The following is a 71,086-nucleotide window of genomic DNA, read 5'->3' as shown; positions in this document are numbered from 1 at the left end:
TTCTATTTTCTGTTCTCATAATTTTGACTACTCTAGATATCTCATATAAGTGGAACCACATGGTATTCGCCCTTTTGTGATCAACTTATTTCATTCAGCATAATGTCTTCAAGGTTTATTCATGTTGTAGCATGTGACAGGATTTCCTAGTTTTTAAGGCTGAATAATATTCCATTGCATGTATATACATTTTCTTTATTCATTCATCTGTCAATGGACATTTGGGCTGCTTTTACCTCTTGGTTATTGTGAACAATGCTTCAATGAACATGGGTGTGCAAATACTCTTTGAGATCCTGCTTTCAATTCTTTTCAATATATAACCAGGATTATATAACCAGGAATTGCTGGATCATATAATACTTCTATTTTTAGTTTTCTGAGGAACCTCTATACTGCTTTACATAGTGGCTGCACCATGTTACATTCCCACCAGCAGTGCAGAAATGTTTCAATTTTGCCACATCCTCACCAACAACTGTTATTTGTTTTGTTTTGTTTTTATAGTGGTCATCCTGATGGGTGTGAGGTAATACCTCAATGACATTTTGATTTGCATTTCTCTAATGATTAGTGATGTTGAGAATCTTTTCATATGCTTGTTGACCATTTGTATATCTACTCTGGAGAAATGTCTCTTCTGGTCCTTTGTCCATTTTTGTTTTGTTTTGTTTTTTGCGTTACGTGGGCCTCTCACTGTTGTGGCCTCTCCCGTTGCGGAGCACAGGCTCCGGACATGCAGGCTCAGCGGCCATGGCTCACGGGCCCAGCCGCTCCGCGGCATATGGGATCTTCCCGGACCGGGGCACGAACCCGTGTCCCCTGCATTAGCAGGCAGACTCTCAACCACTGCGCCACCAGGGAAGCCCTCCATTTTTTTCATTGGGTTATTTTTGTTGTTGTTGTTGAGTTGTAGGAGTTCTTCATATATTCTTGATATTAGGTCCTTATCAGATATATGACTTGCAATTATTTTCTCCCATTCCATGTTACCTTTTCACTCTGTTGACTATTTCTTTTGATGCACAAAAGTTTTTAAGTTTGATGTAGTCCCATCTGTCTATTTTTGCTTTTGTTGCTTTTGGTGTCATACCCAAGAAATCATTGCCAAGTCCAATGTCATGAAGATTTCCTTTTATGTTTACTTCTAGGAGTTTTGTAGTTTTATGTCTTACATTTAGGTCTGGTTTTTGTTTTTGTTTTTTTGTGGGTTTTTTTTTTTTGAGTTAGTTTTTTGCATATGGTATAAGGTAAGAGTCCAACTTCATTTTTTTTGCATACGTATATCCAGTTTTCCCAGCACCATTTGTTGAAAAGACTGTTCTTTCCCCCTCACAAGAGTCTTAGAACTCTTGTGAAAGATCATTTGACCATAATATGAAGGTTTATTTCTGGGCCCTCTATTCTGTTCCATTGGACTATGTGTCTGTCTTTATGCCAGCACCACAGTTTGTATTACTGTGGCTTTGTAAATGTTTTGTTTTACAATAAGAGAATTTGCACTCTTCCCAGTGAACCAAAAATTGCTATTAAAAAAATTAATCTCAAATAGGTCTTGGAGATCCTTCTATGACAATACATGTTGTGTGATTTTTTTCTTTCTGACACCAATCAATCCTACAATTCTCTGACACTAACAATTTAATTCAATTCTGACACCAACTTCCTGAGGTAAGTCAGATCCCACAGGTTAAGGGCTCAGTCCCACAAGACTGCCCCTACTTCAGATGCCAGCCACAAATGGGGGCCCAGGCTACCCACACTTCTGCCCAGTGAACTACAAATTTGAGGATTCCCATACCCTACCCTCAGGTTTGATAATTTGCTAGAACAACCCACAGAACTCAAGAAAACATTATATGTACTACTACAGCTTATTATAAAGGCTACAAATGAACAGCCAGGTGAAGAGGTACACAGGGAGAGGTCTGGAAGGTCCTCAGTGTAGCAGGGGTTGGGTTTCACCACCCTCCCAGGACACGGATGTGTTCACCAACTCAGAAGCTCTCTGAATTGTGCTGTTTATGGGTTTTTATGGAAGTTTCATTATGTAGGCATGATTGTTTAGATTATTGGCCACTGGTGATTGAACTCAACTTCCAGGTCCCCTCTCCTCCCTAGAGGGGGAGGCAGTTCTAAGCCTCTAATCTTGTGGTTGGTTTGTCTGGCCACCAGTCCCCATCCTGAAGATATCTAGCCCCCTATCATGAGTCATCTCATTAACTTACAATAGACAGTAAATTCCAAGGGTTTAGGAGCTCTGAGCCAGGAACTAAGGACAAAGATTAACGGTTTATTTTTTATTTTACCGCAGTTGTGGATCTTCCTCATTATTTTTAATAGCTTCATGGCAGTCCACTGCATAGATGTACCATAATTTATTTAAACATCTGCTATTGACAGACATTGCAGGCGTCTGCCTACTCCTGCTATTGCTAACAGTGGCTTATTGAAATATCCACTATTGATAGATGTTGTCAGTATTTGCAGTTTTCTTGCAAACACTAACAAAGTTGCAGGAAACATCCTTGTTGAGTATTCCTTTAGGTTAGATTCCCAGAAGTGGAATTCCTGGGTCAGAGTATATGTGCCCTTGACATATGGATAGACACTGTTAAATTACCCTTAAAAATCCTGTACCTGGGCTTCCTTGGTGGCGCAGTGGTTGAGAGTCTGCCTGCTGATGCAGGGGACACAGGTTCGTGCCCCGGTCTGGGAAGATCACACGTGCCGCGGAGCGGCTGGGTCCGTGAGCCATGGCCGCTGAGCCTGTGTGTCCGGAGCCTGTGCTCCGCAACGGGAGAGGCCGCGACAGTGAGAGGCCCGCGTATCGCAAAAAAACAACAACAACAACAAAAAAAACCAACCACAATCCCCTGATGACAACTCAATAAATTAACAATAGTCCCTTAACAACCTAAATGCCCATTGACAGATGAATGGATAAAGAAGACGTGGTACGTAAATACAATGCAATACTACTTAGCCATAAAAACGAATGAAATAATGCCAACTGCGGCAAAATGGATGGACCTAGAGATTATCATACTAAGTGAAGTAAGTCAGGAAGAGAAAGACAAATACCATATGATATCACATATGTGAACCTATCTATGAGACAGAACCAGACTCACAGACATAGAGCACAGACTTGTAGTTGCCAAGGGGGAGAGGGGGTGGGGAAGGGATGGATTGGGAGTTTGTGATTGGCAGATTCAGACTATTATATATAGGATGGATAAACAACAAGGTCCTACTCTACAGCACAGGGAATATATTCGATATCCTGTGATAAACCAGAATGGAAAAGAATATGCAAAAAAATGTATATATATGTATAACTGAATCACGTTGCTATACAGCAGAAATTAACACATTGTAAATCAACTATACTTCAATAAAATAAAAAAATAGTTCCTTAATATCATCAAATATCAGTCTTCAACTTCCCTATTGTCTCATAATCTTATTGGCAGTTTGTTTGAATCAGGATTCAAAACATCCCATAGATTACAGTCTATAAGTCTCTTTTAACTTATAGGTTCTCCTTCCAAGTCCCCTCAAACCCTACCTTCATCTGTCCCTGTAACTTATTTGTTAAAGACATTAGATAGTTTATCCTGTAGAGTTTCCCACAGTCTGTATTTTGCTGATGGGAACCTCATGGAATCCTTTAACATGTCCCTCCTGTGAATTGGTAATTAGATCTAGAGCCTTGATCAGATTTAATATGGGGGAGAGGGTAGGACTGCTCTGCAGGTGGAGTTGTGTTCTTCCCTCGGATGGTAATCATGTCATCATGTCTTTCTTCATGATGAGTGCAAAAGGTGTTATGCCATCATTCCTTCTCCATGTAGCAGCAGGAAAATGCCTATAAAGAGAAACTTCGGGCTTCCCTGGTGGCGCAGTGGTTAAGAATCCGCCTGCCAATGCAGGGGACAGGGGTTCGAGGCCTGGTCTGGGAAGATCCCACGTGCCGCGGAGCAACTAAGCCCGTGCGCCACAACTACTGAGCCTGCACTCTAGAGCCCGTGAGCCACAACTACTGAAGCCAACATGCTACAACTACTGAAGCCTGTGCGCCTAGAGCCTGTGCTCCGCAACTAAGAGTAGCCCCCGCTCTCCGCAACTAGAGAAAGCCTGTGTGCAGCAACAAAGATCCAACGCAGCCAAAGTTAAATAAATAAAAAAATTTTTTAAAAGAGCAAAAAAACCCCAAAAACAAAAAGGAAACTTCCCTTCATCAACTATTTGTTTACCCAGAGGCATAGTTCATATATGAAACACAGGATGATTACTTGACTCTTTACCGTTATTTCCAATTTCTAAAATTGAGTTGGTTCACTGGTATCCTTGAAAAGTAACCAGTGAGGTTTTCTTTTGTTTTGACTTGTTTTTAGTATAATGATAAATTCAGGGATTTAAGTGTATTTATGCATTTTGTTCTAGTATAGTTATTAACCTTCTTGACATTCAAATTGTCCCATCTTTGGCCAGCGGGAGCTTCTTCAAGGTAACTTCTGAGGCCTTTTGACATCACTCTAGTAGTCTTTGATAGTTTTGTTGCTTTCTTGTTTGACAAGATCTTTCAGGCTTATCTTATATATTTCCTGTCCTAGACATAAAATCAGTTGTTTCTCCAAAGAGCTCTGGTTCTTTTTAGTGGGAAGTGGCATTTGGAGACCTCAGTCAAGGTATTAGTGGTGTTTATTGCTACTGGATTGGTCATTGTTTATAGGTCTTTTCAGGGGAAAAAGCTAAGAAATATACACATTTAAACCATGTCATGAGTGTATAGTGAATTTTGCCATTAATATTCAGGATGACAGAATTTTCACTTACTCTCAAAGATCTCACTTTCTCCTTCTTCCTCCTCAGAAAAGAGCCACCTGTTCTCAATAATACTAATTCAATTACTCACATAACAGCCTCACGGGATTGGTCATCGCTTTGCATGTCATCTGTGCCCAGGGACCCTGCCAATGCTCTCTGGGTCATTCTAAATCTAGTATATGAGCCTCTGAAGTGAGAACAAACTATATAATCCTGACCAAACTGAAAGGTGAAAAGTTGTATCTCATTCTACTTTCATTCTGCATTTGTCTGGTGATTAATGAGGCTGAGGGGGTGTTTCTTCATCACTGGCAAGTCAGTGGTTTAAGTCTCTTCCCCCAAATCGTTGGTATCCTCCACACCGCATTTCCTGAACTTCAGTCATCTGCTTAGTATGTCTTTTCCCAATTAACAAATCACGTATGCTATTATTGACTGAATATATTTTTAGTTAATGAGCACCACCCCCTCCTAAGTAGTCATATACAAGCATAATAAACATGAATAGATTTGGTGTCCACTTATATACTTCCCTAGTGCACGTTAACATAAACACACGTTAAATAAATGTTAAGAGGTTACCTGGTTAGGTTAGGGTTAACACTTAATAAGTGGGTACCACCTGAAATCATCTCACGTACAACCCACCTGTGGTATGAGCACCACGCTCTGGGAATCACTACCCTACAGGCTTTGGCATTTTGTGATGAAAACGGGAGGAGAGACGTCGGTCATTGCCCCGTGCCCACCTGTCTCTCATGAGAAAGACCACGTTCTGAGAAAAGCCAGACCAAATGCCTGCCTTCACTTCGTGCTGGACGCAGCTGTACAACGGCAATAATGCGCTTTACCATTTGACGTGACAAAGAGGACCTGGGACTTGATTTGCAGTGCTGCCAAGAGCCAGCTGCGTGTCCTGGGGAAACCACATCACCCCTCAAGCCCTCAGTTTCCCCATCCATAAAATGGGGAAGTTGGAGGAAATGATTTGAAATCCCTTCCAGGTTTGAAGGCAAGGTTTGTAACCCCTTCCATCTTCCATGCACTGAGAGTTCCTAGTTTAGAAACATTTTCTCCCTTCAGAGTTCCTGGCTCAGGACTGGTGGTGGGTGGTTCCAGTCCACACCAGCAAGCCTCTCTCTGGTGTCACTGGCAGAACATCTAAGCAGCTAACCAGCTCCTAAGCACAGGAAGCACCAAAGGGCAGCTGAAGCATTAAAGCAGCCCCGTCCAGATCGTGGAGGGGCTGGGGTCAGGGCAATGCAGGCTGTGTGATCATCACAAGAGGGTGAGACTTGCCATGAGGTAAGCACACAGTTTATGTGTTTGTAAGAGAGACAGGGAGAAAGGAAGAAAGACAGAGCAAGCTGATCAGAACTACTTCTCCAGGAAGTGGGGGTGATGGGGTCGGGGAATGGTTTCCAGCCCCGAGTACGCAGAAATACACAGAGGTGGGCTTCTCTCACAGAGCAAAGGCTAAAAGCAAACAAACAAACAAACAAAAACCATCCCAAACAAACAAAAAAAAGTGCCTTGAGGTATTTTGTTACTCAAGCAGGGCCAGGGCGCCCCTGGCCTCACCCAGTGAGGTGTGTCTTGCTAAGAAAAACACCACCACCTGAGACTAACATAATGTTGTATGTCAGCTATATTTCAATTTAAAAAGGGAAAAATAACACAACACATTGTTCAGTGGCATGTGTGCCTCCTGTTATCTGTTTAAGGAAGAACCTGAGTTACCAGTGATGGTATCTTCTATGGACATGGCTGTGCAGCTCAGAGGGGTGTGAATTGCCCTCAGTCTGCACGGAAAGTCATGGTGAATTACCGTGGGTCAGTACCACCTAGAAGGGCAACAGCTAGATCTGCGGGGCGGGCCATTTTCTCATACAGTTACAGGTACAGAGGAAACCATACATTGCTCTGGACGGTGGGTCAGGTAATCTGTTTGGAGCATTAAGCTCAGCTCCAGTCAGTGCTGGGGCCACCCAAGCATCCCGTGATCAACGAATGCTCGTGACCCTGACATAGATAATCTCTTCCAGATGCCACACCCACAGAAAATGCTGCCCCAAAGGAAGTTGTTTCTTCTCACCAGAACAGCATCCCAGACCTATTGCAACATTTACTATTTTTGTGTAAGTACTTAAAAAAAAAAAGTCTGGTCACGTCCTTGTAGCTGTGTGCATGTGTGTGTGTGTGTGTGTGTGTGTGATATCTAGAGAGACAAGCTTCCTTTCGGCCCCTTTCCTCAAGTGCTGGGGAAGGTTTGAATCCTGATCCATGTTTGACTATTTCCCTGGGATTTTTTTCCTGCCGTGGGTTATTCTCCTTTGAGACTGGCCGCCAGAGTCAGCATGAAAGATTCAAGAGGCATCAAGAAGTTTCTTTATACCTTCCCAACACTTCCCCTCCCTGCTGGCAAAATGACTCAGGTTCCTTAAACTAGATCAGGCCTTATGTTCTACATCAGGAAGCTTATTCTGTAAAGAGCCAGACAGTAAATATTTTAGGTGTTGTGGGCCATACAGTCTCTGTCCTGGCTACTCAACACTCTGCTTAGAGCTAGAAAGCAGCCATAGACAATGTGTAAATGAACGAGCACAGTTGTGTTCCAATAAAGCTTTATTTACAAAAGCAGGAGCCAGACTTGGCCCCGTTAGCAAGAGGTTGCCCACCCTTTGTTCTATACTTACAGAGATGGCAGTGGGGTGGGGGAGGGAGAGCTGATATTCATAGGATATTTACCATATGCCAGGCACTGTGCTAGCACCTTCATACGTGGTATTTCATTAGGTCGTCACAAAAGTCACTGTGTGGAAGGTATAATCGATACCCATATTTTGTAGCTGAGGAAACTGAGGCTCAGAGAGGTTAAGTAACTTGACTGAGGTTGTTCAGCTGATGTTAGGATCCGATCTCAGGTATGTGAGGTTCGGAAGCCTGTGCTCTTTAAGAATGCTGGAGCTCACCAAATCCAACATCCTCATTTTATAGAGGAAATGAGAATAGTAGGGGGAGATCAGACCAAGACAAACTTGTCTTCTTTCTTCAATTTATACAAGAATGGTTCTCATGCCATCACCTGGGGCATAGCAACTCCCCTCCTGAATAAGTAGTCTTCAGTAGGGACTCTCACTTCCTTGGGCCAGACACCAAACTTCCTCTTCACATGCTTTCCATCCTCCTGCCCTTATCCTCTGCTGAACTTCCAGTAACACATCACGGAAACAACTAACAATTTTCTCTCACTGGAAGATCTATATTTCTTGTAGCATTGATTATGAAGGCTTGAATTAGCTGGACAACTTTATGCTGCAAGTAATAGAAACTCCAACTCAAATTGGCTTAAAAAAATAAAGGTCATTTATTGGCCCACATAACTGAATGGTTCAGAGACGGGGTTAACTTCAGGTGGGGCTTGATATAGGTTCAAACAGTGTGCCCAATTTCTCTCTGTTGGTTTCTCAACGTCCTCAGTTTTAATCTCAGGCATGCTCTCCCTCATGGTAGCAAAATGGCTGCCAGGCACTCCTGAGGTTACATCCTTCCTTATTTGCATACTTCTGCCCCAAAAGGGGGCTTCTCCTTCCCAGAAACACCAGCAAACATTTCCTTGCATCTTACTGGCTTGGGTTAACTACTCATTTTAAACTAATCACTGCATCCAAGGCCTGGGACACTCGGTCTTAAGCTAATCAGGATCCATCCCTGGAACTGTGGGGCGGGGTTAGGTATATCTAAACCACGTGGCTGAGGAAATTCCCTGGTGGTCCAGTGGTTAGGACTCCGTGCTTCCACTGCAGGGGCCGTGGGTTTGATTCCTGCTCGGGGATCTCCCGCAAGCCACGTGGCACAGCTATAAAAAAACAAAAAGTACCACATGGCTGCGAACCAGGGAAGGGTTAATTCCCCCATGAGAAATTAGGGTGGTGTGGACAGAAGAGGGGGTGGCAAACAAAAATATCTGCTCTGTGTTGAACCAAGGGTCCTCAAAAAAGAGCTCTCCCGATTCCAAGAGTTCATTGTGTCATTCTTTCAACTCCTCAAGGGAGAGGAAGCTGTTTTTGCGTACATGATCCCTCCCTTATCTTCTTGGACTTAAGGGTGAGCCTCTTCTGCCATCTGCCTGGCAGCAAGCCACAGTGAGAACTGCACACAGGGTGAATGTGGGGCGGCTATGTACCTAACAGGCGCTTCTCCGTGGCCAACTGTGGGACTTCACAAGTGACCCACTGTAGGCGGGTTTTGAGAAGTTTTACATAGAGGAAGCAGCCTTGCCAATAGCCACTCACCCACTGTTCACGATGAGTAAAAACTGATGCCAGAGAAGTGAGAAGGGCAGGGTGCTTATTTCACAAATTTGGTGATACCTTGGCTCAGGTTTAATGCCGTTCAGGATGCCCCTGCCCAGAAGCCCTCTCAGAGGAGGTCAGAACGCCACCAGCAAATTATTAAGCTTGCCAGCAGCCTTTTTCAGAGTTCAAAAAGCAAATGATACATTAGTGCCACCACAGGGCAGCTTTGCTGAGTGCCAAAAATCCCATGAGGCACAGCTCAGGTTCCAATTTACCTGTGAGTAGGTAGAAGCTGCAGACCCATCTGTGCTTCCTATAGGGGGAGTGCCAGGCAACCTTTGAAATCCTTCCGGCCCTGGGATGAAGACAAACCTGAGATACCAACACAGCTGTGGATCATCTGTGGGAAAAAGTCGACGACATCAAAGCCCGTGGCATTCAGTTGCCTCACGTTCATTTTGGTTGTGATGCATTTATGTGTAGACGGTGCTTGGCTGTTTTACATTGTTTAATTGTTTGTATTTTAACTTTCTTCCTGATATTCCTTGCAGTCAAGAGTCTTCACAATCTTTGAGGAGTGTTGCTCTGGTTAGCTCATTTGGCTAAAAGCCAAAATAAGGGCAATTTCACTCCCAGGTATATGTTCCCCAAAGAACTGAAAGCAAGGACTCAAACAGATACTTGGACACCAACGTTCGTAGCAGCATTATCCACAATAGCCGCAAAGTGGAAAGAAACCAAATATCCATCAACTGATGAATGAAGAACTAAAATGTGGTATATCTATACAATGGAATATTACTCAGTCATAAAAAAGGAATGAAATTCTGGTGCATGCTACAACATGGATGAACCTTCAAAATACTATGCTAAATGGGGCTTCCCTGGTGGCGCAGTTGTTAAGAATCCGCCTGCCAATTCAGGGGACACGGGTTCAAGCCCTGGTCCGGGAAGATCCCACGTGCCGCGGAGCAACTAAGCCCGTGCACCACAACTACTGAGCCTGCGCTCTAGAGCCTGCGAGCCACAACTACTGAAGCCCGCAAACCACAACTACTGAAGCCCATGCACCTAGAGCCCGTGCTCTGCAACAAGAGAATCCACCACAATGGGAAGCCCATGTATCGCAACAAAGAATAGCCCCCACTCTCCACAACTAGAGAAAACCCACGTGCAGCAGCGAAGACCCAATGCAGCCAAAAATTAAAATAAATGAATAAATTTATAAAAAATATATTATGCTAAATGAAATAAGCCAGGCACAAAAGGACAAATATTGTATGATTCCACTTATATGAGAATAGGCAAATTCATAGAGACAAAAAGTAGAACAGTAGGTACCAAGGGCCGGGGAGAAGGAGGGATGGGGAATTGTTGTTTAATGGGTACAGACTTCCTATCTGGGATGATGAAAGGTGGAGATGGCTGCACAGCACTGTGAATGTATTTAATGCCACTGAATTGTACACTTAAAAGTGGTTAAAATGCTGACAAAACTATAATTCAAAAAAGATACATGCACCCCTATGTTCATAGCAGCACTATTCACAATAGCCAAGACATGGAAACAACCTAAATGCCCATTGACAGATGAATGGATAAAGAAGGTGTGGTACCTACATAAAATGGAATACTACTCAGCCATAGAAAAGAATGAAATCATGCCATTTGCAGCAACATGGTTGCAACTAGAGATTATTATACTAAGTGAAGTAAGTCAGAAAGAGAAAGACAAATACCATATGATATCACTTATATGGGGAATCTAAAATATGATACAGGGGACTTCCCTGGTGGTGGTGGTGCAGTGGTTAAGAATTCGCCTGCCAATGCAGGGGACATGGGTTCAATCCCTGGTCTGGGAAGATCCCACATGCCATGGAGCAATTAAGCCCATGTGCCACAACTACTGTGCCCGTGTGCCACAACTACTGAAGCCCACACGCCTAGAGCCTGTGCTCCGCAACAAGAGGAGCCCGCGCACCACAACGAAGAGTAGCCCCCACTCGCCACAACTAGAGAAAGCCCACGCACAGCAGTGGAGACCCAATGCAGCCAAAAATAAATAAATAAATTTTAAAAAATATTTTAATAAAAGAAAATAAAATAGGACACAAACGGACCTATCTATGAAACAGGAACAGACTCACAGACATAGAGAACAGTCTGGTGGTTGCCAAGGGGGAGGGGTTAAGGGAGGGCTGGTGTGGGAGGTTCGGATTAGCAGATGTAAGCTTTTATATATAGAATGGATAAACAGCAAGGTCCTACTGTATAGCACAGAGAATTATATTCAATATCCTATGATAAACCATAACGGAAAAGAATATTTAAAAAAAGAATGTATATATATGTATAACTGAATCACTTTGCTGTACAGCAGTAATTAACACAACATTGTAAATCAATTATACTTCAATAAAAAATGGTTAAAATGGTTACTTCTATATTATGTATATTTTACCACGATTAAAAAATTGTTTCTTGAATCAAAGTTAGAGGTAAAATTGAAGTAGGGGTCTGTTAGCTCCATTCTGTCTCATAAACCACGTCAGCTGCATTCCAAGCCCAGCTGGTGATTAGAAATCAGTGCCTTTGGCCAGAAGAGAGTTCATCTCAGGGCAATCTCTTCTGGTTGCTGGGAAATAGAGTCCATCTGCTACTTTAATGGTGGGTTAGGAGGTTGGCCATGACACTGAACGTTACACCTCAGAGGTATAAATAAATAAGGCATCCACATTGTTCAAACATCCAATAAAAAAAAACACAGGTAGTAAAAAGTCTCCCTCCTACCCTTTTCCCATCCACTCAGTGCCCATGTTCCTTAATAGGTGACTCTTGATTTTAGTTTTTTGTTTATCCTTCTAGAAAAATTATGTGTATACCAACTACTATGGGTATACGTTACTTTTCTCTCTTTCTTTTTTTACCCAAATGGTAGCACACTGCTCCGGACTTTGCCTTTTTTTGTTAGAACGTACCTTGCTGAACTTTCCATAAAATACATAAGGAATTTCCTTACTCTCTTTTTACAGCTGTATAATATTCCAGCGTATGGAGGGACCATAATTTATTTAACCACTCCTGTATTGTTGAACATTTAGCTGTTTCCATTCTTTTGCCATTACATAATTATGAATATCACTTTGCACATGTGTAAGGATATCTGCAGGAAAAAATTCTGGGACTGCTAGATCAGAGGGTATAAACATTTGTAATTTTGATAAATACTGACAAATTGCCCTTGATAGGGGGTGTCAATTTACCTTCTTACTGGTAACGTGTGAGAATGCTTGTTTTCTGACCCATTCAGTCTGATTTCAAATTTTTGGATTTTACCAGTATAATGGGTGAAAAATGATACCTCAATGTGGTTTTAATTTGCATTTCTCATATGACTAGGGTTGAGCATCTTTTTATAATAAGAGTCATTTCTCTTTTCTTTTTTGTGAATCATCTGTGGACCATCTTTTGCCCACTTTTCTCTTGGGCTAGTAATCTTTTCCTCTGTAAATATTATGGAAATTAACTCTTTGCCTGTGATTTGAGTTGAACATATTTTTCCAAGTTTATCATTTGTCTTTGTTTATATTTTGCATTGCAAAATTTTTTATGTAGCCAAGTGTATCAATTTATTTTTAGTGGCTTTTGGATTTTGTGATATAATGAGAAAGGCCTTGCTCCCTTTGGAGTTAGAATCCTCTCATATTTTCTTCTATTATTTTCATGACAAACTTTGATTCAATTGGAATTTATCCTCATATGTAGTGTGAAGTCTGAATCCAACTTTGTTTTTCAAGTGGCTACCCAGTTGTTCCAATACTACATATTGAGAAATCAATCTATTCCCCCACTGCTTCTAGATTCTATCTGAATTAAATACTATGGGATGGAACCACAGTCCCTACCCTAGGTGGATTCCATCTTTTGTCCCCCATCCCTATGGGACTGCACAAAGTACATCTTAGACTCTCAGCACATTTTCTGGAAAAAGTGACCCCAAGTGCTCTGCTCACCAACCCACTTTCCCAACCTCTCCCAGACCTCATTCGGTAATTGATCCCTATCTTATTAACTCTTACTAAAATATTTTTGTTATACTTTGTCTAACTTAAAGATTTTTCTTTGTGGAAAGTATTCTTCTAAATTATCTAGTCCACTACTACCAGAAGAGGATGTTCTGGGTTTTGGTAGTAGAGGTCCATATGTTGAACCACCCTTGAATTCCTGGAACAAACTCCATATGATATATTAATTTTAATATGCTATATTCTTTTTATTAATATTGTAATTGAATTTTTTGCATTAGTAGTAATTAATGACCTGCACCTATGTTTTTATATTTAATGAAGTATTCACTGGATTGATATAAGTCTTGCGCTCATATTTCTAAAAGATTTTGGAAAAGTTCCTCTTTTTTCTATATAGCATGTTTAAACAGCCCTGGGATTATCTTCTCTTTAAAGGTTTGTTAGAATTCCCTTGCGAATCCATGTAGTGCAGTGGTTTTAATTGTAGCCATCGGGACCCTTGCTGGGGGGCTACGGAGGGGAGAAGTGTAATCTAAACGACAGACAGTATTTGATTCACACCAGCGCACACAGCTGGAGCTGGAGCAATTGTGTGATTTAAAACAATTTAATTCGAGTAAAATTTCAATACCATGAAATTATAAAGGTTAATTTTTTGTGGGTTTTTTTTTTTTTTTGGCTCCAAGAGTCAAAAAGCGTTAAAGTATTTTCATTTACTTATTTCATGCTCTAGCCTTTTTCAGAGATCAAAATATTAAAACACTTCCCAAACATTTATTCCACCTTTCTTGGCCATCAGAACTCTAGAGATACGTATAGTTGCTTCAGGCCATAATGATAACCCTCCCTCCAATACCCAAAGCTAATCTCCTATAAAATTTGACATTTTCTCATCAGAAAACAGTTCCTATTTCTGGGCTTCTTATCTGTGCTGTTCTCCCCCACAGGCAGAGGGTTTTACCTCTTTGATTACTCCTATAAGTGGAATAAATGTGATCATTAAGAATAAAGATGAAAGCAAGATGGGGAGGTGGAACATCAAATCTATACTCTAAAGCAAAATCAAAACAAACAAAACATCAATAACAGCATACGCCCAAAAGTCCTTTAGGACAAAGTGTTATTTATTAATGGGCTATTTTCACATCTCCCCTCCTGAGGGAAAAATCACTCACAGAGACCCTGACGCACAGCGAAAGGGCTTTGGGTCAAAAGTGACCTCGGCAAGGTGGCCTGGTTCCATAGGAGATATGGGATGTAGAGCGTAATCTGGAGCTTCAGAGTAATAGGAGACTAAGTGCATCTGAACTGGAACCTCCCCTGCCCCACAACCCTGGGAAAGAGGGTGGGAGTCAAGTTCACTGCCAAAGTAAGAGGTGGTTGAATTTTAGAAGGATGTTGTCGTGTCCAGCCAGTATGTATCCTTACTATGTGACTGGTGTGATTTTGCTGGCTAAATGAAGTTAGTTAACCACTAACTAGGGGAAGCTGGAAATTCTAGTTGCCCAGATTCATGTCTGTCTGTGTCTCCAGGCTATAATCTCCTTGAAGACTGGGATTATATTTTAATCTCTGATTCCTCAGTGTCTGGTACAGAGTGCTTGCTCAGTACGTGAAAGAATGAAATAATTAAAGAAAGGTTTATATGAATTCATTCATTCATTATGTATCATGTATCCGTGATACATGTGTCGGTAATACATCAGAGGACAACCCTGATCTTTGCTCTAATGGGATTTGTGGCCCAATGGTACAAGATACCCAAGCACCACTGGAGATCGGATGAGGGATGATGGATGTGGGCTCACCCCGCGCTCTAGAGACGCTTCCCACCTGCTGTCGGTGGGACCTGCAGAGCACAAAGCAAAGGAGTCTTGAGGGAAATGGCTCAGACACTGGGGGTCCTCTCTCTGCCTTAGCCCCCATGGGGTGGGCGGCGATGCTCTCTTTGGATGTGAAAAGATGAAGAAAACCAAGGCGCTTGCCTTGACAGCCGCTCCCAGCCCGAGGCCCAGCGTGCAGAGATTGTAATCTACATCCTTGCTGTTACCAGAGAAGGAAAACCAACACAGGGACGGGAAGAAAATCACACTTTCTGTGCAGATGGTGGGGGTGTGGTTTCGCAAGGGAGGGAGGCCCGAGCTCTAAATCAGGCAGTGGCGCGCCCCCTGCTGGATCTAAGATTGTTCTGCAACTAGCGGAACAAGGGCTAAACCAGGTGGGATGATGGCCGCAAAGTTGGAGCAAGGAATAAGGAATGTTCCTCGTTCCTTCCAAATGCAGAAACCAAATTGCCAAGGGGAAGAAATCTACCAAGGCTGATCAAGGGCCCCCCATCTTCCCAACCTTCTGGGGGAATCAGGAATGGTTAAGCGGTGAACAAAACTCCATCTGTAACCAGGGCCTTGGCTAACCACCCTTCTGGCAAATTCACTACCCCTTAATGCCTCAGTTCCCATCTTGGGCTCAACCTGGGGGAAAATGTATGAATTATTATAAAACACCTGTCCCCCCTCTTTTTCTGCAAATATAAGAACACTGGGCATGGGTAATAATACAGATAGCATTCTCGTAAGGTCTTTGTATCTAGCTTACTGGCATCCCCCATCGCTCCCTCCCCAACAGCATATAATTTGAGGATTTTCTTTAAAACAAACAAACAAACAAACTTTAACGCCCCCAGCTAATCTTTTCCAAATAGCAACAATTATAAATTCCAAACAAAAACTTAGAGGCATGTGAGCCTCTCAGGCTTTTCATTTTAATCAAGCTGCTAATTAAAAGCTATAATTTAACAAATAATGACCTAACCATCTCAGTTTGAAATCAAACAAAAACCTACCACTAAAATGTTGGACTAGATAATGAATCCAGGCACAATTCAGACTCCTGCTGGGCCCGTGCTGGCCCCCTTCCAGCAAAGGGCCTGACGCCTTTGATTAGCGGCAATAGTTTTCCAAACCATTTGGAGCAAGCTCACTACTGGGAGGATAAGTGAGCAATTTGTGAGGCTAAGTGTTTTTTTGGACCCACTCCCACTGCTGATGGAGCCGGATGAATATTTATCCCTTCTTTGCCCTCATTCATTGTCACTTGGTCAATTTCATTTTCTCCCTGGCCCCTCTTTGGCCCCTGGGGAAGAATGTTGTTCTTGAGGTAAAAAGCAGGAAGGAATCACAAACAGGAAAACTAGAGATGAAACCAGGTGATGCTCACTGCATACAGTATCCTAAGTGGTTAATAAAATAATAAACGATGGAAGCACGATTGCTTCCCATCTACCACGCCCCCTCCCTTAGCTGGGAACTGGGCATCTGTGCCAGGCTATAAATAGTCTCCTGTTCTGGAACCTCCCCCGCAGCCCAAGCTCACACCAGTTGCCAGTACGTGCCATCCAGTGGCTCTGCAGGCAGGAGGACCTCAAACACTGGCCCCTTTCTGAAGTCCTAGGAGGGGAGAGAATTGGGTACCTCTGAAAAGGCATCAGGTAGTGGCAGAGCACTCCCCATGGATCCGAGGCAGGAGGAGTGGGCACTGGGTGAGACCCTAGGAGAATACAGATCTTGGACACTCAGTCTATCTGTAGGTGCAGGGAGGAAGGAACTGCCAGGTGTATGCACGTCACACTGCCACTTTTAGGACCTCAGCTTGGGCTGTTACATCCCCAGGAGCTACTCCTGCTTTGAAACCTTAAACCCTAATGGCCCTTCTCTTAAGTATAATCTGTCCTTTATCCCCCTCTCCCCATCATTCTACCTGTACCTGTTCTTCAGCCTCAAATAGACCTGGTAACAGTCATAATCGTCATCACCACCATCATCACTGCCATCCTCAAGGCTACCACATGTTGAGTGCTTACAATTCACCCAGCACTTTGAGAAACACTGTATGTGGATTGATTCCATTAATCCTCCCAACAACCCTAAACCAATAATAATAGAGTTTTTAATCCCTTGTTCCCTCATTTTAAAAAATATATATTTATTTGGCTGTGCCGGGTCTTAGTTGTGGCACGCGGGATCTTTAGTTGTGGCATGTGGGACTTAGTTCCCTGACCAGGGATCGAACCGTCCCCACGCGCGCACACACCTGGGCCCCCTGCACTGGGAGCACAGAGTCTTAGCCACTGGACCGCCAGGAAAGTCCCCCCTCATTTTCTTCCAGGCTCTTTCTGGATTCTTTTCCTTTCCTAACCAACCGTACTGCACAAGCCAAAGAGTTCTGAGTGCCTGCTACCCCCAGAGCCCTCCTCTGAGGAAAGTGGTTACATTGGTGGGGGCTGGTTCTTGTTCTGTCTTGTGTCATATCACTGGACTATGCTTCTGGTGCCAGTGGTTTAGTCTGGGGGTGGGACCCAAGCCCAAAGTGGCTATGGATAGGCTGGACATCAAAATGACCAACCACCCATGATATGGGTCTGTAAGAGTCTGTCTAACAGAGATGCTCCATATTGGATAATGACAACGTCACCCAGTCAGATTTTCTCTGGAGGGATGAATGTGAGATGCACACTGGGACAATGAAAGGCAGCCTCCACAGAGATGACAAGATGACAGATGATAACCATGGTAACTATACGCACCTGGATGTGTGTTTACTAAGTGCCAGGTGCCCGGCTGAATGCTTCTCAAATTTTAGACTATCTTTCAGCAGTCTTACAACATAGATACTATTAGCACCTCCACTTTACAAATAAGAAAATAGAGGCTTAAGCAAGTTAATCCATTTGCCATAGGTTACACAGCCATGGTAGGGAGGAGATCCAAACCCAGGCAGCAGGACTGAAGATATTAGTCTATTTCTTTGAATAATAAACATTTTTAAGTTGTAAAAAGATTAACAGGGCAGTGGTTGAGAGTCGGCCTGCCGATGCAGGGGACACGGGTTCGTGCCCCGGTTCGGGAAGATCCCACATGCCGCGGAGCGGCTGGGCCTGTGAGCCATGGCCACTGAGCCTGCGTGTCCAGAGCCTGTGCTCCGCAATGGGAGAGGCCACAACAGTGAGAGGCCCGCCTACTGCAAAAAAAAAAAAAAAAAAGATTAACACTTGGTTGCCAGGGGAAGGGGGTGGGGGGAGGAGGGATGAACAGGCAGAGCACAGACGGTTTTAGGGCAGTGAAGCTACTCTGTATGATACTATAATGGTGGATACATGTCATTACACATTTAACCAAACCCATAGGATATACAAAGCCAAGGATGAACCCTAATGTAAACTGCGGACTTTGGGTGGTAATGATGTGTCAGTGTTGGTTCATCGACTGTAACGAACGCACCACTGTGATGGGGGATGTGGATAATGGGGAGGCTGTGCATGTGCTGGGGCAGGGGGCATATGGGGAACCTCTGTATCTTCTGCTCAGTGTTGCCGTGCATCTAAAACTGTTCTAAAAAATAAAGTCTAGTTTAAAAAGATAATAGAGTCACATGGTCCAAATGCTTTTTAAAAAAAGCATAAAAGAGTATTCAGTAAAATGTTCATCTCCCACCTCTGTTCTCCATCCTTCCAGTCCTACCCCACCCCGGTCTCTGAAACCACTATTATTTCTCATTTATCCTTCAAGAATTTTTTCATGCAAAAAAAAAAAAAAAGAATTTCTTTATGCAAATGCAAGTATGTACATATACTTATATATAAACATTTATATTCTTATTTTACACAAAAGTAGGATTGCTGGGTCAAAGGGAATATACAAGTGCTACGTTGATAGCTGTTGCCAAATTGCCCTTCGTAAGGGTGATGCCCTCTCAGGTACGGCTGCCGGGAGGGAAACTGGCCTCACTCTGTGCAGAGGGGGCCTGCCTTCTCAACCCTCTGTTAGATCAGAACCTCCTCCATGACTGGAATTCCAACGAGCCAGTGTCCTAGTTCTCCCTGTGTCCCTGGGTCACTGTGTGGCTGCCATGAAGGCGTCCCTGCTACCTCACTTCCCTGAGGATGGTAACGCCGAAGGCGGTAGTTCTCACAGTGTGGTCCTGAGACGGCAGCATGAGGACCACCTGGGAACTTGTTAGAAATGCACATTTTCAGGTCCTGCCCCAGACCTACTGAATCAGAAATTCTGGAAGCCAGGCATGTTCTAAACAAGCCCTCTGGGTGATTCTGACGCACCTTAAGTTTGAGAACCACTGTCCTAAGGTAAATTAAGTCCCTTCCTTGTATCTTGAAACAACCTCAGAAACCAGCCGGTACCCGACGGTTAATCATCTTACTTGACTTCTCCAGAGCCTCTAGCTCACGACCGTGGCTACCTTCTTGAAATGTGCTACTCACTGGTTTCCGTGAATCTTCTCTCGTGGTTTCCTCTCCACCTCTCTGACCTCCATCTTCAGCTTCCTTTGAGGGTCCTCTTTACCGCCCACTACTTTAATGTTCTCAATGACTCACCGCTGTTCTCACTCTACACGCTTCCCCTGGGCAATTTCATCCGCTCACCTGGTGTTAACGGCCACCCGCATGTGCTGCGGACTCTCCAGCCTATATCTCCACACTCACCTCTCCCTCGGGCTTCGTGCTTCTTTAACCCTCTGCCTGTTGTGAATATCTCCACTTGGATGTCCCACAATCACCCCAACATTAACGTTTCCAAAACTGAGTTCCTCATTTTCTTCTCAAGACTCGTTCCTCCTCCAAAGTTGCCTATTTCAGGCAACTCCTTGACAACTTAAGTTGCTTGAGCCAGAAACCTTGGAGTCATTCTAGACTTCCCCCTTTTTTCACTCCTTTCATCCAATCAAGCACCAAGGCTTGGTTATTTAAAAATCTACTCCCTCTTCCCCATCCACCCTACTACTCCACCTCTAATTCAGGCCTCCATTATCCATTATCTTTGGCCTTTGCTGGTCCTTTTGTCTCCAGTCAACCTGACCCAGCTTCCTCCATACCCAACACAGTTTTCAGCACCAGAAACTCCAATTCTGCACCCAGTTTTGACATGTGGCCTTTTTCCACACACCAAAAAATTCTCTGACACTAGCTGAATTCTGATACTATTTACTTGGAGGTAGCATCAGCTCCCACAGGTTAAGGGCTCAGTCCTATAAGGCTGCACCCCCCAGCCCGCCACTTCAGATGCCAATCAAAAGCCTAGGTTGTCACCTGTGCTTCTGACTGACTGGCTATAGACTGGAGGTTCCAATGACCTTCCTAAGGCTCAATTAATTTGCTAGAGCTGTTCACAGAACTCTGAAACATTTTACTTACTATAGTACTGGCTTATTACCTAGAACTCAGGAACAGCCAGGAAGAAGAGAAGCATCGGGAAAGGTATGGGCAAAGGGCATGGTGTGCCACTCTCTCCAAATCTCCATGTGTTCACCATCCTGGAAGCTCTCTGAACCCAACCATTTGGGGTTTGATGGAGGCTTCATTACAGAGTTATGATTGATTAAATCACTGGCCATTGGCAATGCGTTCAACTTCCAGCCCCTCTGCCCTCCCCAGAGGAGCTGGGGACTGAAAGTTCCAATATTCTAATCACATGGTTGGTTCTCCCGGCAACCAGCCCCCATCCTAAGACACAGTCTAATAGTCACCTCATTAATACAACAGTAGACGTGTTTATAACTCTCATCACTTAGGAAATTCCAAGGGTTTTAGGGGCTTTGTGCCAGGAATGGGGATGAACACCAACTATATACTTCTTACTATAAATCACAATATCACAATTTCCTATTGGTTCTGTTTCTCTGGGGTGCCTGACTACAAGGCACCTCCCTGGGTCTGGCCTATTTTCCTACTCAGGTTCTTATTTGATCCTAGATAACAGGCTGCCTTAAAGAAAGAAAATTTAAAAAAAAAAAAAAAGCAAAATATTCATTTTTCACTGCTGTGAATTCACCAGAAACAGGAGCAAAACCTTGTAATGCTTAGGGATTCCAGCAACTACTTTACACTATTTTGTGTCCCAGTGAGAGGAAGGTTATCTTGATAGCATTTTGTTGTTTGGTTGTTTTTATGGTGATGACTCTTTTCTTTCTCTCTTTATAAATTTTATTCAATAAATAAAAATTGTATATATTTAAGGGGTCCAACATGGTGATTTGATATACATAGTGAAATGACTACAGTCAAGTTAATTAACATACATCTCCTCACACAGTCACTGTTTTGTGTGTGTGATGAGTGTACCTGAAAAATATGAGATGCTTCAGGAATTTGGGTCTCATCCTTGCACAGGGGCCCTGTTCATCTCCTCTGTATTTTTCCAATTTTAGCAGATGTGCTGCCAAAGGGAGCATTTGATAGCATTCGTTTTGTGTCGTATCTCTTCATTCTTTAGGATGTTTCTAGGATACAGAAACATCTGGGCTTGCAGAGCTGGAATTTTTCTTGAAACCTTTGATTTTTTTTAAAAACATCAAGCCTGAGGACTTCCCTGGTGGTCCAGTGGTTAAGACCGCGCTTCCAATGCAGGGGACGTGCGTTCGATCCCCTGTCGGGGAACTAAGATCCCACATGGCGCATGGCACGGCCAAAAAAATTAAAAGACCAAGCTGGGTTCATCTGTAATGACAGTTTGTCTTGTAACCTAACTGCCTCTATTTTATCAGTTGTGTAAGGATGCTCTTCATTTTGCTGTGTAGCAAGGTCAGATTGGGCAGCTTTTAGGTGCAAAACTGGCGCCTCGTTCTTGAAAATCAAAAGTAAAGCCTTGCTAACCACATTGAACGATGTGGGATTTGGGTTTTCATCGGCTGCTATTTCCCTGATGGACACCTTGACTTCAATCCCAAATCCTTAGAGCAAAACTATCAGATGTTAATTCTCTCCGGCAGCGTCTCCAGCAATATCCAGAGATGGGCTTTCATAGCTGGGCTGCTGAGGGTGAGTCTATTAATTGATTATAGGAGCTGTGTGAACTCCTCGGAGGAATATTTGCATTTCAGAGGCAGGGTTCGAGTTCAAGCCATCCTTCTCTTCCCTCGTCCTCTTCTCCAGACTGAAAAGGGGCTCTTTAAGGACAGGACCCCCTCTTGTTTATCTCTGCATTTCCCCAGCCCCTCATGAAAAGCCTGATGATCAAGAAATACCCATTAAATAGAATCAATGGAATCTGACCATCTGTTTTCATTAGGACTCTCTACATTACAAACAACAATTCCATCTAAAGGCGCTACTTAAATAATAAAGAGACTGTTTTGGCTCACGTAACTGAACAGTGTGGGTAGATTTTTAAGTCTGGCTTGATCTAGTCTTCAAATAACGTGACCAGGAACCTGGGTTTTCTCTTACCAACCTTCCTGGCTCTCCTTCCTTGGTGCTAGCTCCATTCTCAGGCCTGCTCTCCCTCATGGTTTCCCAGATGGAAATAACCATCCCCCAGAGCTGGAGCCAGGCTCTTGCCTATCCAGCAGGTGTGTCTACTCAGGCAATTTCCACACAGGACGATGGAGGCTTGAGATTCTTGGAAGCTCCAGCAAACGTCTCTAGGTATCTTATTGCCTTTGGCTGGCAACTGCCCACACCTGAACCACGTACTACGGCCAAGAGGATGAGACCTCCTGACGGGATCCCACCCAGTGTGCTGAGAATGAAAGAGCAGTGAACCTCTAACAGAAAATTAAGATCATTTTGGTGGGAGAAGAGGGAATGGGTGTCAGGAAAACAACCAGAAACCCCCACCAGCTCCTCTGTGGGTGAAGGTGGCGATTTGGAGCAGCAATTCCTTTGTGGATGCAGTTCACGCCTCTCTTGAAGGCTCTTTGGCCCCTTCACGCAGGAACAGCTTCAGGCAAGAGAGTCAGAGACCATGTAGCCTCGGAGGGGATGAGGAAAGGCTTGACTTCCCACCTCTCACAGGTGCCCCCAATGCTTGCCAGGTTTCAGCAGCCTGTGAAGACTTCTCTTTGCCTTTCCCTCAACCACTAGACCCCTAATTCTGAGGCAGTTTGCATACCTTTGATAATATCTGCTTGCCTCAACTTCACGCACAGGGGGGAGTTTTTCTGTTCTTAGGAAAAGACCCATCAGTCTGAGTCTTGCAGACCTGGGACTCAATTTTATTTGCATAAGTGAGATAGTCACTGCTTTGAAAATTTCTGTAGCACTTCCCGAATAAACAAAGGTGCCATTCCTGCTCTGCTAAGCTTCACCCCTGTGACATGGGGATTGAGAGTGAGGCCTCTGACAGGGAAAGGCTGCCCCCAGTTAAAGGAGGCTAAAAAGACATGACAACCAAAGGCAATGCATGGACCAGGAGGAAAAAATACAGAGCTCAAAAGGACATTAATGAGGCAATTGACAAATCTGCATATGGACTGTGGATTAGATAATAGTATTGATTATTTTGACAATCGTACTCAGGTTATGTAAGAGAATGTCTTTGTTCATAGGAAATACACATGGAAGTCTTTAGGGGTAAAAGGAGCAGGATAGGATGTCTGTAACTTTCGAATTGTTCAGGAGGAAAAAAACAAATATATACATATATAAAGAGCAAATGAATAATAATGCAAATGGGACAACATGCTAAAAATTGGGGAATCTAGGTAAACGATTATGGAAGGTCTAACTGCCTGGGTTTGAATCCTGGCTCCACTGCTGGTAGCTAGCTCTAAACCTCTCTAGGCCTCACTTTCCCCATCTGTAAAATGGAGGTAATAGTAGCAACTACTGCTTAGGTTTTTTGGGAGAAATAAATGAAAGAATCCATAAAATGAGCTTAGCACAGGGTCTGGCTCATGGCAAGAGCCAAGAGTAATAAATGTTAGCTATTTTTATTACTATTACTGTCCCACAGTTCTCCCAGTTGCTGGGATAAAGATATAAATAGGAACGATTCCCTCTAGGAGCGTACATGGCAGGAGATGTCGGCCAGAGGGAGATTTTTCCCCTCATATGGAAGAGACTTGATCCAGTGTCACATTCTATATGCATATGGTGTTACCTATTATTATGTAATGAATACGTATACCATATGGTAATATGCTTTAAGTATTTTTCTTCAACTTGCCCCTTTTACTCAACACAACGTCTTGGAAATCTTTCCATAATAATACCAATAATAATTAACATTTATTGAAGCTTACCATGTGCCAGGCATAGTTCTGGGCATTTTCCATGTATTATTTAATTCTCACAACAATCCCACAAAATAGATTCTCTTGTAATTACCTTTTTTTGTAATCACCATTTTATGGATTAAAAAAGCTGATGCTCAGAGAGGTTAAGTAACTTGCCCAAGGCCATAGTACCAAAATTTGAACTCAGCCTGTCTCCAGAGCCCGTGGCCTTAATCACTATATTTTTCCATGCAGGTGTATACAAAGATCTATTTCACTGAAAGAAAGTGACAGGGAGTTGGGGGGAGCTACCTAGTATTTCATAAAATGGTTATACCCAAAACTCATTTAATCATTCTAACCCAACTGATAGACATTTAGGTTATTCCCAACATTTGCTATTTGAAATAGTGCTGCGATAAATATCATGGAACAAGCCTTGATAATATCACTATGTGTCTGACACCAAAGAAGGAAGAAGTTAAAAATATTTGAGAGAGAAAAATTTAAGCAACGAAATAAAGTAGTATTAAACCAAAGTTATATTAAATTATACAAGATAAATATTGATGAGGCCACAATGAAATGAGTGAATGAATGAATGAATGAATGAATAGGAGAGAAGAGACAAACCTCCAGTGCCGAAGAATTCCAAATAATTAGAAATTCCACCAAATACATGTGATGTGGTATCCAGGATGGGATCCTGGAACAGATAAGGAACATTAGGAAATTAAGGAAATATGAATAAACTATGGACTTTAGTTAATAATAATAATGTATCAATATGGGTTCATTAATTGTAACAAATGTACCAGGTAAGAGGTTAATAATAAAGAAAACTGGGTGCAGAGCATATGGAAATTCTCTGTACTATCCTCTCAATTTTTTTGTAAACCTAGAATTATTTTTAAAAGATAGTCTATTTCAAAAAAATTTTTTAAAATACAGGAGAGCAAGGGACAAAGTGTAGGTTTTGTAAGAGATGGGAGGGGAGGGGCTTCCCAGCCCAGCAGGGAATTATTTTATTTTTGACTTCTTAATTAATTTTTATTGGGGTATAGTTGCTTTACAATGCTGTGTTAGTTTCCACTGTACAGAAAAGTGAGTCAGCTATACGTATATAACCCCTCTCTTTTTGGATTTCCTTCCCATTTACGTCACCACAGAGCACTGAGTAAAGTTCCCTGAGCTATACAGTAGGTGCTCATCGGTTATCTATTTTCTCTATTCCCCAGGAGGAGGGGAATTAGCTTCAGACGGCAGGAGGAAAGGAGGCGCAGGTGGGTGCAGACAGATATTTTTGTAGGCCTTCGGCAGGAAGTTGAGGGTTTCCACCTGATGGCCTCAGTTTTTCCTTTACGACACAAGAGGTGAGGGTGGGCTATCTGCTGAGAGAGGGCCTGTGGAAAAACTGTGGGTTGCAAGTGGCAAAAGTTTGGAGAGCCCCTGAGAGGAGTGCAAAGAGGAAGCTGACCAGGGGCAGAAAAGAGCAATTTCCTCTCACGTCACAGATTCGTGTTGCCCCAAAAGGCAGAACCTTGGGCCGCAGGCCTAGAGGCCTAGCTGGACCGTCTCCTTGGAGTTCCACTACTTGACCAGCAGAGGGCGCCAAGACACCAACTTTTCCACACCCGGTCCTAGCTCTCCCAATTTTCTCTCTGATTCCAAGAGTAAAAGGTTCTTTTTGAGCCAGCCATAGGACGATAAACTCTTTGAACTAGCCCAAAGGAACACCTTTGAAGAGCAAGAATTTAGCTATGTGTCTCAGAGCTAATGTCTTTTACTTGCCTCCTCCCTCCAGGAAGTGCGGGCAAAGCAGAGTACACGACCGCCATTACTGAGGACCTACTGTGTGTCGTGGGATGTTCCAAGCGTGTCTCATTTAATCCTTACAAATCACCTCTGAGGTAGTGGTTATTATTATCCCATCTACAGAGGGATACATGGAGTCTCAGAGAGGTAACGGAGGTTATCTGAAGATCCTTCCTATTGAGTGTAGTCCTACTCCTGCTTCGTTTCAGTTAACAATCAACCAATTAACAATTTTTCAACAGGTGTGTGTGTTGGAAAGCTTGCCCTGGGAGATGCTTTGTGAGAAAAGGATCCTGTGTCAATAAATCTGGCAAAGCTGCAAACTCTTTCCATTTCTGTGAACTGGGCATAAAAATGGTCACGGCAAAGAGCTGTCCTGAAGCTAAGCTAGGCCTCTGCAGTGCCTGGAGAATGTCTGCTCCCTCTCCCCCCTTCCCTGACCCACCCCAAGCAGGTGGCTCTTTCCTTTATGGGGGAATGATACAGCTAAATTGGAGGGAAATTTTCATATCGACCCCCAAGAAGTAATTGAGGATGCAACAATAGACAGAACTGAAGCTTTGGAATCAGGGCAAAGGAAGTCTCTGAGATTTCGTTTTCTCATCTGAAAAATAGGGCGACAGATACCAGAACCTGCAGGATGTCGTCAAGAATCAGTAAGCACGTGGAACCCCCAGCTCAGAGCCTGGCCCTGGGAGACCCTGGTGAGGGAGGCGCCAGGACCTGGGGACCATGAATTGTGGCAGGACGCGCACGGCCGCCCTGCAGGATTTAGGCGGGTGGACCACCTGCCTCCTCGCCTAGCCCCTGGGTCCCCCCGTCGCCGCCCCCTCCACCCCTTCCTCACAGTACCTGCTCCCGGTCTCGTAACTCGTAAATCTCCTTCACACAGAGGGCGATAAATTAGAGGAGTGTGAGAGACCCCCACACACACCTTCCTGCGCCCTCCCTCCCCCTTCTGGGGAGGACCACGGGAGCAGGAAGCCCCTGGGACGGGGTGGGCGGGGTCACCCAGACCCGCCCACTTCGGCTTGTTAATGAGAGACTTGTTGAAATGACAACGGTATTAAACGAATACATTTACATATAAATAAAATTTAAGCATAATAGCAATAGCTAACATTGATTGAGAGACTGTGCGCCAACTGGCTAAACACTTTATTAATTCATTGATCAAATATTTATTGAGTGCCTATTCGGTGCCAGGAATCTTGCATATATTATCTAGTGAACTTCCCCAAACAGCCCTGCCAGTTAGTCATTTTGCAGATGGAGAAATCCAAGCAAGAAGCGATTAAGTGACTTTTCCAAGGTTACTAGGCTACTGAGTAGTGGGTCCAGGACTCATATCCCTGGCTATCTGTCCCCGGAGCTTAAACTTTTTTGACTAGATTATCCTGCCTCTTTGCTACCACTTGCCTCACTGTCTTCCTGCCCTGCCACCAGCTGTGTGGCCTTGGGCGAACACCTTTGCCTTGCTGACAAAATAATTCTTTTGGCAAAAGAGGCACTCTGCCCTACCTACATCACAAGGAGTTAGGAGGATCAAATTAAACTGAAGCTTATGGAAATGGCTTTAAAAAGTATCTGTAGACTAAAGCAAAAGTGAGAATAGATGTGAAGGAGACGGTGAGAAAGTCTATCCTATGTGATTGAAGAACCATAAGAAAAGAAAAAAGAACGTGCAACAGAAGAAATATTTGAAAAGACAAAGTGTGAGGAAATTTACCAATCTGAGAAGAAGTATCAAACCACAAATTCAAGAAGCCCAACAAATCCTAGAAGATATATGTATTTTTTAAACCCACACACTTAAATGTGTCATAGTGAAATATCAGGAACCAAAAACAATGAAAAGATTTCAAAACCAATCTGGAAAAGAAATTACCGTCAAAGGAGCAACAGTTACTCTGAAGCTGACATCTCATCCATAGTAATGAAAGTAAGAAGACAACATCACAGTTTCAAAGTGACTTTAAAAAGCAGAACCGACAAGACTTGTACAGGAGAAATAAAGGCAAGTCATCACCCGTGGCTTTTCACTGGAGGAAATTCTGAAGGACATAATTCAGGCAGGGGAAAAAAAAAAAGATTCCACATGGAATGTCTGAGATGCAGGAAGTAATGAAGAGCAAAGAAATTAGTAAATATATGAGCACATTTAAATGAACATTGATTGTATTAAAAAAAAGATCTGTAAAATGCCATATGAAAAGTGTATTAATTAAGATGATATTGGGGGACTTCCCTGGTGGTGCAGTGGTTAAGAATCCACCTGCCAACGCAGGGGACATGGGTTCGATCCCTAGTCCGGGAAGATCCCACATGCCTTAGAGCACCTAAGCCCATGCGCCACAACTACTGAGCCTGTGCTCTAGAGCCCACGAGCCACAACTACTGAAGCCTGCACGCCTAGAGGCGGCACTCCGCAACAAGAGAAGCCACTGCAATGAGAAGCCCGCGCACCGCAACGAAGAGTAGCCTCTGCTCGCCACAGCTAGAGAAAGCCCACACACAGCAACAAAGACCCTATGCAGCTAAAAACAAAAAAAATTTTTTTAAAAGAAGGTATTAGGGACTTCCCTGGTGGTCCAGTGGTTAAGACTTTGCCTTCCAATGCAGGGGGTGCGGGTTTGATACCTGGTCTGGGAGCTAAGATCCCACATGCCTCATGGCCAAAAAACCAAAAACATAAAACAGAAGCAATATTGTAACAAATTCAATAAAGACTTTAAAAATGGTCCACATCAAAAAAAAAAAAAACCTTAAAAAATGATGATATTAAATGCTGTAGGAGATAAATCCCCAAATCTCAAGGGCTTTAACATAAAAGTTTATTTCTCACTTGTGTAATCATTCACTGTGGGTGTTCCCAGTCAGGCAGTTTTCTTGGGCAGCTCTCCTCCAGGCGATGAAGGGCCTGGCTCCTTCCACCTTTTGGCTCTATCATCTTTAGCTTGTGGCTCCCATGGCTGCCCTAGGTCTCTGATACAGGAGGAAGGGGAAGGAGTGTGGAGGCTGCATATGGGAAGTTATCATGGACAGGCCTGGCAGTGACACACATCACTTCCGCTCATATTAAGAGGAGAACTCAGTCAACTGCAGGAAAGTCTGGGAAATGGTATAACTGCTGTATTCATTACCTATTGCTATGTAACAAATTACCTCAAAACATATTGGCTTAAAACAACAATGAGCATTTATTACTTCACAGTTTCTATGGGTCAGGGTTTGAGAAGCGGCCTACCTGGGTAAGTCTCTTCCCCTTTTGTGCATGATGGAGTATGTACGTGATTCCTAGAACTCCTGCAGCCATTTTGCCACCATGAGGGAAGCCACCTTGAGAAAGAAATATACATAGAAGAGATATGAAAAGAATCACAGAAGAATAATCATATGGATGATTAAATTAAACAAAGGGGTTCTAAAATTCCCATGGAAGTGTAAAGAGCCAAGAATACTCAAGAAAATTATGAAAATGAGCAACAAGGCCAAGGGATTGCCAGATCAGACAGGCATTAAACAGAGATGGCTGGAGGTGGCATCATAGAGATGGGCATTACGAATCATTGGAGACAGAATAAACTATTCACCAAACGGAGGTGGGAAAATTGGCATTTGGTTTCCAATAAAAATTAAAATAAAAATCCAATAATAATGAAAGCAATCACAACAACGATGCTACCATCTGTTGACAACTACAAAGTTTTAGAAATGTACACTTGATTTATTTATGTCTATTTTCACACCAACCCCACGAGGTAGGTATTATCATTTATTATTCCCACTTGACAGATGAGAAAATTGCATCTCAGGAAGGCAGACCACACATGGCTCTCAGTCTCCTGGGCACTGAGTAGAAGCCCTGTTTCTCCTCCCCACAATAGCAGGACCCTGTCCCGAGAATTCCAGTTCAGGCCAGTGGTTGCCTCTCCCAGGAGACAGGAAGACAGAGCCCTCTGTCAACGCCAAGCCAGGCCCCAGGAACCAGAATTCCGCCTTCACCCCTGACTGACCCTGGGGCAGATCTATGGCTGATTAGACCCCAGCTAAAAGCACAGAAGCCTCTTTGTCATTGCTTTAATGAGAAGCCAATCACCAGGTCATTAGTGGGTGGAGGTGATGAGGAGTTTGGTACTGGGGTGGGAGGGAGGAGGGTGCTCTTGGCTTCTGGATGATTTACAGCTGCAGTGCCAGGCTGCCTGGGGAAGGGAGCAGAGCCGCAGGAGGGTGAGAAAGTTAGAGCACCTCAGAGGAGCCAGGACCTCTTATGAGAGCATAGCATGCTGTTTTATTTAATCCTTGCAACTAATCTGATGAAGCAGTATTATTGCATATCCCCATTTCACAGTTAAGGAAACTGAGGCTCAGAGAGGTTAATTAAGCATTTTACCCAAGGTTATACAGTTAATAAATGATGGTCTTATTCCAGAGCCCAAACATCCCCTCTGTTGTTCACTGTTATAGGCACAGCAGAGGTGAGTGTAGGGGAAGGTCCAAGAAATATTCTAGCTTTAGACCAAGAAGGAACAAGCAGTCAGGAGATGCCTGACTGAGCGATGTTACTTTGTGGGCTGGGAGTAGGGGCAGGGGAAAGGGGTATTACATAAGCTTGGAAGAAAGTACCCCTGGGATGCTGAGTAAGTCTGCCAGAAACAGGATAAAAATAACACAATAACTAAATATTATGAAGTGCCAACTATGTGCCAGGCATTGCACCAAGGGCCTTCCAGTTGTGAGGCAGTTACCAATCCATTTTAGAGCTGAGGAAACTGAGGCTCAGAGAGGTTAAGTTACCGGCCCCAGGTCTCAAAGCTGGTAAATGGTAGGGTAGGTACAGGGATTGATTTGGGAGTAAGAGCAGCAACAGGGCAGTTACTTACTCTCTGCTCTAGATTGTCAGGAATTTGGTCATAAACAACAAAACCCAACTTGGTTCACTTAAGAGGAAGAGGAAGTTGCTGGGCAGCTCTGAGATAGCTCACAGGATCAGTAGAAAATTTAATGGGATTAAGCTCGGGAAACTCATTAGAATTATAGGAAACTGGGTGGCTGGAACCACAGCCCAGCCAGTAACCTCCTGAGAATGCCCCCACAGGACACTGGAGGCTACTGGCCCAGTACAGGCAATTTCTCCCCAAGAGCCTGTTTCTCTGGGACACCTGCTCCATATTCAAGTCAAGGAGTCAAGTACCTAGACTCCTGTCTGTCCTAGCTGCCAGGAGTCTTTCCCACCCAGAGCCCCACCATGGAGGCGTCCCTCCCCGAGACAGACAGACTATTAAAATGCTGCAGAGCAAACAACGACAACAAAAAAACATTCACTGCAAACCCCACGTGCCCCAGGTCTCCCAGCCCCTGGGAAGAAGTGACCAGAATGCCATCAACTCTCTGTCCTTCCTGAGCCTCCTCCCACATCCAGAGTTGGACTCTGCATTTCAGAGAGTCCCCCCATCACTAGGGGCTGCCCAGAAATCTCAGGCCTCAGACTCTTGAAGGAGGATATGGAGATGGTAACACTTTCCTTTTCATCATCTGCTACCTCCAGCTGGCCACCCCCATGTGCCAGTTCTACTTTCCAAACAGGTGTGGACTCCAGCCCACCTCTCTCACAACCACCTGCATAACTCAGGGCACTCCGCTCTCACCTGGATCTTTACAGTATCTTAACTGGAGTCTGCCTTAGATCCCTTCTCCACACTGTTCGAAGGATCTCTAGCTACCATCCAAACATGACTGTGTCATTCCTTAACTTAATATCCTTTTGTGGTACCCAGTTATCTACAGGATGAAATCCAAGCTTTCGGGCATGATGCCTAGTAAACCCCCAGCTTCATCTCCCATCACCCCCTACTTTCTCATATCATGGTTTGGCCAATTTACTGTATTTTCCTCATCATACTATGATGGCTTATGGAATACTCATCCAGCAGTCAGAGAAAGAGAAAGCTAATGGGTTTTCTTTTGTATTTAAGACTCATGAAGTGAGGGGATGGAATAAATTATTTAATGGCTTCCCATCTCTTGCCAAGTAAAAGTGCAAGATATTGCAGTAGACTGTGCAACCATGTCACCAGCTGGAGCTCACCTCTTGCTCTGCCCCAGCCCCACCGGCCACCTTGCTGCCCCTGGAACTTTTAGACACGCTCCTGCCTCAGGGCCTTTGCACATGCTGTTCCTGCTGCCTGGAAGCTCTTCCTCAAGGTAGCCACAAAAGTACCTTGTCTCATTCAAGTCCTTACTCATATGTCACCTTCTCAGGTGGGCTTTCCCTGACCCCTCCCACCCCCACATTCTCCACTTTCTATCTTTTCTGATTTTATCTTTTCTGTACCCATTTATCACTTTCTAATATATTCTAATAGTACTTATTTACTACATAAATTACTTATTTTCCTTATTATTTGCTCTCTGCACTTGAATGTGACTTCCGTGAGGCCAGCTTTTTGCCTGTTTAATTCACTACTCTGCACCAGTAACTAGAACAGGAAGCAGTCATCACATTTTTGTTGAATGAAGGCACAGAGCCTGAAACTGAGCCCAGAACTGCCAGATTCCACATTTCCCCCACGCCAAGTTTCTCTCTAAGTTGAACGCTGATGATCCCGGTCTGGGAGAGAAGGGAGGCTGTGGGCCTTTCTGGAGGCCAGCTCTCCGGAGATGACGGGGTTCTCAGGACGCCCTGGACTCGGTTTCTCCGGAAGGCCCGTCCCTGGATCCCGGCTTTCTCTCCAAGGTGGGAGTTCTGTCTTCCCTCGGGGGAGCGACGCCGGAACTTCCCGGGGAAGAGCAGGAATTTCTGAAATCCAAGCCCCGCCGAGAGGTAATAGGTACCTTCGCGGCCGTCAGCGGAATCTCCCGGCCCTAAATCACGAGCGCGGCCCCTCCTCCCTGCGCCCGCCTCCTGGCGGCCCGGCCGGGAGAAGTGGCGCTCCCCGCGGGGGCGGATTCCAGCAGCGCGGCGGGAGGGACGGGCCGCCGCTGCAGATGCCGCGGAAATGCCTGCCCCGCCGCCGGCCTTTGAAGTCGGCCCAACCCCGCTCGAAGCCCCCGCGAGCTGCACGCCCCGGGGGTCGCAGCCGGGGATCACACGGGTCCCCTCGGATTCCAGGGATTCGTGGGAAGGGGGCCGAGTGGGGCGGGGGCGCTTCTCTCTGGGAGCCCCGGCCATTTGTCAGGAGAGTGTGGCCTCAGAATTATTAACTTGGAGCCGAGGGTCATTTCCTGACGTGTGCGGGGAAGGGCGAAAGAGACGGCCTGGAGAAGTAGGACACACGGGAAGGAAAAGCCAGAATTGTTTTAGGGAAAGGATGGGACGGCAGGCCTGCTCCCAGCATCGGGGAACTTGCGCCCTTGGGACATTGTCTTTACTTTCACTGACCTCCTTTTCATATCGATTTGAGGGTTCATGGTCGGGGGCCAGCAGAGAAATCTGTGGTTCAACCTCGTTTTCTTTCCTTGCTGATATTCTACGACTATATTGTTACATTTGAGCCCCAGAGGTGTCTATTGCCATGAGTATTTTTTCCTCCATCCAAGTATAGGTGGGGACGTTCTCAAGTTAATGTGCAAGAAGAAAATTGTGTGTACTCAAAATTATCTTTGAATAAGACTTAAATTAACCTTAAATAAGTCATTATGTGTACAATCCTGAACAGTCATTCTTAAGCAAGGTAAAATTTAGATTGGGTTAGATTCTGGAAGAACATATATATATATATTTCTGAACATCTGAACCACTTTGCTCTTAACTCAGAAGTTTGAATTCAATAGATCTGGGGTGGGGTCTGAGAAGTTATAATGTACTTCTGCTGCCACTACAACCACATGGGTGAATACAGCTTTGGCAATTATCAAATTCCCCCCAGGTGACTCGGGGGATGGGGAATTCCATGGCATTTCTTTTTGGCTGCAAGGTTTACTTCCTTCTATTTTAACATGGAGCTATATACTTTTTTTTTTTTTGCCACGCCGCATGGCATGTGGGATCTTAGTTCCCCGACCAGGGATTGAACCCATGACCCCTGCAGTGGAAGCGCAGAGTCCTAACCACTGGACTGCCAGGGAAGTCCCATGGAGCTTCTATATACTTAATATACGTGTTCATGGCCGTCAACACACGTGACAGCCTATAGCACTGGGCCTGGTATTTAGTACATGTTCAATAACTGTTTACCAGATTTGAATATAGAGCTTGTTTGATCAGACCAGCGTGAAGTTTCCAGAGTTTCGTGAATATCTTTTTTTCTTTTTTTTTTTTTTTGACTGAGTTGGGTCTTCGTTGCTGCAAGCGGGCTTTCTCTAGTAGTGGCGAACAGGGGCTACTCTTCATTGCGGTGCATGGGCTTCTTATTGTGGTGGCTTCTCTTGTTGCAGAGCACAGACTCTAGGAGGGTGGGCTTTAGTAGCTGTGGCGCACGGGCTCAGTAGTTGTGGCTCGTGGGCTCTAGAGCGCAGGCTCAGTAGTTGTGGCGCATGGGCTTAGTTGCTCCGTGGCATGTGGGATCTTCCCAGACCAGGGCTCGAACCCATGTCCCCTGCATTGACAGGCAGATTCTTAACCACTGCGCCACCAGGGAAGTCCTCGTGAATATCTTAGTATCAGGGATGGCACCATTTATTCAATATTCATCAAATATCTCCTTGCATCTACTATGTACCAGGCACTGTGCTAGGTACTGGGAATATAGAAGCGACCTGGATGTGGATCCAGCATGAACATAAAAGTATTGAATACGATATGTAGATAACCAACAAGGACCTACTGTATAGCACAGGGAACTATACTCAATATTTTGTAATAAGCTATAAAAGAATCTGAAAAGAATATATATATATTCTTATATATATATTTATACATGTACATACATATATATATCTGAATCACTGTGCTGTACACCTAACACAACACTGTAAATCAACTACACTTCAATTTTTTAAAAAAGACATATAAATACATGGGAAAAGAAGTATAATATGATCTGCTACATGCTAAGGTGGGGTAAAGCACAGAAGGGGAGGGTTCGGGGCTGGCTTCACAGAGGAAATGTTGGCCAGCAGCCGAGGCTGGTGACCCACTGCAGGCCACTGGACTCAATCCACATCTCCAGCAGGCAGAGGCCTAAGGCCTTTCCAACACGTGCATGCAGGTGGCTGCAGGCTGATCCCGAGTCCCCTCAGGCTACTCCTGGCTTACAGGGCCCTGGCTTACCTGCAGTGGAGGGTCAGGTTGGCAAGTGGGCACTGGCCTGTCACTTCTGCTCTCTGATGCTCCCCCTGGGGTCCAGCAGCCGTCAGTTCAGCTGGGGACAGAGTTAGAATTAGCCAAGGAAATCCCAGGTAGCGAATCTCAGTCCCAGGAGGCAGGCAGTTGGGCTGCTTCGGACTGCTCCTAGCTTCCGGCGCAGATTCTCTATATTTTTCCTGCTTGTCTGTCTTCATTTCCAGGACTTCTCTACAGCAGCCAAGCTCTTTTTATTTTCAAACGCAGTTGAAACTATTTGACTATCTCGATGACTGTTGTTTCAAAGGGCAGATGCAAGGCCTCTATTACCTACAGGTGGTCGGTGGAGGCTGTCCGCGTTGGGGGTGGAGAAGTGCTCACTGAGCCCAGAACGCAGGCCCAGCACAGAGGGGTTAGGTCTTCAAATAGGAGCCACGCTACCTGATTTGAAATCCTGGCTCAGCCCTCTGACTTGGGGCAGATTACCTAACTCTCTCAGTCTCAAGTTTCCAGTCTGTAAAATGGGTATTATAAAAATAGAGCCTTCCCAGTAGGATTGCTGTGAGGCTCAGGCTCAGGGTAGAATCCTGCTTGAGGCCTGCATTTCTGTATGATTGTGTGTCTGTGGTTTCTAGGGACAGCGGGAAACAGCTTGAGAGGTGAAAACATCCAGCTGTAGCTGCTTTCATTCACTTTTAAATTTCACAGACATTGCACATTTGGGGAATAGAGCCCTAGAAATACAATGTCCTTAGGGTGCTTATAGTATAGTAGGCAAGGCAGAAAATAAAACAAAAGAACAGCCCTATTCTTTTTCTCCATAGAGCAATTCATAGTTTGAAGTAATGGGGTTGTTAGTCTGCTGTTTGGTGAGATGGATGTGAACTCCATATCCATCCCAGCTGATCACACAGTCTTGGCATTTTGGAGGCATTTGGATTGTGGCTGGGAATGATATTGACCTTGGTGCTCCATACAACTTACTTGTGGATACCTGAAATTCCATTGTGGGGGGAGTCTTTCTCTAGGACTAGGCATTATTCTTTTTCTGAAACCCTGTGTAAAATTAAAAATCCCTGGGGTGGGGGGTGGTGAGTGGGTTCACTGAGTTCATAACATGGCAGTGCTGTGTCTTTTTTTAATTTTGTTTTTAACATCTTTATTGGAGTGTAACTGCTTTACAATGGTGTGTTAGTTTCTGCTTTATAACAAAGTGAATCAGTTATACATATACGTATGTCCCCATATCTCTTCCCTCTTGCGTCTCCCTTCCTCCCACCCTCCCTATTCCACCCCTCTAGGTGGTCACAAAGCACGGAGCTGATCTCCCTGTGCTATGCGGCTGCTTCCCACTAGCTATCTATTTTACGTTTGGTAGTGTATATATGTCCATGCCACTCTCTCACTTCGTCCCAGCTTACCCTTCCACCTCCCCACAGTGCTGTGTCTTGAGCTGCTCAAGGACTCTGGACTCCAAAAGATGCCCTGATGGGTACCACAAGGGGAGCCAGGGGGCCACCAGACAATCGCCATCATCCTCTGAGTCAGCACTCAGCCCAGCTCTGCCTGTGGAAGAGGGAGCTAAAGAGAGATAGGAGGTGAGTTAAGGCCCAAGCAAAATCCAAACTCAGAATCACAGCCAGCCTCACTCTGGGAGCTGAGAAAGCCAGAAGTTCCCGGTCCATCTTATCTGCAGGGCCCTCTGCTGTAGCTGATCTGCCCCTCCCTTATCGGTCCCGCTGGAACAGTCATGCTTTCCTCTGTGACAGCCCCGTGGTTGCCCACACGACTTGACAAAACTTTCAAGGTTCTTTAAACACACTCAACTACAAAACTGGGGCCCTTCTGTGCACCTATCAGCTTTCCTGCCCGGAGGCCAAATGTGGCACTCTTTTTGGGGTCGGGAGGAAGAAGGTGGAACCCAGCCACCGCAGAGAGGCCCTGGAGTGAAGCAGGGCAACCTCTCCCCGCGGCTGGAGCACTGCCCTGGGCGTGGCCCGGCTGCCCATCTGATCCCTTCCTACAAGAATCTGCATGCGTCCTCCCTTCCTTGCTTCCTTCCTCTGGGTTCCTCCCTCACCAACCTACCTGGAGGCAGGTAATAAAGCAGGAGGAGGGAGATGGATGGATGGGGAGGGCGGAGAGCCACGTGGTGCCATAAAGCCCAGCCAGAGAGGGCCTGTCCCGGGAGTGTCCAGACTGCAGGAGTCAACGCTCAGAAGGTGGACTGTCAGGCTTGTGAGCCGGAGCCGGAGCCGGAGCCGGAGCCGGAGCCGGGGCGCCAAGGCCCGGGAGAAGGCCATGCACCGAGGCGCGCCGGGACCAGGCCTCAGGGGCCTGAAGGGGGACGAAGGCTCTGCCCAGGACTTGGGGAGCTCTTGCCTGGAGGCCGGGAGGGATTTTGGGGTGCTGAGAGAGAACAGCAGTCCCCGCGACCTGGGCGAGGCAGAGGAGGTGGTGGGCAGCAGAAAGCGCAGCCGGCCGGTGCGGTCGAAAGCGCGGCGCATGGCAGCCAACGTGCGAGAGCGCAAGCGCATCCTGGACTACAACGAGGCCTTCAACGCGCTGCGCCGCGCGCTGCGGCACGACCTGGCCGGCAAGAGGCTCTCCAAGATCGCCACGCTGCGCAGGGCCATCCACCGCATCTCGGCGCTCTCCCTCGTGCTGCGCGCCAGCCCCGCGCCCCGCTGGCCCTGCGGGCACCTGGAGTGCTACGGCCAGGCCGCGCGCGTCAGCCTGCGCCGCCGCCCGCCGGGCCCTTCGCGCCGCGCTGCGCCTCGTGCTTCCTTCACACGCCCCTGGGACAGGCCAGGGCGGTGGCCGAGGCGCGGGGCGTGGCCCAGGCCTCCGCGGGAAGCTGGCGCCGAAGTCTCGGGGCTCCCTCTGCCTGGCCGCGGGGCCACCTGCGAGCGGGCCCCGGGCTGGGCTACCAGCACTTCTGACCCGACACCGAGAGCACCCGCGGGCCTGGAGGAAGGCCGGCCTGGGAGGAGCCAATGACCTGATGACTACAGAAGGGAAGATTATAAAATCATCCTGGGCACAGCTGAATGGGCTGAGGCCAGAGGGTGAAAGGAGGCGCTTATGCCGGTGGGAAGGAACTCTGGAGCCTGGGGCTGCACCCCTTAACCCCCCCCAATCCCAGCCAGGGTTGGCAGCTCCAAAAGGAGGAGGGTCCTGCTGGGTTCTTACCTTTGGACTCGATGAACTCTTCTTGGAAAGTGACTTTTGCATCCCTGTGCCTCTAAGTCCTGCTGTTTGTTAGGAGAATGGGGACTTTTGGACAGGGGGGTGATGGTATGTGGGAGCGTGGGTGGCAGCTGGTGTGGTCTGACGGCACAGTGGTCCCCTCCCCCTGCCTGTGCTGATGCCCCAAGTCTGTGATCTGGGAGAGGCCATCAGGAGCAGCTAAATAAAAAGGAGAAGCTATGGTCTCTGTCTGCTACCAGGACTCTTTTGGGCCCAGTAGCCCAGGGTGGCAAGAAGGCCTGAGGGGCTTGAGGCCTGGAGGCTCACGCTGGAATGTTGGGCCCTGGCCTGAGTTTCACCTGAGGCCCACAGGTAGGTACTTGAAGACATTGGTTCCTGGTGAGACCCCAGGTGTGACGGAGCATTGTGAGGGGCACTGTGGGAGAAGACATTATCTGGAGACAGGAGGCGGGACTGGGAGGCTAAGGATGTGGTCAGCCTCCTCTCTGGCCCCCCCGGCAGAGCTGCTGTCTGCAGTGAGCCACAGAGATGGTGGCAATGAGGGCGGAGTCTGGGCCAGTCTCAGGGAAGGAAGCTGAGGCCAGGGCCAAGGATTGGGGGGTAAGTCCTGCCTGTACCCCAAGCTATGGGCGGATGGAGCTCCCAGGGAAGAGTGGGCCAGTGCAGCCAGGGCCTCTGTGATGAGGGGCAGACTTGGAATCCAGGAAGGTGGGCCTCGGGCCAAGGCTGCTGAGGAAGTGGGCGGGACAGCCAGCCTCCCAGAGAAGTCTGGAGAGCAGCTCTGCATCTAAGGTGAGCACTCCGGGCTCGTGTCCGGTCTCACTTGGGCTGACCCGGCTGGTGTTGCAGGTGCTGCTTGCTGGAGTGAGGACCCAGGTGTGCCAGGGGATGCCTGAGGGCTTTCTGGTCTCCTTGGAGCACTGGGCTCTTGCCAGCTTGGGGTGGGGGGAGTTATACAGCTCAGAGTGGGGGACCCCACAGAAGCTGGAGAGATGCCTATAGTCACCCAGGGAGGAGTAAAGTGTCCCCAGAACAGCTGAGATGAGGCTCACTGTCCTGATTACAGGTGTCTTTGCTTTCTGCAAGTGAGACACTGGCTGGCACACTTGGCATCAGGTCCACAGGCCTCAGGCCTCCAAATTTCACAGGGCAGGTAGATACAGATCACGGGAAGGCTTTGACTCTGGGGCAGAGGGGTCTTGGGGCCTAGCTAGGAGCAAAATGTGGGACTCTGGCCCCAGGCCTGCTCGCTGAGCCTGCCCTATAAGGGAGAGGCAGTGTCACAGTCTAAGAGCGGAAAGGAAAGAGGCAGACCGGCCTGGGAGCCAATCTCTGTTCTGCCACTTACTACATGTGTGACCACTTAACCTCTCTAAGCCTCCAGCGCCTCACCTCTGACACAGATGATTCCACCTCAGGGTGGCTGTGAGCATTAACATTCATTCTAAGGTACAGTTTCTGGCCATGAGAAGGTGTTCCACAACTTAGTACTGTTTGCATATTATAATTTTATGACAGACCAGCCTGGACAATGCTTCCACCTTGCTTCAGCCTCAGGTTTCTATTCTCCGGAAACATAATAAAATGACCATCAAGTCCTGCTTTCCAAAGTTCCAGGATGGAAAGAAACGACGTTCTTCCCCGTGGAGGGCGCCCCCAGGGCTTTGAGCCTAGGTACTTCCATCCCTACAATGGGCTGAAATAAGTCCTTACATCATAGACTGTTGTGCAGACTAAAGGAGAGAATGCATTTAAGGCACTTAGCACAATGCCTGGCCCACAAAGCACTCACTGCATGGAAGCTACTAAGACAAGTTCTATTCACAGGGTTGTTATGAGGAGAGAATGCATGGGAAGGTGTTTTATAAACTAAAGCCCCCAACACGTTAGCTATTAACATTGTTTCATCAGGGCTATTTGTTTGAGTGCACACATCTGCATATTTCCAAGATGATAACTTTTTGCCTGGCATTCTCAGGTTTTTTAACATGTACACATTTTGTGCATGCTTACAGAGATGTGTAGATCTGTGAATGTGTGTGTGTGCATATGTGTATGTATTGACCTAACAGGTACCCCCTCCTCTCCCTGATTCTTTAGGGGATGCTAGGCCAGAATACCTTTAATTATGTGCCTTCCAGGTTTTCTGGAACTCTCGCTTGAGTTTTTTAATCTGCTTCCTAAGACCATGTCCGTTCTCCAAGATAACTGATTTGCTGTGGAAAGAAGATAAATCTGTGATTGTTAAAGAAATGGAAGTTATCAACCAAGGCCACACAGGTTTATTCAAATATTGAGAAAAATAATACAAGGAGAGGCACTGAATGAATATAAAAAGGAAAGTTCTGGAAAGAGAAAACATATAAGAGAGAGCTGCTAAAAGTTATGGCCAAAAGATATGAACGACTGATACCTAAAGACAGAAATTATGTATCTATAAGGTTAATCCCAACAGATCCCTCAAATAGTGTTCAAAGCAGAGAGAGGGTTCACTTTGAAAGGGCAGAAAAGAATAACAATTTACAGCACTTTTAGCAGCTTTACAGCATAATGAATGAGACATGCCAGCAAAGTAAATAATCGTAAGACCCAGTGTCGTCAGGGATATGGAGAAAAGGGCACATTTACAGATGTCTACTTGTACTGTGTGTCTGTTCCCTTTTTGGTAGAGAACAATTTGGCAAATTCGCAGTAAAAATACCCCAAGGGAGTAATCCAAAAGCAAAAACAAATTTGCAAAAAGGCAGTCCCATCGGCACTGTCCTATCGATGAAAGATTTTGAAACAACACAGATGCCCAACCATAGAGGCACAGGCAAAGCATTCTCTAGTGTTGTAACAGGATGCCAGTTATGGTGAGTTCGGGGAGCGGATCACAAACTGGTCTGTGCTTGCTGATTATAAGTGTGGACAAGCAGGTAGGTGCAGGAACAGACCTTGAGAGAATTTGGGAGGATGTAACAGGGTTAGTATCCATTAGGGTTTTTTTTTTTTCTTTTTGTAAAGATTATTTTTGATGTGGACCATCTTTAAAGTCTTTACTGAATTTGTTACAATATTGCTTCTGTTTTATGTTTTGGTTTTTTTGGCCACCAGGCATGTGGGATCTTAGCTCCCCATCCAGGGATCGAATTGGAAGGCAAGGTCTTTTTTTTTTTTAATCTTTATTTTGTTTGTAATTTAACTTTTTAATACATTGGGTTCTTATTAGTTATCCATTTTATACATATTAGTGTATATATGTCAATCCCAATCTCCCAATTCATCCCACCACCACCACACACACTTTCCCCTCTTGGCGTCCATACGTTTGTTCTCTACATCTGTGTCTCTATTTCTGGGAAGGCGAAGTCTTAACCACTGGACTGCCTGGGAAGTCCCTCCATTAGGTTCTTGATAATTGTTTTTAAAAGGTGCAAGTTTTGTTTCCTTAGGGCACCTTCCAAAGAGGAGTAGGGAAATGTTTTGAGCACAGACAGCAAGGATTCCTTTGGAGGGACCCCACCTCACTGGATGTGAAACTGGGGCGCTTGCTGATGGGTGCATGACCACATCAAGTTTTGCTCACACTTTGCACGTGTGTGTGTATGTGTGTGCAGACACCAGAAGGCTGCCTGGAGCAGTGGAGCTGGGCCCAGGCAGGCCTCAGTGAGAAGTGGAGTTTTCTTAATTACTCCTGCCTTGTCAGCCCCATATGGTTTCCTGACACCCAAGGCGATGCTGGGGATAAAAAGGGCCTTGGGGGGAATTCCCTGGCAGTCCAGTGGTTAGGACTCCACGCTTCCACTGCAGGGGGCACGGATTCGATCCGTGGTCGGGGAATTAAGCTCCGCACGGCTGAACAAAAAAGGCCATGGGTACAGACATAGGGGGGCTTTTTACCTCTTCTCCTTGGATTAAGCTCGAACTTACCTACCCTTCTGAGGTTTGCTTCCCTGTCCACCCTGTCCACTTTCCACTCCACTGTTTACACCTCAGCATCCTTCACACCCGGGGTGTACCAAGGGTGGGACAGGCAGAGGTGGACTTAGCGTCGGTGTGGACACACCCTGGGCATTTTATTGGCGTCTTCATCTTCCTCTGGTTCATCCAGCCAGCCATCACTGCAAGTCAGGCCCTGGGCGAGGGAGCTGGGGTCACACCTGCCCACTCCAAGACGTCACAGCCCATCAGGGAGGGGGCACAGAGCGGGGAGTGACTTTCTTCAGTTCCCTGCATCCACACTAGAGAACAGCGAGGCCAGCCTGCAGCAGAACAGAAAGGCCGATACACCTGTGTAGCTGCAGGCGCTCACAGCGCAGGCCGCCACCTGAGGCCCGCGGGCGGTGTGAGGGCGGAGTCGGAGTCGGAGCTCAGCGCCCTCCCTTCTAAAGGCTGCAGCGGGCCCAGCTGCTTGCTGCTCTGCAGAAAATGGGCCCAGGGTTCCCAGATCTTCATGTTAAAAGTCTGTGAAATGGATTTTTTAAAAACACTGTTGAGCCAGCACTGTGCAGGCCAAACCCACTTTGCATGATGAACGTGGCCCGTGGGCCTCCATCGAAGACCTCAGTTGTGGGGGCGTGGGGAGGCCGCACCTGCAGGCGGGGGCAGGACCGGGCCAGAGGAGGCGCAGCTGGCTGGGTTGGGCTCACCAGCCCCGGAGCCCAATCCCGCGGCTCCTGGTCCTCGCCTCTGCCCTCCCCCTGGTTTCCACTCCCACTTCTGGTCCTTTCCCTCACCACCACTCGGCCACTAGATGGCACCACAAGCCGAGGATCTCACAGCAGACAGAGCAAACGCGGCTCCCAAGTCCCTGAACACCAGCATACCTGGTAACCTCGCTGCCGTGGGCCACCCTGAGGACTTCTTGGCTTTTTCTTTTCTCTTCGAGTTTTTATTAAGTCAAAAAATCCAATGTCAGGTTCCTTTTATTAAGTCAAAAAATCCAAATGTCAGGTTCCTTCTGTCCTCCAGGCCAGTGCTGTCCAGTAGAAATATAATGCAAGCCACGTTTTAAATTCTCTAGCAGCCATATTAAAGAAAGGACACAGGTGACATTAATTTTAATAATGATTTATGTAGCCCAATATATCCAAAATATTATCATTTCAATATGCGATCTATATACAGTGTATTAATGAGATATTTTACATTCTTTTTTCTCGTACTAAATGTTTGAAATCTAGTATATGTTTTATACTTACAGCACATCTCAGTGTGGATGAGCCACATTTCAGGCGACTGGTAGTCACATTTGGCTAGAGGCTATGGAATTGGGCTGGGCAGCGATAGGTCCACAGGGCCTGAGTCCTTCACCCCAAGAATCACCTCCCAGGTTGTAACATGGAATCCTGTCTAAGCTGGACACAGACTTAGAGTCCAGGAGTCTCAGGCACCCAACCCGCCACCCTCTGCAGGAGGTCTCTTATTTAAAATGGCATTAGCCACTCTCTCGAAGTGAGAGAGTGGCATGGACATATATACACTACCAAATGTAAAATAGATAGCTAGTGGGAAGCAGCTGCATAGCACAGGGAGATCAGCTCGGTGCTTTGTGACCACCTAGAGGGGTGGGATAGGGAGGGTGGGAGGGAGATGCAAGAGGGAGGAGATATGGGGATATATGTATACGTATAGCTGATTCACTTTGTTATAAAGCAGAAACTAACACACCATTGTAAAGCAGTTATACTCCAATAAAGATGTTAAAAAATAAATAAATAAAATTGGAAGTTCCTGGGCACAAGAGCCCAGCTCACTCCCTCTGCCCCATCCCTGGCCTGGGGGAGCTCTTCTCCCATCCCTTTGTGGCCAGCTCTCCACTCCCTGCCCGTCACACTCTCTGCCTCCTTTGCCTTGTCACGGCCCTTGTTGGAAGCAGCACTTCTGAAGCCAGCTTGATACACAACCCAAAGATAATTCTTTCCACTAAAATGGCTCATCTTGCTCCAAACCAGCCCCTGGACTTGGACCAGGGATTGATATCTGATTGGGATACAGCTTGAGATGACTCTGGGCCTTGCTTTTCTAATCTGTGATATCAAAGGATTTGAACGCCACAACCTCTGAGACCCCTTCTCATCTCTAACTTCCCACCCCCAACCCCCATGACCTATGCCCTCCTCCAAACCACACACAGACACACACACACACACCCTGGTGGTTCTAGGTCACCTTATAAAACAATGTAAGTAGAAAGATCGGGGACATAGAAAGAGATGCAGACAATAGAGAAGGTGGCAGAAACAGAGGGAGGGGACATGAGAGAACAAAGAGACAGAGGACAGGCAGCCAGAACCCAGGCCCTTCAAGTCGGCATCTGCGCTAAGGAGCTCCTGAAACAGGATCTTTGCTGGCTTTTTTTTTTTTTTTTTTTTTTTTTTTTTTTTTTTTCTTTTGCGGTACGCAGGCCTCTCACCGCTGTGGCCTCTCACTGCTGTGGCCTCTCACGCTGCGGAGCCCAGGCTCCGGACGTGCAGGCCCAGCCGCTCCGGGGCAAGTGGGATCCTCCCAGACCGGGGCATGAACCTGCATCCCCCACCTCAGCAGGCAGACTCCCAACCACTGCGCCACCAGGGAAGCCCCTTTGCTGGCTTTTTAAAAGCACCTTAGAAAAGCTCTAATGGCCATGAGATGGGGCCAACACTCCTCCCTAATAGCCCCTCTGCCCCACCCCTTGGTGAGCTACTCATACACCCATTCAGAGGGTCCAGGCAGAATCCAGGGACCACACTAGTAGTAGCCCCCCCGGAGCTAGGAGCCAGGCTCTGGCCTGGACGCCTCTGGGCGTTGGAGGTCAGGGTCGAGGTGGGATGCAATAGGTCCAGGGGCCAGCGTTTCCCAACAGACAGGAGAAGCGGGAGCCCGCCCCAGTAGAGGAGCAGCAGAGGGCTCAGTCTCCTGTGACAGTTGAAGACACACCCATTTGGACCCACTCTGTCTGTCTTCCCCATCCAGAGCCCCCACCCAGAAGAGCAGGTCCTGGGTCAGTAGTGGAAGCCAGAGGCTGGCCCAAGTCCCCCTGGGCTGGGTGAGCTGAGCTGGGCTGGGCTGGGGCAGAGGCAGAATGCTGCTGGGCGGTTCTCTGGGGAGAGAGGAATTGAAAAGCATCTCTGAGGAGGGCAGGGAGGGAGGGAGGCTGGGTGATGTACACACACACACACACACACACACACACACACCCTCCCTGACTTAGTCTAAGCCTCACTCCGGAGAACAGCAGTCTTCTCTCTGCTCTTGGAGCTGCTTTCTGTTGCTTCCCCGCCCATCTGTGCTGTCAGCAGCATCGGCAAAGTTGGCCTCAAACTTGAATGGAGCTGAAGGCTCCAGCTTCCCGGAGCTCCGTGGGGCAGTAGGCCGGCCTGAGCCTCTGAACTCAGCTGGTCCGGAGAGGCTGACCCTCCCAGCCCCCAGCTGGCCCTTGCTCTCCCGGGTGACACGTCTGCCCCTGACCTGTAGGCCCTGAGTCTGGGCTGAGGAATGGTGCGCTGAGGTCTCTCTGGAGCCCCTCGTCCCGGCCTGGAGCTGGAGCAGCCCAAGGCCCAGGCCAGCATGGCCCACCCCGGGCAGCCTCAGTTTTCCCCGGCGCAGGAGCCAGGCACCGTCTCACCCCTGGACCTGCCGGAGATGGAGAAACTCCTCACCAAGGTCGGGGGCCAGGATGACAAGCCCCTGAAGCTGTCCAAGTCCCCCTCGGGGGCTCTGGACCTGGAGCAGGGCTGCCACAGTCTGCCCTTCAAGGTGGTATCCGAGGGGCACCGGGAGGCCTCGCTCCCCCAGGCATCCTCCCGGGCCAGCTCGAGGCGGGCATCCTCCATTGCCACCACCTCCTATACCCAGGACAGAGAAGTTCCCAAAGATTACCTCGTCCTTGCCATCACCTCCTGCTTCTGCCCCATCTGGCCCCTCAACCTCATCCCCCTCATCTTTTCCATTATGGTAAGTGCTACTCTTTGTTCCAGGGCAGGGGCTGGGCCTGGGGTCAGCAGCCACGCTTCCCTGCAGGCACCAGTCTCCCTGCCTGGGAGGTAGAGAAAAGAGCTGGGTGCCGGGGGCTTGGGGGAAGATTCCCCTTCTCAGCTGGTCTATTACTCCCCCTTGGAGAGGGGTCCAGGGGCCTGGAGAGCTTCTGTTTGCTGTCCTCGTTCATCTCTGCTCCTGGACATCACAGCTTGACTTTGCACACATCCCTGCTGGGAAGGGGATTCCAGAGAGCCACCTGGAGCTAAATTCTGCACAGAAATACAGCCAAGTTGGGGGTCTTGCCTTTGCAGGGGTCGGGGGTGTTTTCCCAAGGAGTCATTCCTGAGTGGGGCTGTGAATCAGCAGAGGTTGCAGCTGGCATGGGGTCCCAGGGCCCCATGTTCTCAGGAGGGGAGCCAGGCACACCCCCTGGTGTTCTGTCAGCCTCTGGCAGCTCTGGTTTCCAAGAGCAGGCAGTGGCTTCCCTGCCATGGACTGAGGGCTCCGGGGCCCGGCTGCCCCAGGGCTGCTCCTCTGGGGGTAACTTCTCGCTGGGGCCCTCTGGGCCTCGCCTTTGCACCGATTTCAGCATGTCTTCAGGGTGGGGGGGCCTGGGCCAAGGGTGGGAACACACGTGTGTCAGAGGGCATGGCTGGCCTGGCCAGGGAGGGGCACGGGGGCTAGTCCTTGCTTCCTACACACTCATGCTCTAGGGTTTTGAGTAAATTACCTTAGATCATCTCCAATCCAAGTCATCTGGATAGAGCTACTTACAGAGGAGCCACAGAAAATGTCGGTACATGTTGGCAAGTGACTTCTGTGGTCCAGGAGATTGTGAGAGAGAGACACAGAGAGAGGCTGGCAGGGAATGACTTTCAGAATGAGGTTAGCGGCAGGGGACAGTACACTGAGAGGGGAGACACTGTCTGCTTCCCCTCTGGAGTGACTCGCCTGCTGAGTCACCCATCATCGAGCCCCCAGGAGCTGTGGCCATTCCTGCTGCCCCATTCTCCTCTGAGAAACCCCTTATTTCCTCATACGTCTCTATCCACTTCACCGAGGCCCAGTCTCCAGCCAGGGGGGCCTTCCCCAACCCCCATCAAATCCAGCACCACCTGCCAGGGCCTTAGGGGACACTGGCAGGGACTTGGTGTGGGCAGAAGAGCCAGGGCTGGGCCAGGCCTTTGAGGAACTTCCCGTGCTGCCTGCTGCTCTTGGAGGCAGCTGGGGGCAGAGCCGGGCCACAGGGGTGCAGCCAGTGGCTGTGGGCAGGGCCAGCCTCTTGGTTACAGGGAGAAGCCCCAGGAGGAGAGACAGGCTTTGCGGAGGGAATCCACACAAGGACCCAGGAGAAAACGTTCGCTAGAATCCATCTCCTGCTGGGGGTGGCAGGGTGTGAGCTGGGTAAGAGCTGCCTTTGTCAAGGGAAACCTGGGCCCAAGGCTGTGAGACCACCGAACCCACCCCCAGTGCATTTCTACATCCTTCTCAGGTTCTTGAGTCAGGTCTGATGGTCACCGGGCCTGGGGCAGGGAATACAGTGCTAAACCACATGCCATCACCAATCCCCACGAGCCTCCCGATCAGTGGGGAGAAACTTGTAAGCAGATCCTTACAACACATTGCAAGAAGCACCCACGCTAGACAAAACCACAGGGTATTCTGTGGCCTCGGGCAAGTCACTCAAACATCTTTTCTCCTCAGTATTCCCATCTGCAAAATGGGTGTCAGCATAACACCTAAATTATAGAGTTGTGTGAGGGTGAAATGAGATGAGCCATACAAAGTGCTAAAGCACCCAGCACATGGTAAGTGCTATTACGTGATGGTAGTAATTAGGTGAGTGTCTCCCTGGCGGGGACGGGAAGCCATCACGTTTGTTGGTTTTTTGTTTTTGTTTTTTTTTTTTTGGCTGCGCCACACAACATATGGGATCTTAGTTCCCTGACCAGGGATCGAACTTGTGCCCCCTGCATTGGAAGCACGGAGTCTTAACCACTGGACCACCAGGGAAGTCCTGTTTGTTGTTTTTCTTAGAGCTTTGAAATATAATTCACATATCATACAATTCACGCATCTAAAGTGTACAATTCAATGATTTTTGGTATATTCACAGACAAGCGCAACTATAACCACAGGCAACTTTAGAACATTTTCCTCACCTCCAAAAGAAACCCAGGGCCTTTTTTCTTCCCCATCCCTCCCAAACCTGAGCAATCACCCATCTTCTTTCTGTCTCCATGGTTTTGCCTCTTCTGGACATTTTATAAGCAGACATACCTCGTTTTATTGTGCTTTGCCGCTATTGCATTTTTTGCAAATTGAAGGTTTGTGGCAACCCTGCATCGAGCAAGTCTATCGCCGCCTTTTTTTTTCCAACAGCATTTGCTCACTTTGTGTCTCTGGGTCACATTTTGTTAATTCTCGAAATATGTCAAATGTTTTCATTATTATTATATTTGTCATGGTGACCTGTGATCAGTGATCTTTGATGTTATTAATGCAAAACGATCACAACTTGCCGAGCAATGATGATTAGCATTTTTTAGCAATAAAGTGTTTAAAAATTAAGGCATGTACATTGCTTATTTAGATAGTGTTATCGCACACTTACTAGACTACAGAAAGGTATAAACGTAACTTTTACATACACTGGGAATCCAAAACATTTGTGTGAGTCACTTTTTTGTGATATTCACTTTTCTAGTTCATAGGACACTCCCGTGCCCTGGGGAGGGAGGGGTCAGTTATTTATCTAGAGCTGAAATACTTGGTGCCACTCAAACAGCAGCAGGGGTGAAGGAGAGACAGAGAGTATGGAAAGAGAGTTAAGTCTCCATGCTGGTGTCTCCAGGTCCTGGCAACAGACTTCAGAGCTCCTCATCTGAAGTCTTCCCACTGGTTACCAAGTGAAGGATCAAGCCCTTGACCCCAGGGGAGAAGGAGACCCACAGCCCTGACAGCCTGGCTAGAGCTCACTGTCTGCAGAGCATGCCCTAGTATGAGGCTGACAGAGTCTAGCTAATTGTTCCCATTTACCAGATGAGGCAACTGAGGCATGTAAAACAGTGCCTTGCCCATGGTCACACAGCTGGCAAGAGGCACATCACCTGGATACTGAATCCAGTGTTCTCTTCATGGCCCCACCCTGTATCTACCTCTGGGACAAGGATGGTGTGTCCCTCCCAGGAAAGGCAAACCTTTTAGGCATTTATGCAGGGAGGGAATAATTCTACTTCCTTCCCTCTTTTTCTCCCCCACCTCCCAGTAGCCTCCTCTCCACCACCCACTTACTCCATCAGTGGAAGACTAATGGACCAGCAGTGTCCTTCCCACTGTAGCTCCGACAGGGGCCTGCTGGGACCAGGGCTGGGATCAGGGGCTCTACCTTAGGAGCTGTGATCACAGGTGTCCAGGCCCAGGCCTGCTCAGCACCGCAGCTTCCTGTGAGCTTCCTGGGGTGGCCAGGGCAAGGTTGGCTTCATCCATTTTACCTCTGGGTCAGGATGAGAAATGGCCATGCTCCCCGATCCAGCAAGATCTCCTGTCAATGAGGGATGCTGGGCCCCAGGCAGTGGGCCTTCAGTTGTTGATAAAAGAAGCATCAGATAGACTTGGGTGTGTATCCCATCTCTATCCCTTTTAAGTCACATGACCATGTCCAAAGCATTCAACCTCCTTCCTTAGCTCTAGTCTCCTCATCTATAAAATGTGTAATAAAACCACCTACCTCATAGGGCTGCTGGGAGGATTAAATGAACTAACGTGTGTGCCAAAGCCTGGAACATAGTAAATGCTTAATAAATGGAAGTGGTTGCTATTATTATTAATACTAAATGAAACTGCAATGTCAGAGGACAGGGCAAAGCCCCAGTGAACAGGCATTTCTGGCTTTTAGCAATTTGGATATAATGGAGTCTCACCCCTCATTATAGCCTTGGGAAAGGTAGGCAGCCCTGTCTGTGGTTTTGGTTGCAGCCTCTGAGCAGTCCCCCCTCTGTAGGTTGTTCCTACAGCATGTGGGAGCGACGCAGAGATCCAGAGTGGCTTCAACGCTTCCTTACTTAGGCATTTTCAACAACTTAATTATTTAACTCATGTGTTGCAGGCTTATTCTCATTCATTTATGATTTATCCATTCACTCAACAAGAGTGCTAAGTCCTGACCAGGGCTGACGGTCAGCTGGTGTGTAGGCATATGGCTTAAGACATTGACATCTTTCTTTCGGCCATACCTTGTGGCTTGTGGGATCTTAGTTCCCCAATCAGGGATCGAACCTGGGCCCTTGCAGTGAGAGCACGGAGTTCTAACCACCAGACCACCAGGGAAGCCTCTTGACATACTCCTGAATAAGTTGGTAAGCAGCTGCGGTCTCAAGCCCCTAAGTCTTGCCAATCCCTCCCATCCACCACTGCAGCTGCCCTGACTCCTTCCCCAGGATCCTCCACCACCCCTTCCCTCTCTCCAGCAACAGGGGGGTTAAACTGTAGTCAGGGCATTTCAGAAACAATTGTATCTATCCAGAGAGAGTGCTGTGAAGCACATGGAGAAGCACATCCTTTTGCCTTGATCTACTGGGAGATGCTTGATCTCTGTGGAAGGGCCAATAACTGATCAGCCCTGGCACATCTTGTCAGTTCTCCTGAGATCTGCTAGGCCTTGGCCTGAGCCTCAAGGGCGGAGAAAGCTCGTTCCTGAGAAGCTCTGTTGCCACCCTCCTCTGGCTGGTTTCAGCCTCTAGCAGCTCTCACCAGCATCCTTCTCACCCTATCCTCTCCCCAACCCCGCCTTGTCCTTTCCCCACACTCCGACTGTTTTCAGTATCTTTCCTCACTGATCTATTAACCTGAATTCATTTTCTCACTCACCATTCCCACAGTCGTTGCAATCACAAATGATCTATTAATTCCGTCACTACAGCCATTACCGCAGTTATTATTAGTGTGCCTTCAACTTGAGCCATTTGGTATAAGAGGAAGCTGACGTCACTAACGGGGATGCAGAGCAGCTGGTAATTTACTCATAAAAAGAAATGAAGGGTTTTTCTCCATCCCTGGAAACAAGGGATGGATCTTTCATTTGGTAACTAATTGGGGAGGGGGGTACTTCAGAAATGAGTGTCAGCTAGCAGTGGACAGCTTCTCATGTAAAATTAGGGCTCTATTCTTAGAGGCAGTTACTATCCCTCCTTTCTACAGATTGGAAAACTAAAATTTACAGAATAGTTGTGAGGTTTACATCGCATAGAGTGTATAAAGTGTCTGACACAACAAAGAAGCTACAATCAGGTCTGCCCTGTTCCATGCAGCCATTCCCACTGTGTCTCCTTCAGTGGTGTCCCTCAGGCTTGAAGGGACACGCATGACCTTCCATCAATCCATGGATGCATGGATTGATGGCTCTGCGGATAAATGAGACTGGGCTCAGTATAACTGAAAAAAATTCTCTCTCCCTCTCACCTTTCTTCCTCACCTCTCATACCCAAGAAACTACCTGTGTGCCTCTCTCCGTGGCCCTGAATCATTACTGCACAGACTTTTTCTGGAAAATGGGGGGCAGGACTCATCTTAAACCCTCTGCCCCTCCCCCTGATGCTATATTTACAGCTGAGAATGAGTCCTGGATAATGATTCAATGCAACCCCAGGATTTCTGAAGCTGAAATTCCTGGAAATCCCAGAAGTCTTTCTGTATGTTGCTCCCTCTTCCTCCCAATGTTGCCTCGATGTTGATGTCCTGAGTTTGGTGACCTGAGCTTGCCATCCATTAGAGCATTTTATCCTCTACCACTCCTATGAGGCAGGGATTGTTATTAGGCCATTTTACAGATGAGGAGATGCAGCTGGAATGTAGAACACCAGGCAGGCGTGGTGAGAGAAGCGACTGGAGAAATGGAGAAAGGCCAGATCAAGAAGGGCCCCAACTGTCACAAAACGGAATCTGGATTTTGTCCTGTAGGCACTGGGGAGCCTACAACTGGGTGAGACAAATAGAGGATTTCTTCAAGACAGGAGAGAAAAAGATCTAGTCAAGAAGGAGAGGGTGAAAAAAAAAAAAAAAGGAGAGTGTGAAAAGACCAAGGAGTGATTGGTGCCCCAATGTCCCTGGGCAGCAGAGAGAGGCTGAGGTCTAGACTTGAGCTTGCATAGTTCCTGGCACAAGGTAAATGTTCAAATCATGCTAGGGATTATGACCATTCCAGTGGGGGTGGAGGAATCTCGGTGGGCTTCACAGAGGAGGTGGCATTGGAGCCAATTGTTGAAGGATAGAGAGGATTTGGACTTGAGGTGTTACGGGGGAGCAGGAATGTGGGTGGGAGAAATAGCGCGAGCAAAGGCAAGTGGAAGTCGGTGCTCATACCCTGAGCAGTCCAGATCGGCTAGACCCAGAGGTTGTGGAAGAGAACGGCAGAGGGTAAAACCATGAAATGCAAAGCAAACCTGAGTTTGGACTCTGTTCTGCAGACAGTGGGGGGCCGTGGAGGATGCTGGACAAGAGTGATTGCCTCAGCCATCATCATCTCTCTGAGCTTTTGCCTCAGCTCCTGGCTCTCCTGTGATCCCCCACTACAGTCAGGGGGGGTCTTTGGGAAACCTGCATCCAATCATACCATCCTCTGCCCCCATCCTTCCATCTTCACTGGCTCTCACTGTTCTGGGATAAGGACCGACCTCCTTGCTGTATGGGCAGAGCCCTACCTGGCCTGGCCCTGCCCGCCTCTGCAGCCTCTTCCTCACTGTCTCAGCCCCGGCTGCACTGGCCTTCGTCAAGTTCCCGCCTGCTTCCTCCCGTCAGTAACGATTTATTGAACATCTACATATTTGCCACGTAGGGACTCCCTCTGGGCCTTTGCACATGCTGTTCTCTCTGTGCGGAACACTCTTCTTCCATCTGAAAAAGAAGCGATTTAATTCTTACTCATCTCTCATATCTCAGTCCACATGTCCTCCCTTCAGGATGTGTTCCCTGACTCTCCCCTTTTATAAACTCTCATAGTACCAGGTGCCTCTCCTTCGGAACGCTACCCACACTTGCAATTTTGCTTTTATTTGTGTGGTCACAATGGAGGCCAGCCTCCCTCCAAGGCTGTAAGCTCCATGAGCCTAAGAACCGGGGCTCTCTTGTACACCGCTGCATCCCAGGGTCTTAGCACCATGCCTGGCATGAATATCTATAGGGTGAAATGGTGGTGTGGGGAGTAGAATGGAGAGGAAAAGAGCTTGGAGCCAGGGGGACCTTCAGGAGGCTCTTGTCATGGCTTGAGTGAGAAGTGGCCCCTGGAACTAGGGCAAGTGCAGCGAAGCTAGAGAGGAGAGTTGCAATGGAATTGACTAGGAGAGGAAACTAATTAGTAGAGTGGGATGGGAGGGGAGTTATGACCAAGTGGGAGGACTCCAGGCTGTTGCCAGTAATTGGGGCTTGAGCACGTGGAAGGAGGAGTGAAAGGCAAGGAGCAGATCTGGGAAGTAGGAAGCTGTGGTTTGGGGCCAAGTGAGTGAGGTCACACTGGGGCAGGCAGCTGGCACTGGCCTGGAAGGAGCTTGGCACAGGGAACCACGGGGTGGAGGTGGGGAATCAGAATTCTGAGAGATGAAGACAGGACCCAGGGGATGGGGGTGCCCCAATGAAAAGAACAGAGGGGGAAGTGTCGCTTCTGTGAACTTCAGCGTCTTTAAAAATGGGCAACACTGCCAACCTCATAGAACGATTCTGAGGCTAAATGAGAGCATTCAGGCATAGTCGTCAGTAAGCTGCCCGGCACAAAGTAAGGGCTCAATACGTCTTTGTCATCATCGTCACCATCATCATCAAGGTACTTGATGGTTCCATGCTGAACTCAGGAGCCTCCAATAATCAGAACATAAAATAACCAAATAAATGGCCTGAGGTCTTGTAAGCAGTCACACCTTTAGTAGACTCCTGCCTGTGCCTGTTCTATCAATAGAAGTCCAAGTTCTAGAGCTGGAGGAATCTGGAGGTCCCAGGCCAGCCTGGGCAGTGGTGAGGGGGGAGAAGCTTGGGACACACCTCCGACTGCTTCCCCCCGGACCCCTCATGATCCTATCTGTCCCTATGTCCTCTGTCCATCCCCATCCTAACCCACCTGATTTCACCCAATTCAATAGGGCCAAGAGAAGCCGAGCTCACTGAGAAGGAGTAAAATATCAGATAGGGCCCCTGTGAAGCCATACATGGCTCCGCCCCAGCCCCAGCCTCCCTGGTTCAAACCCCAAATGCCTCGCCTTTCTGGTGTGATCTGGGAAGTGGACTTGGTTGAACAAGGATGTGGTTCCTGGGTGGGATATAAGGAGAGGGAAGGCCAGTGATTTCTTTCCTTTTATGGCAAGAGGGGGCTCACAGAGGAAAAGAGGCAGGTATGTGAGGACATAGAAAAAGCCACAGGGCCTGCCTTAGTGCAGCTGTAGGAATGAACCTTGGGCTGGGGTCCGCCGGGGCCTGGCTTATCTCTCCTGCCAGCTCAGCATGGCCTGGGCCTGGTCCAGCCTCCCAGGCCCTCGGTCTCCACTATACCACCCTGCCTGTCACTGTCCTGAGATAACACCCTGCATTGCTTAGCCAGCCAGCGAGGGGCAGGCTTAGTTACGGGTCTCCTCAAGAGGTCTGGCCACTGGAGTCCAGGCCACTTCTCCCGAAGGAGCCCCCTGCCTCTCCCCTATGGAGGCTGCTGGAGTGTGGGCCGCAGTGGGGACCGGGTGTGTTCCAGAGGCTCAGGAAGGGGCCCCCTCCAAGGCTGCCAAGGACGGCCTTCCTGAGGTCTCTGCCACCTTCTCTCTGCAGTCTCGAAGTAGCATGCAACAGGGAGACCTGGACGGGGCCCGGAGGCTGGGCCGCCTGGCCGGGATGCTCAGCATCACCTTCATCATCCTGGGGGTCGTCATCATCATCGTGGCCGTGACTGTCAACTTTGCAGGTGAGGCCCAGCCGCACTCCAGCTTACTCAGTGTGAGGACTGTGGAAGGCGGTGGCCCAGCGCCCCGGGACAGGGGCGCTGGTGGGGAGAAGGGTAAGAGCATGTGTGGGCCACAGCCTTTTCCTCTCACTCAAGGAAAGCAACCCAGTCCCCTGCAGGGACTGCCTGAGTGGGGTTGGCTTTCTGACTTTCTAATGCCTGGAGAAGAGATCACTAGGAAAGGGTGTGGGAAGAGCACATGCCCAGGAGTCAGAGGCTACGAGCTCTAGTCTCAGCTCTGATGGTCCTGGGTCCCGCACCAGGGTCTGCCTGGGTTGAGTCTCGGGGTTTTCACGTCGAAAGCGGTAGGAAGGAGCCTCCAGCACAGAGGCTTTTGTGCGCATCACCTGAGATGATGCATGTGACCCTGCTTTGTAAACTGGGGACCTGCCAGACAGCATCCCTGATGAGCCAGCCAGGACCTACTGGAAGTAAACCATGCACGTGCTGGAAGTCAGGAAGCAACACTTTTGTGAGTGCCCAAAGGTGGCCCAGGGAAGTTATCCAAGGGGGACGACCATTTTCAAAGGTGACACTCAGCTGCTCACAGAGCCCAGGCAGCTTTGAGAATTTCTGGGCTATGCAGGTCAGTGTTGTCCGTTTCCCTCTCGTCACACACTCACATTGGGAGCCTCCAAGCATCTCTGCCCCTTTGGGGATCAACATAAGCTGTTCCCCTAAAGACCCTGCCCCTCAATGTGTGCTCCACGGGCCAGCAGCCGTGGCTGCTGATGCCAGGAAAGGGCTGGAAATATCCCGAAGGAGCCCCCTGCCTCTCCCCTATGGAGGCTGCTGGAGTGTGGGCCGCAGTGGGGACCGGGTGTGTTCCAGAGGCTCAGGAAGGGGCCCCCTCCAAGGCTGCCAAGGACGGCCTTCCTGAGGTCTCTGCCACCTTCTCTCTGCAGTCTCGAAGTAGCATGCAACAGGGAGACCTGGACGGGGCCCGGAGGCTGGGCCGCCTGGCCGGGATGCTCAGCATCACCTTCATCATCCTGGGGGTCGTCATCATCATCGTGGCCGTGACTGTCAACTTTGCAGGTGAGGCCCAGCCGCACTCCAGCTTACTCAGTGTGAGGACTGTGGAAGGCGGTGGCCCAGCGCCCCGGGACAGGGGCGCTGGTGGGGAGAAGGGTAAGAGCATGTGTGGGCCACAGCCTTTTCCTCTCACTCAAGGAAAGCAACCCAGTCCCCTGCAGGGACTGCCTGAGTGGGGTTGGCTTTCTGACTTTCTAATGCCTGGAGAAGAGATCACTAGGAAAGGGTGTGGGAAGAGCACATGCCCAGGAGTCAGAGGCTACGAGCTCTAGTCTCAGCTCTGATGGTCCTGGGTCCCGCACCAGGGTCTGCCTGGGTTGAGTCTCGGGGTTTTCACGTCGAAAGCGGTAGGAAGGAGCCTCCAGCACAGAGGCTTTTGTGCGCATCACCTGAGATGATGCATGTGACCCTGCTTTGTAAACTGGGGACCTGCCAGACAGCATCCCTGATGAGCCAGCCAGGACCTACTGGAAGTAAACCATGCACGTGCTGGAAGTCAGGAAGCAACACTTTTGTGAGTGCCCAAAGGTGGCCCAGGGAAGTTATCCAAGGGGGACGACCATTTTCAAAGGTGACACTCAGCTGCTCACAGAGCCCAGGCAGCTTTGAGAATTTCTGGGCTATGCAGGTCAGTGTTGTCCGTTTCCCTCTCGTCACACACTCACATTGGGAGCCTCCAAGCATCTCTGCCCCTTTGGGGATCAACATAAGCTGTTCCCCTAAAGACCCTGCCCCTCAATGTGTGCTCCACGGGCCAGCAGCCGTGGCTGCTGATGCCAGGAAAGGGCTGGAAATACAGAATCTCAGGCTCCACCCAGACCCACTGAATCAGAATCTGTGTTTTAATAAGATTCCCAGCCCAATCGTCATAGTTTGGGAGGCACTGATCTGGGATACAGAGTTTTCAACTTGGGGTAGAAAGCCTGGGATTCAGCCGTGGGGTCATGGGGAACCTTGGCCTCGTAGGAGAGGGAAGAGTTCAGGTCTGTAATCAGTCTGCCTGGGTTCAAAATGCAGGTCCTCCATTTCATCTGCCTGAGCGGAAGCACGTTCCATAATCTCTGAGTTTGACGGGTGTGCAGGTGCCTGAGAAGCAGGAACCCACTAGCCCAGGGTATGAGCCTCAGTGTCACCTTCTGACGTCTCAGTCTCTGTCCTGCCGCTGCTTGTCACCTTAGCCATGACTCTTTCAACGGCAAGTGACAACCACTGGACTCAAACTGGCAAAGGGGACTGTTTAGTTTTCACTAAAATATTCAAGCAGCGATGGTCCTAGCCTCAGGGGTCCACGTGCCTACCTCCGAACCAACCACCGAGGCCCCGGTCCTGTCCTTGGCAGGAGCTCACTTCCACCGGGAGCCCCCAGCCAACTCACCCCGGTACCATTTCCCGCTAGGAAACAGAGACTCAAATCCTCAAAAAAGGGACCGGAAGACCCTATGTTCTGAGCTCTGTCCTGCCATACCTGTTCTTTTCTTTACAGTTCAGAAGAAATAAACCTAACTAGGGGGCTGTGCTAGCAGAAGCAGGCCCCCGCCCGCTGGAAAGCTCCGCACCCACATGCCCCACGTACCTCGGAGTACAGGATGGTGACTGCCAAGTGCCCACCTGTCCCCCAGCTCCAAAAGTACAAACTTGGAGGGAAACCCCCAAGTCACCCCATTGCCAGCCCGCATCAAATGGGAAAGCAAGAGGAAGAAAGGAAGGGAGGAAATGAAATTGACTGTGAAACCAGTGAATACTGTGGTTTAATCTCAGATGCACGTCCCGGCATTTTAACCCCAGGGTTCTGGCTGGTTTCTCATCCCCACGATTTCCTGGGACCTGCCAAGCAGCACATACTGCCAGAGTGAGAAGAAACCAGCCCCACAAGCAAGACGACAGCGGGGAGAGAGGTAGCACAGTCCCTGCGTGTCTGATGACCGGGAGAAAAGACGCGGGCCTTTATTATCTTTTGTATTTTCTTGAGGCAGGATAAAAAAGACTGTTTGCATGCCTTGTGCCACGTGCCTGCTGCGATCCCAGCCAGTACCCTGAGCTCAGAGGCCAAGCTTCTGCTCAGCACATGCCCTGGAACCCCTCGGACACACAGGATGTGCAGCTGCTCTGGAAAGAGGCAACAGCCATACTTCAATCCTACATCCATCGCAGGGTGGAGGCACCGAGCGGAATGTTGGTGGAGACAGAAACGGGGACAGCATGACCCATAGACCTCTTCCCAGACATTTCAGCCTCACGAGCATCTCGGCTGAGAAGTCTGGTGTCAGAGCATCTGCCAGGCTGACGCAGTCTGCCTCTAGTCCCTACCTGGGCTGTAGCCTGGGGCACCAACCAAGAACTCCCGGGGCCTGACCTTGCCTCCAGGACAGCCAGTGAAAAGGAACCCAGGCCTGAGCTCTCATCCTGACAGGCCCTCCCTGGCTGTCTGGGGCACAAACTCGGAGTTTCATGCAGAGGGGCTCAGGGTCCCCATGCAGAGTGGCTCAGGGGGGGCCTGGGCTCCCAGCTCCCAGCCCAGCTGCATCTGATGCTCTGTGCCTCACCCTGTGCCCCTGGTCAACCACAAACAGCGAAGGCTTTCCCTGGAGCAGGCTTTGGGACCACCCCTGGGGAAAATTCCCATGGGCTCCCAGGTCATTAGGGGTGTTTGTGCCCTCTGCAGGGGCGTGGGCCAGAGTTTTTATGAAGGTTTGTTGTTCATGGGGTCTAGAGAGTTTCAAGATAGAGGGAAGAGCTTGGCTGAAGGGTCCCATCTTTGGGGACCCGGGCTTAGGAACACATCCACATGCCCAGAATCAGAGGCCCGGACACCATGGCCTTTGTCTCAGGACCTAATGGGACACCTGGAAGGAGTTAAGCAGGGCCCCTCAGATTTCTCCCTGGTCTTTCTTGCTCCCACTTCCCCTGTTGGCTTCAGCCCCCAAACCCTTGGAGAAGGATGCTACAGGCCTTCCCACCCTGTGAGGCCCTGCCTAGCAGCTAGGGTTCCAGGAGGTTGGGTGGGCAGGTTCTCAGGGCCCCAAGTTGGCCAAGAATGTTTCCTCTGTGCCTGTTCAGGACCCTCATGCCTCCTTTCAGGGTCCCTGCCCGTCTCTCCCACCCTCCTCAGAGGCTCCTGAGGAGGGAGCATGTCAGCACAGAGGCTCTGTCTGCCGGGAGGGGCTCTGGGTCCTGGGTGCAGCCCCAAGCCTTCTAGGAGGGCCTGTATGAACGACGGGAGGGTTCAGGGCCCAGGGGCACGGGCAGATCCCTCTAGGGCTGGCGTTCCTGTGTCAGTCACCCACCCAGGGAATAAACTCCAACCTCTCCCGACCCTAAAGGAGGGACCAGCTGGATTTGCTTTATGGGACCTTTGAGGCCAAAATAGAAATGCCCGTGTTTGTCGGGGGGGAGGAAGGGGATAAGCCCAGAGTATCTGTGTCACTTTCAAGGTCAGGCCAGGCCAGGGGAGTCATGATGAGGTCTATGAATCTGACATTCACCGGCCCCCACCCTGGAAGGAGGGGTCATGAGTCAGCTGTCTTCCGGCAGGTCCCAGGGGTCCCCAGCTTCAGCACCCCAGGGAGAAGAGAGCAGTGAACCAGACTGTTTAGGCGTGGTCTTGTGGGAAAATGATGGCAGAGGTGGGACCGCGGCCTCTGTGTGCCCTGGGACCGTCACGCACACCTAGACCTGCCCCCCCATCTACAGTCTCACCCACAAAAACAGGCCCTGCCACGCACGCACTCCCACAGATACACACACTGGTTCCTACTCCAAACCCAGGACAGTGGAGAAGGAGAGAAGCCACAGCAGATCACTGCAAACGCAGGCACGGCAGAGCATCCTTCCGTTCGGGCGAGAACGACTCGAGAGTTTCCCAGTCATACTAAGGATGTAGCTCAGAGGCCTCCAAGGTGTGTGGGAGGGGCAGAGGCCTCGGGAGACCGGCCCTTCCAGCAGAGAGGAGCCCAGGGCCAGAGGATGGGAAACCCTTCAGAGGTAAGGCTGGGACGGAGGGACCCTGCTGCCTTCCACCCACAGGTCTCCTGACTCCCCCAGGCCTCGTTGAACATGAAGGGACAGCGGCCCTGCCATCCTAGCGCCTTCGTGGGTCCAGTACTGGCTGCATGAACACGGTGGTCCCCTGGCTTGGGGCACTGACCCAGCCCCTCCCCAGGTCCCCTAGGGAACAGCAAGCACCACCCCCTGACCACCACCAGCCCCCACTCACCAGTTCTCTCCTCTGTATTTCTCGGCATGGAAAGAAATAAAGCTGACCATCCACGCCCACCGAGGGTCTGTTTGTGCCGCTGGGTTCAAAGGGTTCCAAACAACTTGGGGGGCACTGGGGAGCCTGGCCATCCAGGGGCTCCATGACCACCATGAAGCATTCCCCTGGGCAAGCCATCTGTTCTCACCCAGCCTCAGTTTCTCTGGTGAGCGATGCTGATCTTCCCTTGGTCGTTCCTTCTGCCTCTGAACAAAGGTCTCAGGCACTGAAGAGGGCAGGAGGCTGTGCTGGCGTCTTACAAACCTTGGTAAATCCACACAGCCATCCAAGGGGGTCGCTAGTGTTATCCTGGGGTTCCGATTAGTAAACCGAGGTTCAGAGAGGTTCAGACACTGGGCCCGGGTCACACCGTGTCTGGCATGCAGAAGGTACTGAAGAAATGTTGGTGAACTGACCGTATCCCTAGGTGTGACCCCAAAGTTGGCTTCTTGCCGCCATGCTTTGCTGCCTGGAGAGCAAAGGCTGTAGGGGGCAAAGGGCGTAGGGGAACATGTGTCTGAGATTCAGCAAGGGAAAAGCTGCAGCTTCCACAATGCAGAAAGCCTGAAATCACAGATGGCTGTGCCCTCTCTCCACCTGGACTCCCCACCTGTGAACGGTGTGGTGATCCTCTCTGCACACCCACAGGGCTGGCGGAGACCCAGTGGTGTGTCCTGGTGAACCGTGAGGGCTGGATACACGTGGGGAAGGCCAATAACAATTTCCCAAGGCACAGCCAGGAGAGCACCCCAGAACCTGGGAGGTGCTGGGCATCCCAGGCTGGCCCTTGAGACTCTGCTCCCCTCCATCCCCAGCCCTACCTGCCTCTCCCTGACCCATGACAGGAGACCACCCCGCATGCCCAGGAGAGGTCTCTGGCCCAGGCCTCACACCTTCACTCCTTGGCTGTGTCAACTTGAGCAGCCCTGGCCTCTCTCTGGGCCTCAGTCTCCAGGTAAAGGAGTGAGCTGTGCGGGTCTAGAGCGGGCTTCTCAATCCCTCCCGGCGGCACGCTGGAATCACCTGGGAGCGTGGGCCACGCTGGTGCCTGGCCGCCACTCCTAGTGAATCAGGTTTAAGTGGTCTGAGGTGTGGCCTAAGCTTCCAGAGCCTTTAAAGATTTCCAGGTGATCCCAATGGTCATTTGAAGTTGGGAGCTATGGGGCTGGGCCCTCGAGACTTACTACTCAGCATTAATGGGCGTCGCCAGGAGCGGTCAGAAATGCAGAAGCTCAGGCCACACCCCGATCCAGAATCTCTGCCCTTTCACAAGATCACCAGTGGTTCCTGTGCACTGAAGTTGGGGACACTCTGGGCTAGACGCCTGAAGCCGAGTCACGTGGGCCAACTTGCTGCAGTCTCCCCTTAGGCCGTAACTTCTGCGGGGACGGGTCTTTTATCTCCCCTCTAAAAATAATAATTGTTTTCCTTTCTTTTTCGGCCACTCTGCGCGGCTTGTGGGATCTTAGCTCCTCAAACGGGGACTGGACCCGGGCCCTCGGCAGTGAGAGCACAGAGTCCTAACCACTGGACTGCCAGGGAAGTCCCATTCTCCTTTCTTGCTTACAAGGGTCTACTGAAACAAATGGAGAGAATCTAGGCAATACTGAGAAGCAAAGAGAAGGACATTAAGAGAAACCCCAAATAAGTTGGGGGGGTCTCATAGCAGAAAAATTCTTCACCCTGTTTCCCAGAGTGTTTGTGAAACTGAGTTCCCCTTTAATGGAGTTCCCTTAACGAGTTTATGATTGATCTCTCTCTCCAACACTTTATTCCCTTTCTTGTTCCCTCTGACCCCAACCCTGAGCGAACTGAACATTAATCAGCCAGAATCAGATGACTCAGACTGCTGTTGTGAATATCAACACCAAGGTACTAGAACTGCTGTTATAGATCTCGTCATTAACCTGCAAATTCAGGTCATTTCTCTAGGGCAAGATGAGCTAAAAGACCCCCGAGCCACAGACCACCTGGCCTGGGAATCCAGAGACATCCTGACTCATGAAACTATGATTAAGAAATGTCACAAGACAATGATTAATCCCAGCCAGTTTGTTATTCCCTTTAAAAGAAACAAACAAACTGCTAACTCAAAGACCAAGTTGGAGTGGATCTGAGGCCTGTCTCCCACTCCCTTGCTGGGTGCTCTGTAATAAACCTTTACTTTGCGGCAAACTCCTGCTGTCAGAGTCTGGCTTTCTGTGCTGTGGGCACACTAGCCCTTTGCTCCGTTACATTTGCCTGTGAGGCTGCAGTGCGCAGAAGGTGGCCTGTGTGGGTGTGGGTATGTATGGGTGGTGAGTGTGCCCCCAAAGCACAAATCCCTAGGAAGCCAGGACCTTCTCCCCTCTCCCAGCCTGTCACCCCTCACCCCCACCCCATGCACCGGCTAGAACCTGCATGGGGCTGGTGGAGGCAAGTAGGTGTTTTAAAGCTGCTTGGATGGAAAGTTCTACTCACAGTCAAAATTAACACCCTGGTTCTCTTGGGTCTCCATCCCCCAGCCCCTAGGCCCTGAAGCGTGAGGAAGGGACCTTGAGAAGCTGTGATGCCTCTTGCACCCCTGTCCTCTAGCAGAAATTCCTATTCCCAGGGTTGGCCCAGGTACACATGGTTCCCCTGTACTGATGGCCCAACGGGCCCACTGCAGGCAGAGGAAGTACGGAAATTGTAAAAGGCCTCCCCTTCCTGGCTGTGTTTGTAGCCCACTCCCAGCCTGGAGCCCTGAGGACAGCTGGATTGCAGAGGCCCGGGCACAGCTGACTTCCCCCACTGGCCTGCCCACACCGCCCCACTGCGACAGGGCTGCCGAGGGTCCCCCCCTGGAGCCGGGGGACAGAGCTGGTCAGCTAGAAGCTGGGCCCTGCCAGGGTTTCTGCCTCCTGCATTATTGATCTGCTGCCTGGCCGTGGACGTGAATAATTCATCAGAGCAGGAAGCCTGAGGATCGCAAACTCTAGGCATCTGGGCCCCTCCCCACCTCGAGCTCTGGGTTTACTCTGCTCTGCCTAACACGCTTCTAGGAAGGCCCCTGCTGATTCTCCAGTTTCTCCTCCTGCCAACAGGGCAGGCTTAGAAAGACCTCGAAGGTTTGGGGTTGCAGCGAACCCAGCTGCCCACAGCTCCGGGAGCAGAGCGTCCATCCCCACCATGCTCTGGTCACCGGGCACTCGAGGCACACGGCCTGAGCCCTTTAGCCCCTCTAATTAGGAGCATGAGTCCTGTGTGACAAGGCCTAACACCATCCGACCCGCAGCACCTGCTTAGTAAACACGAGTCATTATTGCTGTTGAGGCCATTTGTCATAAATGGGGGATTCTTTGCTGCCGAGGTCTTGGTGAAAGGGTGAGGGCCCCAGCTGGGAAGGAGGTGAGCATTGGATGATGGGTGAGCATGCTTGGGGTGGGGGGCGCTCAGCGCACAGGGGTGTGGGACCCCCGGATGTGGGTGCCTGGGAGCGGGGCTGGTGGGGCAGGGGGTGGTGTGGGGCATGGGGTGGTGGTAGTGGGCAGTATTGAAAGAATGACTGAGAATCCCTCCAGTGATTTTCCCTCTGACCGAATTTTTCCAAACCACAGTGTCGGGGGCTTCAAATCCCCCAGGGAGAGGCGGGGGGTACTGCACGTATTGGAATCTGCCCGTTCCCTGATGCTGGGGCTTCTGCGCTGAGTTCTGTTTGATGGTTCCACTTAACACATATTTAGTAAGGGTGATGTCAGTGTACAGTCTCAGGTCAAACTCAGGTGTGTAAGAAATGTTTGCTTTTTTTCTTTATAATTCAGTTTAATCTCTCTTTTGTCTCCATTCTGCCTAGTTGCAGAAAACATAAGCCCAGTCATTTCAGAGTTCCTTCCCCTTTCCCTGGGGATGACAGCAGGCCGGGGTGTCCAGGACACAGGTGGCAACAATCTGGTCCTTGGTGTCATCTAGAGGCATCCCCGTTCTGTCACCCTCAGTCCCTGCAGATGGTTGCTGAGTCAACCTTCAATGTGCTGAAAATATTTACTATCTGGCCTCTTACAGAAAAAGCTTGCCTATCTCTGATTCAGAAGGATTTCTCCAAATGTTCTATTTATGATTTCTCCACCCTGGGCTATAAGGAAAAGTGTCAAGTCTGACAGTAGATGGCAAATACTCTTTCAAAGCAAGAAAAAAGCAATTTCGTACTCTTCAGCAATTGCTACTAAAAACGAACTGCAAACAGCAAGCATGATAATAATAATGCTGGTTTCCATGTTGGTCATGTCAGCTCTTTGCAGGCCACATGATCTCTGTTGCAACTTCTCAACTCTGCTGTTGTAGCACAAAGGAGCCATAGACAATACACAAAGGAGTATGGCTGTGCTCCAATAAACCTTTGTTTATAAAAACATGGGGTGCACGGGAATTGGCCCATCGGTTGTAGTTTGCTAACCCTGCTCTAAACCCACCCAATATATTACTTTCTGTGGCAAGAACAGGCTAGCTTTTCATTAAACCCATTTTCCTTTGAATCTTGGGCACCTAGCTACATTTCCCAGCTTCCCTTGCTGTTAGATGTGGCCATGGGACTAGGTTTTGGCCAAGCGAATGTGAATGGATGTGATGTGTTTCATTTCCAGGCCTGGCCCTTAAAAACCTCCCCCAGAATCCTCCATCTCTCCCATCTGCCAGCTGATATCAACTCCCAGGGAAGCCTTGGAAGCTGCTCATTGAAGACAGCAGAGATGCTGTCACCCTGGGTCCCTGGATGACTACATGGAACAGAGCCCCCCTCCTCAATCCCAAGCTACTCATTGGACTTATACATGTTATGCCACCTAAGATTTCAGGGTTTATCTGTACCTAATTCAATTTCCTTCCTTTTTTCTACCCATTTTACAGATGGGAAAATAAGCTGAGCTAATTTAAGATGTGAAACATCAAGGTATTGGCTAAGTAATTTAAGTAATGTCAAGTTATAGTTCATTCGCTGAACAAATATTTGTTGGCCTACTATATGCCAGACACTGTGCTGAGTGTTGGGTATACTATGCTGAACAAAACCCACCTGGGTGCCTACGCTCAAGGATTTTATGGCCTAGTGTCTGGAGAGATTAAACAAATGAATACATAATCACAATCTGTGATGGGTGGTAGAAAGTGTCTATGAAAGTACATGATGGAGGGAACTAACACAGATGACGGAATCGGGGAAGCACTCCCTAATGAAATGACATTTACACCGAGTCCCGAAGCAGTTTCCCAGGTGTGGAAGTGGGGAGGGTATTGAGGTAGAGCCAGGCCAACGGCTGGCACAGGCCAAGGTCCAGGTGGGAAAGTGCTGGGCTTATCACGTGGCAATATTAGGAAGGCCAGTTAGTGCACCTGCCTCCTGGCCCATCGGTGATTAATCCCTTATTGTAGGTAGATTAATGACCGTGCTGGGGCTGACTGATTGTTTATTTCCCACGATAAACACCATTTAAAGAAGAACAAACGAAAAGTCAGATCACCAGTATCTAAACTGGAAGCAAACATGGACTGTAATTCAGTCCAATCCGAAAGCTCTTACTGCAAACTCCCAAGTGCCAGGCCATGGGTGGGAATCAGGGGCAGGGAGAGGAGATAGGAAATGCAGTCCCCATGTCCAGGAGATCTGGGGGCCTCCGAGGAGGTGTGGGAAGCCCGCCAGGTGCTGGAGACACAGTGACCACCCAACAGGGAGACAGAGAGGCTGAGGGCAACATGCCTCGGCCCTGTGGTCGAGAAGGGGTCTCCACAGAAAAGGGCTCTGTCGTCAAATAGATCCGGAAAACACTGAGTTAAGTAAAGCCAAATATAGTCGTTTGACTGTGACACTCCTCAGAGCCTTGAACACATCGACGTGCAACATGAATCTGTGAGAGAGGGTAGGGACGTTGTATTTCCTAAATTTAATGCACCACCAAGCCCTTTTTTTGAGGTGCATTTTCTTGCGAACCTACTATAGATTTACTAAGCCAAGCATTGCCCTATGTTATTGAAGACTCTTTGTAAACATCTTTTGTAGTGGCTGTATAATAGGTATAAACCATCACTCATGTATTTACCTATCTTTTCTCCCATTGTGGGGCATGTAGGTATTCAGTTTTTCTCTCTCCATTTTTTTTTCCTGCCTATAATTTAAAAACAGGGCTTAAGCACTAGGGGAGGAAATTCTGAAAGTGCTCCAGGAGCATCTCTTGCAACTCAGGCCTCACTGGGTTCTGTTGCTCTCAGGAACTAGGGAGAAGAGCAGGGCCAGGGTGGGTGGGGGGCCTGACTCATCGCCATGGCAACCACAGGGTCAGGAAGAGGGAAGATGCTGGCAGGTGGGACTACACAAGGAAGCTCCCAGGGTCTGGTGGCTGGGACCCTGAGCCCTGAGGCTGACCAGGTCTGACTGTTGGGGAACCCCCCTGGGAATGATGGATGGGCCACTAAACTGCTTTTACTTTCTTCATGGCTACTGGCAGTGCCAGGCTACCAGCCAGAAGCCTCCTTCTCCACATGAATTTGCCTGCTGGGGCAAAGTGGGAGGCAGAGGTCAGGAGCTGGGAAAGTGGGTGGCTGGGAGTAGATTAGCCCACATTCCTGCCTTCTCACTGGATGGAGAATTTTCCTGTACGCATTTCTTAACCGGGTTTGAACTCTAGGATCCTCAAGGAAGTTTTAACAAGGATCCCCTTGTGCACAGTTGCGTGTCAGGGGAAGAGGTTTCTGGGTGAGAGGAGACTTGGTCTCCTTGGGACTGTCCCAGTAATGCAGTGGGCAGGAGGGCAGTGGTGCAAACACCAGTGTCCCAGAGGCCTCTGTCTGCTGCTGCAATGCTCGCCTGAGTCTCAGGCCCCTCAGATGCGGTCAACAACCCTCCTCCATGAGAACTTTCCGTGCTCCCCGGCCCATGCAATATGCATTCTTTAAACTTTTTTTTAAACATGAAAACTAAAGAAGTAATAGACACCACACTGATATCAGCAGTCACACATGGGGTAGGGGAGTGGCACTGGGGCAGTGATCAGGTTTTTATTCCATACACCTCGTATCCAGGGAATCTTACAGCAAGTGTTTATATCTGTATTACTTGGACAATTTATAATTTAATTTAAAAAATCTTCCCCATAATCCATTAGCTGAAGCAATCAATGTGAATATCTGAGTATATTTCTTCTAGGCTTTTAAAAAGGAATTTGTTTTTAATATACAGCGAGTTGCTTTATAATAAAAGGGCTCATCTAAGTGCTCTTAGCATTGTAGCTGGACTTTGCAGCACTTTTAATTAACAGGCCCCTTCCATTCCCTCAAGCCCACCTCCTTACACGTGCTAGTCTCAGCACTACAACACGGGCGCCACAGGGGCAGGATGGAGTGGGTGCTGTCAGAGGGGCTGGAAGCCCCCAGAAGCTCTTCCCCTCCTTGGACTGACCAACTGGCCAGACAGGTCTCCAGAAAAGCTCTGTCCATCATCCGCCAGCATGGCCTCCAGGACCTCCCCAGGGCTCACTTCTGACCTTTGCTTTGGAGTCAGTGCTTGCCCTTGGTCCTTGCCCTAGAACTGGATGCTTCTGTCTGGCTCTTGTCTGGAGTTTCCTCTCAGCCCCAGCCCCAGGCCTCCTGGCTGGAACCCTGCCCTCCCATGACCCCAGCTGGAGGCAGATGCCCCTGGTACCTCCTTCCCCTCCTGAAGTTGGAGCTCCTTTCTCTTTGCTCACCTTTCTGAGGGGCTGTAGTTGTAGCACTCTGTCCATTTAAGGGACAACTCGGATGCTGGGAAGTCTACTGTAGTGGGATTAAACCCGGATGGAAAAATGGGCCTGTGTGATTTTTCTCTTTTACCCCTCAAACCAGACCTCACAGGCCTCCCCAAACCCATCCATCTGTTGGGAAGCTGAGGGAGGTCCCAGGTCTGGCGTCCTCTGGCTGGTTGGCCGGGAGAGACACTCTGGAGCCTCAGGACATTCCCCAGAGAGGGGGACCCACAGTTCCAGGCAGGGCCAGGCTGCCCTCCCAGGGGAACAAAGCGCGGGGAACTCATGTTTTGATCGCGGCCCGTGGGAGCTGCTCTGGCGCTGGTTGAACAGGCAGGAGGAAAACAGGCACTGAGGAGACCGGCGCCTGCTCCCTGTGCAGCGGGTCGCATTGCAAACGCAACATAACGACGACAGGGTAGAAAGTGGGGGACACAGAGGGAAAATCTCTTACCAGCCACCTCCCCCCAATTTTCCACTGTCTGGTGTGTACACTCTCCCTCCTGGGTGACTTCCACCAGAGTGTGGAGTGGTTTTTTCCTTCCTTAATTTCATTCTGATTACAAAATTAATACTTCATTGTGGCAAACTTGGAAAATGCAAAAAGCGTAACAAACAAAAATGTCTCCAGATTGTGTCCGTCAGCTCCTCTCACACGAAGCAGCCTTATTTTTAGCATCTCACTTGCCACCATCACCCAAATTCATCTTATTGACTTCTTTGTTTGCTTGTTTACTATTTCTCTCCCACCACAACCTTAATTTTATCTTTTGTTTTTTTTTTTTTTGGCCACGCCATGCAGCTTGCAGGATCTTAGCTCCCCAACCAGGGATTGAACCCAGGCCCTTGGCAGTGAAAGTGCCGAGTCCTAACCACTGGACCAGCAGGGAATCCCCAGTGCCTTTTTTTTTTTTTTTTTTTAATAAACTTACTTTATTTAGTTTTATTTTTGGCTGTGTTGGGTCTTCAATGCTGTGCGCGGGCTTTCTCTAGTTGCGGCGAGCAGGGGCTACTCTTTGTTGCGGGGCGCGGGGTTCTCATCGCGGTGGCTTCTCTTGTTGTGGAGCATGGGCTCTAGGTGCACGGGCTTCAGTAGTTGTGGCACACGGGCTGTAGAGCTCAGGCTCAGTAGTTGTGGCGCACGGGCTTAGTCGCTCTGTGGCATGTGGGATCTTCCCGGACCAGGGCTCGAACTCGTGTCCCGTGCATTGGTAGGCAGATTCTTAACCACGGCACCACCAGGGAAGCCCCCCCGCTTTTTTTTTAAGTGTCTGCTGTTGGGTTTTCTCTTGGTTGGTTGTGTGTACACAGTGTATACAAGTTGAGTTATACAGAAGCCCAAGAAAGAGTCTGTCTTAAGTCTGCCTTGTACACAGCTAATGCCCAGGAAAGGGCCAGGCACATAGTAGGTGCTTTATTGCATGTTTGATGAATGAATGAATTCAGAGTGATGTGTATGTTTTCACTCAGTTGTGATGACCCAGTTCATGCTATTTTGTATACTGATCTCTTCACGTTCTTCATGCCAGTTGGGGTGGCATTGGAGAGGGAGGGCTGGTGGCTCTGGGCCCAGGCTTAGGCACAGGCAGGACAGGGAAAGGCACAGAGAAGGTGGTCTAATGACGTTGATGTCAGAGTCCCACGTCTGTCCCGTGTGGGGACTATATCTCATAACTCTTTGGGGTTGTTTGTACAGAAATCTGAGAACTTAACTGAACTTGCTCAAGGCTTCAGAGCTGGACAGCAGTGGAGTTAGACTTGGAACTCCAGATACAATAACAAAAGCTTCATCTTTTAGGAAAAAAATATCAAATCAGAAATATGGGTTACATATAAAAGAGGCTTTTAATTAAAAAGAAGCTCTGAAGCCCATCTCAGGGACCCAGATGTCCTTTTCATCTGGACACTGTTATATCAAAAACCTTAGTGTCTGCTGATAAGAAAATGTGTTTCACAAGATTGAATTTGACAAAGAGGTTTGATTAGCTGATTAATTAACCGAGGCAAAGTTCTCACAGGAATTTAAATTGGGCGACCCTGGTCTTGTTCAACACAGGAAAATAAAGATTCTCTTGCTGTCAGATTGGTTTAATGTATGAGTTTGCCTTTATCCATCTGAAATGTAAAGCTCTATGTTTGTAAAATACATTTTAGATAACTGTGAAAAAATTGTGGTTCAGGCAGGAGATGGTAATAGTTCAACTGTTATATATTCATATATATTTACAGTTGAATATATACCAACTGTATATATTCATCACTTCAAATGAAATACATTAATTGCACTTGCTAATTAAAAATAAATCGGGGGGACTTCCCTGGTGGCACATGGTTAAGAATCCGCCTGCCAATGCAGGGGACATGGGTTCGATCCCTGCTCTGGGAAGATCCCACATGCCATGGAGCAACTAAGCCCATGAGCCACAATTACTGAAACCCATGCACTCTAGGGCCTGCCTGCTGCAACTACTGAGACGGTGTGCTGCAAGTACTGAAGCCCATGCGCCTAGAGCGCATGCTCCGCAACAAGAGAAGCCACTGCAATGAGAGGCCCGCACACCCCAGCGAAGAGTAGCCCCCGCTCGCCGCAACTACAGAAAGCCCGCACACAATGAAGACCCAACACAACCAAAAAAAAAAAAAAAATCACCCCACTTTTCTGGGTCTTTGTTCTTTCAAAATCAAAAAGTATCTCAGAGGCTTTTGAGGAGACTGTTGCAATTTGCTGTCTCCCACCAGCAACAGT

General features: G+C 48.4%; 2 protein-coding genes and 1 non-coding gene across 4 annotated transcripts; 2 read left to right on the top strand and 1 right to left on the bottom strand.

Moving 5' to 3' along the window:
- Window positions 1-21,296: 21,296 nt before the first annotated feature.
- Window positions 21,297-21,403, bottom strand: LOC112394528 (U6 spliceosomal RNA). Its single transcript, XR_003002159.1, has one exon. It is a non-coding gene; the product is annotated as a U6 spliceosomal RNA (small nuclear RNA).
- An 11,132-nt stretch (window positions 21,404-32,535) lies between these two features.
- Window positions 32,536-38,638, top strand: BHLHA9 (basic helix-loop-helix family member a9). Its single transcript, XM_024736771.1, is given in 3 exon segments — window positions 32,536-32,804; window positions 36,644-37,932; window positions 37,935-38,638. Coding segments are annotated over 2 exon segments (906 nt in total). The 5' UTR covers window positions 32,536-32,804; window positions 36,644-37,238; the 3' UTR covers window positions 38,147-38,638.
- Window positions 38,639-45,866: 7,228 nt separating this feature from the next.
- TRARG1 (trafficking regulator of GLUT4 (SLC2A4) 1) lies at window positions 45,867-57,882 on the top strand. 2 transcript variants are annotated; one of them, XM_024737309.1, is made up of 3 exons: window positions 45,867-46,331; window positions 55,155-55,287; window positions 57,845-57,882. In XM_024737309.1, the coding sequence occupies exons 1-3, from the start codon at window positions 45,945-45,947 to the stop codon at window positions 57,856-57,858; spliced, it is 534 nt and encodes a 177-aa protein (XP_024593077.1). In that variant the 5' UTR covers window positions 45,867-45,944; the 3' UTR covers window positions 57,859-57,882. The 2 variants fall into 2 exon arrangements, with proteins under 2 accessions (XP_024593077.1, XP_024593076.1); XM_024737308.1 differs by having other exon boundaries at window positions 45,945-46,331; window positions 57,758-57,858.
- Window positions 57,883-71,086: the final 13,204 nt, after the last annotated feature.

Source organism: Neophocaena asiaeorientalis, unplaced genomic scaffold, assembly GCF_003031525.2.
Source record: "Neophocaena asiaeorientalis asiaeorientalis breed wild unplaced genomic scaffold, Neophocaena_asiaeorientalis_V1.1 scaffold129, whole genome shotgun sequence".
Classification (NCBI taxonomy): Eukaryota; Metazoa; Chordata; class Mammalia; order Artiodactyla; family Phocoenidae; genus Neophocaena; species Neophocaena asiaeorientalis.
Note: the sequence above shows the minus strand (reverse complement) of the source record. Positions and strands in the feature narration are given on the sequence as shown.

What these genes read in the sequence shown, in the direction of transcription:
- TRARG1 (XM_024737308.1), top strand. Translation starts at nt 45,945, where the DNA reads ATGGCCCACCCCGGGCAGCCTCAGTTTTCCCCGGCGCAGGAGCCAGGC. An exon ending in CCCTCATCTTTTCCATTATG is followed by an intron (nt 46,332 to 55,154) that starts GTAAGTGCTACT and finishes TTCTCTCTGCAG; the next exon opens with TCTCGAAGTAGCATGCAACA. An exon ending in CGTGACTGTCAACTTTGCAG is followed by an intron (nt 55,288 to 57,757) that starts GTGAGGCCCAGC and finishes ATTTCCCGCTAG; the next exon opens with GAAACAGAGACTCAAATCCT.